Genomic DNA, 70,764 nt, shown 5'->3' on the forward strand with positions numbered 1-70,764 from the left:
TAACCTAAGCCCTCTTTCCAATTTTCACTACTTAGCAAATTTTGAGTTGTTCTGCCGGAGTTAGTCCAAGTCCTGATTATCTCTCTTTCCTTTTCTAACTCAGTTTTTAGAGATTCATTCATTTTTAGCACTTCATCCCTAACATAAAAAGCATCATCTCTATCCTTCTGAGTTTGATGGAACATGACTAACTCTTTTTCTAAGAAATCATTCCTTTTCTTAAATGCAAGATTTTCAGAAGTTAATCTTTCACATGTTAAAGTTTGGTCTCTATAGCTAACAAACATGGTTTTAAGATATCTTCTCAACTCATTAATATCATCAGTATGAAAAGCATAAGTAGTCTAAGGTACCTTTGTTTCAGCAGCTTCAGAACTGCTCTCAGCACTTTCTTTATCAGCATTTGCCATCAATGCATAGTTCTCCTCACTTTCAGAGTCTGAAGTGTCTGTCCAGCTTTTCTGCTTTGTGACAAGAGCCTTGCCTCTGTCACCCTTTACCTTCTTGCAGTCAGGAGATATGTGGCCTTTCTCACCACAATTATAGCATTTAACATTGGTGTAATCTCCTCTGTCAGACTTTCCTCCTCTGCCTTCAGATCTTCTGAAATTCTTCTTATCAGAACTTATGCTTTTTCTGGAAAACTTCTTTCCCTTCCTGAACTTCCTGTATGCAATCTTGGTGATTCCTTTCACCATAAGAGCACATAGCTTCATCATCTCCTCATCAGCATCAGTCTCAGGCAAGCTTTCAGAATCTGAGTCATCATCACTCTCAGAACTTGATGACTCAGTATCAGAATTTATGAAAAGAGCTTTACCCTTGTCTTTCTTTGAGGAAGCTGCTTTGGGGAATTCTTCTTCAGCCTTAAGAGCAATTGTCTTTGACTTTCCTCCTTTCCTCTTGCTTCTTTGTTCCATCTCCAGCTCATGAGTCTTGAGCATTCTATAGATTTCGTCAAGAGTTGTTTCATCAAGATTGTAGTTGTCTCTTATTGTCGTTGCCTTCAAATCCCAACATTCAGGAAGAGCTAACAGGAACTTAAGGTTTGAATCTTCAAGATCATACTCTTTATCAACCAATGACAAATCATTCAAAAGTTTGACAAATCTATCATATAAATCATTCAATGACTCATTAGTCTTTGAGTCAAAGTGTTCATACTCTTGAGTGAGTATTGTCTTCCTGTTCTTCTTAATTGTGTCAGTTCCCTGACACCTTGTTTCCAGAGCATCCCATATCTCCTTAGCAGTCTTGCAGTTGATTACCCTGTTTGACATTACATTAACAATGGCACTATGCAGTAAGTGTCGTACCTTAGCATCCTTAGCAATTGATGTTATGTCCTCAGCAGTATAATCACTCTTCTCCTTTGGTACGGTCATTGCTGCTTCACCTGCAACTGCAACAGCAAGTTTGGTTGGTTTGTGAGGACCTTCCTTGATTCTATCCAGGTATTCTGGATCTGTTGCTTCCAGGAACATGGTCATCCTTACCTTCCATATGGGATATTCAGATGGTCTCAGTATGGGGACTCTGATGGTCTCATACCTACTCTGAATTTGTGTCTTTGGTGGTTACTCAGTTGTGGTAGGCTTAGTTGGAGTTTCTGTGTCCGACATGATTGTGTTTGGATCTTTAACTGTATGTAAGTTAACAGATAGGCTCTGATACCAATTGTTAGGTCACACACACACACACTGTAGAGGGGGTGAATACAGTGTATAGTACACTCAAATCGAACTTTAAGAACTTAAGTAACAGAAAACAAACTTTATTGAAACAATAAACTCTGTTACAGTATGGAACTGTTACCTCTCAGTGATGAACAAATATCACGAGAGCTGCTAGGGTTACAATGAATGATCTTTTCTAATAATGATAACACTTATAGTGTAAACCCTATGTCTGTGTTTATATACTACACAGTTACAAGATAATCGCTAATTGATATGGAATATAATTCTGCTTCCTAAAATATATCAATCAGATATCTTTTCTTCCAAGTATTCCATTCTTCACGGAATTCCTTCTTCATGCATATCTCTTCTTATGTTTATCTCAATCTTCTTTCATTTAATCAGCTACTGTCCTTATCTGATTGTCCTTCAGCACTTAAGTTCTGATATCTATCTTCTGATGATTATCTCCTGATAATATAAGTACTGATATCCTTAAGTCCTGACTTCCAGTATAAATACTGATCAACAGTTAAGTACTGATTTATCCTGTTCACGTAAGATCTGAAAGCTAAACATAAAACATATTAGCCATGACATTATCAAATATATCTAACAAGGAGGAACATAAGAGAGTGAAAGAAGCTCTACTGGATTCAGATTGGATTTTAGCAATGCAAGAGGAGCTAAACCAATTTGAGAGGAACAAGGTATGGAAGCTGGTACCCAAGCCAAAGAACAAGAGCTCTATTGACACACAATGGGTATTCAGAAACAAGATGGATGAAAATGGCATTTTAATAAGGAATAAAGCTAGATTGGTTGCCAAGGGCTATTCTCAACAAGAGGGAATATATTTTGTTGAGATATTTGCTCCAGTTGCAAGACTTGAAGCCATCAGAATCTTTCTAGCCTATGCAGCCCATGCCAATTTCAATGTCCATCAAATGGATGTCAAGAGTGCATTTCTGAATGGAGAATTGGAGGAAGAAGTTTATGTAAGCCAACCTCCAGGATTTGAAGATCCAAATTTTCTAGACTATATATATTATATGTTGAAAGCACTCTATGGACTAAAGCAAGCGCCTATAGCCTGGTATGAGACTTTGTCAAAATTTCTTCTAGATAATTACTTCACAAGAGGTACTGTTGACAAAACTTTTTTCTTTAGAAATGTTAATGGCTCTACAATACTTGTTCAAATCTATGTAGATGATATTATATTTGGTTCTACAGATGATAAGCTTTGTAAAAAGTTTGCTAAGTTAATGCAAAGTAAATATGAAATGAGCATGATGGGAGAGCTAACTTATTTCTTGGTTTACAAGTTAAACAAGTTAGTGGTGGAATCTTCATTAGTCAAACTAAATATATTTATGATCTTTTAAAGAAGTTTGACTTAATGGACTGTTCATCTGCAAAAACTCCCATGGCCACTGCCACCAAGCTTGAATTAAACAAGGCTGAAAAGTCTGTGGACATTACAGGTTATAGAGGCATGGTTGGCTCACTTCTATATTTAACTGCTAGTAGACCTGATATAATGTTTTCTACATGTCTCTGTACTAGATTTCAAGCTGACCCTAAAGAATCTCACTTATTGGCTATTAAAAGAATTTTCAGATATCTCAAAGGGACTCCAAATCTAGGAATTTGGTACCCTAGAGAATCTGGCTTTGATCTAATTGGCTACTCATATGCAGATTATGCAGGTTGCAAAATAGACAGGAAAAGTACAACTGGCACCTGTCAATTTCTAGGGAATAAGCTTGTGTCATGGTTCAACAAGAAGCAAAATTTTATTTCTACATCAACAGCTGAAGCTGAGTACATTGCTGCTGGTAGTTGCTGTGCACAGATACTGTGGATGAGGAATCAACTATTTGACTATGGGCTAAATGTTGACAAAATTCCAATATTCTGTGACAACACAAGTGCCATTGCCATTACTGAAAATCCAGTACAACACTCAAGAACCAAGCACATTGACATCAAGTACCACTTCATAAGGGAACATGTGATGAATGGTACAGTGGAACTCCATTTTGTTCCAAGTGAAAAGCAGATTGCAGACATATTTACCAAGCCACTTGATAAATCAACATTCACAAGATTAGTAAGTGAGCTAGATATGCTTAATTATTCATAAATTCATGTCCCTATTATAATCTGTTTTGAAGCCTGAAATGAATTTGTTGCAAGTACAAAGTTGGCTTTAAGTAAAGATTATTCTATCAATGGATATTCCCTATCCGTTGAAAGCCAAAATTGTTCTATCAACGGATGTTCATTATCCGTTGAAAGACAAATACATTTCTGGTAATTTTATCCCTCAACGGATAAAACTGTGTTAATTTTCAACGGATAACTATTTACCTCATCCGTTGAAGTGTCACATCAGTTATTTTAAGTGAGTCACAACCGTTGATTCTTTTACTTAACCGTTGATACATACATATATACACAGATGTATGTATTTGTATTAAAGGCAGTTTTTAGAATTCATACAGTTTTCTTTATTCTCAAACGGCTGTAATTCACTTAAAAATATTGTTTAATCATTCTCCTTACATTTTAATTTGAGAAAGTATAAAAGCCCCTTGAATTCTTATTTTCACTTTACGCTTTCTTGCAATTTTTCAAAAGCTTTTACTCTCTTTCTCTCCCAAAACTCTCAACTTTTCTCTGCAACCTCTACCCACTACAATGGCACCAGTAGTAAAGATAATGTCCCAGTCTGGATTTGTCTATGAGAAAAACAATTTTGTAGCTTTGGTGGAAAAGAATGAAGCCCACTTAGATTATCACAAGATGATGGACTTCATCAAAAACTGCAAACTAAGCTATGCAATGTTGGAAGCCCCAACTATTTACTGTGAGGTAATTGAGGAGATTTGGACAACTGCAGAGTTCAACCCCACTGATATGACCATCACTTTCTCTCTCAAAGGTAAAGATTACTGTATTAACTGTGATGATATGCAGTCATATTTCAAACTACCTGAGAACAATGCCATGACACCATACACTGATAATGATGTATCTAGCATGTTAGATTCCATAGGCTATTCTTTTGATTCTGCTAGTTTAGGGAGTATTAGAAGAAAAGGCCTTAGGATAGAATGGAGTTTTCTTGGAGATGCCTTTATCAGGTTTTCTCTGGGAAAATTAGTAATTTTGATGCAATAACTTCATCTCTTGTTAATATGCTCTATATGCTAGTTTCTGATAGGTATTTTAATTTTAGCAACTATATTATGCTAGAATTAGGTACCAGGTTAGGTAACAAAGCTAATAGACCTCATAACATCTACTATGCTAGATTCTTTATGTTATTGGCTAACCATGTTGCTGAAGGTTTGGTCATAACCAATGAGAGTAATAAACTCAAATGTTGGGCACAAGAGAAAAGGGTCCTTGCAGACCTTTTGAGAATTAACCTCAACAATCAGGTGCCACTGGTATACTTGCCAATAAAGAACGCACCTCAGGTAAGTGAGGTAAATACTTCTTCAACTCCCACTACTTCCAACCCCATTATTTATTTGCCTTCAAGTGTGGCCATGGAATCTGTGTCTTTGTCCCAACAGATTCCTACCAAGGCCACCAAACCTAAAGTTTCAAGACCAAAGTCAAAGAAAGCCACCTCTGTTGTTTCTCAAAAGACAACAGTTGTAACAACTACCAAAAACCCTGAGGGGAGTGAACAGGGTGTGAGTGGTGAGGGGAGGGGTGAATATCAAGAAATCCCCCAGGATAAGGTAGGAGAGGTGAGTGATACCCCAGGTAGCCAAGCCACAGTTTCTCAAAAGACTGTGGTGGTTGAAAAGGATTCAAACTCATCCCTAGTTGCATCCTCCCAAAAGGGTGCAGCTATTGAAAATAGTCCCCAACCAGGGACACAGAACAAAAGAAGGAGGGACACTGAACCCACACACTCTCCTGTAAAAGCCTTTACAAGAAGAAAGAGGGTCAAGACCTTAGTTTCCACACAGGGTGTACACACTACACAGATACACCCACCTGTATCTATGCCTTCTCAAATTCAGCTTGATGTGACTCCAACAAATGTGGAGTCACAGCCCCATTCTCTCAAAATTGACACACATCAATCACCAAATTCTCCATCACCATCTCTGGATGTGGACATGATATTCACATCAATTCCTGATTCTCCCTCTTTACAACTCAGGGAGGGGCCCCACTCAAATACTGGTGATCATCATCTATTAGATGATTTGTTGGATCATCAGCCAATTCTTTCAGACTTAGTTGAAGAATCTATGTCACCTAAATTAAAATCAATCTACACAGATTCAACAATTATGTCAATTTCAATTTCTACTTCTTTTCCTTCTTCAACGGATATTCCTCATCCGTTGACAAGTGGTTGTTCTTCGACGGATAAGCTTAACAGCAGTTATCCGTTGTGACCATCTGTTCCTACTTCAACGGATACTCCCTATCCGTTGATAGTCTCTACACAAATAACTGAATTAATTCCAAGTGTAGAAGACATGGTTACTGTACAATCACTTCTAGGTTTGAGGGAAGGGAGTGAAAATTTGAGTGAGAGGCTGGGTTGCTCCCAGGCAAAAGGAGAGCTTGAGAGTCTAAATATGCATGCTATTTCTTCCAGCATGGCAAAAGAAAGTGAGAGGAGTGCCACCTTAGTAGGTGAGGGTGAGAGTGTGAGGAGTGTGAGCCAGGGGGAGCCCCTGATGTAAGAAAAGAGAGAAATTGAGAAAAAAACAGGTACAGAAGGTATAAGGGTGGATCCGGCCATTGCTAATGAGTCAATGATTGTGGATGATGCTGAAAAGGAAAGACAATTTTAGCAACATTACAAAGCTGTAATTGATAACATTTCCTTGGATGCTGACACTTTTACTCATCCTGTGTCAGCCTATCAATTGTTGGCTACTCAGGGCAATGAGGAGGCAGAAAAGACTTTAAATCTAGTGCATACTTCAGAATCTCTATAAAGGGATAAAGCTGCTGTCAACTTGATGCCTTCTACAGCTGGTGAGCCATCTGAAGAATTTGGAGTAAATTCTAATGATGATGACTCTGTTTCATTTGATGGAAGCATGAACTTAGGGGGAGATGAAGGCCCAAGTTCTATTCCAGACTTACCTGAATGGGCATTAACAAAGGAGTCAACACCATGCCAATTCAATGTCTCCTTAGTCAAACAAATCATGTCTATCCAAAGAGCCATTCAGAACACCTCCAATGCTGGTACCAAGGCTCTTCTTCAAGCCCACCTAGATTCTCTACATCTCATGAAGCTACAACAATTAAGATATAATCTGAGTGTGGATGAACTCAAGAAGGATATAGCTGACTTGAAGTCCTATAATTCTGAGAAGTTGGATTCAGTCATGCCCTATGGTACCATGCAGGACTTGTTACTGAGACTAAGAAGAGAATCAGATGCTGAGAAGAGGTTGGCCAAGTTGGAAGACAGAGTTCAAGTCATTGAAAACTATGAGGTCACCATTCTTCAAAATCAACAGTCTCAGACAAGTCTACTCATTCAACTGGCTAAAGCACAAGGCTTGACTCATCTCCTTGATGATAACAAAATGGGGGAGAATAAAGTGGAAGGGGGAGGGGAGCCATCTACAAACATTCAAATATCCAAAGTGCTAGTTCCTTCCATCACTACTTCTTCAACACTGCAAATCAAAGGAAAGCTTGATGGAATTGATCTAATCCAGCTAGCAGCAGCTGAGATGAAGGTGAAGGAGCAAAGGAGAAAAATTGATGAATGGATGCAACAGATGTTTGGCTCTACAACTTCAAAATCATCATCTGTGAAACATAGCACAAAGGTTAAGTCAATCATTATGGAGCACAAGTCAGCAAGGAGGAATAAGGTTGGAGAAACTTCTTTTAGGAATTTGAAACCCATGGTACTCAAGCCATCCACTAGATTCAACAGGGACTCTACAAAGAACCCTCTAAACTTTAGTCAATCAAAAGAAGTAGATTTTCCTCTTCCAAAACCTGATGAAGACAAAGTTTTGGGTGGTAGCATCATAAAGCACAAGGAGACCAATGATGTAGTGGAAAGAATGAATATGGCTATCATTTATAGAGAGGGAAAGAGTATCTGTGTGATGCAAGGACATCCCAAATTCTCTAAAACCGAGAGGGAAGAAACCATGAGGTTAAAAGAAGAAGCTAAAAATCTGAAGGCTGACAAAATAGCACAAGCAAAGCTTGAAAAACAGCTAAAGTCAAGTCAAGATGAAGAAAAGAAGAAGATTGAAGACAAGAGTGAAGAAGACAAGATTGAAAGTAGAAATGTGGATATGGGGAATGTGGTTGGTGAGAGTGTGGAGGAAAGAAAGGAATGGCAGAAAGGGAACAGAAAGAAGGCCAATGCAAAAAGGAAGAATGAAGATGACACTGTAGAAACCCAATCAAAATCTAAACCACTACCTTCCATTCCTGAGCCTTTTGTTGCTGATCCTAGTATAAATTTCCATGGTGAACCAATCATTCCTAAAGAGGAACCTATTGATTGGGACACCATCAACTTGCCTACCTCCTAACTACCTCTCCACCACCAAAGAAACTGAAAAGAAAATCCAAATCTACACCTCCCCTAACCTCAAGTAAATTTACTCAGAAATATAAACCTAAGCCCAAGCCACAAGCCTCAAAGGATGATTATGTTCACATTTGTGACATAAAAGAGTTTACAGATATTGAACTCTATCTGGATGAGCTGGAGGAAGTAAGGGGAATAAGTGCATACAAACAGCTCTCAGAAAGGCTAGTGTTCAAGTATAAAGGAAGTGAGGAAAAGACTTGGCCTCTTCAAAGAATTCTGAATGAAGGCTATTCTACCTTGGTTAGAGTCTACTCAACTATCAAAAGGGATTCTGGCTTTACCAGGACAGCCAAAACTGAGATTCTCAACAAGATTTCCAGCATAAGGAAAACTTGGTGGGAGTCTAATTCCTTGCCTAGAACATTACTCATACTTGAGCATGAAATTACAATTCATAAATCACCTCATTGGTTGATGGAGTTCAGAGACAATAAAGGAGTCAGAAGATTTTTCAGACTTGAAGACCAGCTTAAAATTGCCAGTAATGAAACTCTCAAGGACATGTAATCTAAGTTGGACATCAGTGAAGAAGATGAAGCTGAATTCTACAGACAACTCCAACTCCAAGTAGAGGAAAATGACAGGAGGCTAGGGAAGAAAACAAGGGATCAAAGGAAAAGAAAATAATCTGCTCAGCCTAAAGGAGCATCCTTGGAAATAATGTAATTCTTCAATTCTATCTCAGTACATACACTTTTGCAGCACTTTTGAATTTCTACTTGATTTCAATTCATATATTTGTTAAGTGTTTTGTTATCATCAAGTTAAACCCAAATTAATGCCTACAATTCCAGTAGACATAAATAGGGGGAGATTGTTAGGAATATATGTATTAGTTTGATGATAAGTTAAACAAAACACTTAAGTAGAAACCTAGTGTTTATAGCCTCAACGGATAAGACCATTCTGGTTATCCGTTGATGAAGTAGCTTTACTTAGAAATAAGTTTAGTATTGTTGCACATTTCAGTTTCTGTATTTAAGTTATAATTCTTAGATGATTGTGGGAAATTATAAGTCATGTTGACTACTAGTGGATATGCAAATAGGAGGGCTAATTGTAAATAGTTCATGCCTTGTAATTTTGTATAAGTGAAGTAGTATCAACTGATAAATTAAAGGCCTTCAACGGATGAGAAAGAAAGCTTCAACGGATGTCTCTAAAGCTTCAACGGATAACATCCATCAATGGATGAGTGCATCAACGGATAAAGATTCAACTGCTAATGCATCAACGGATAAAGCCATCAACGGATGAAAGCTTCAACAGATGCTCAGTTCAATAGCAGTTGACAGTAACAATTCATAAGCTGACAGAGGCACATGGGTTGACAGAGACAATTGGAATGTGGTAGCCTCTTGGAGGAATAAAAAAAATACAGCATTTCCATTCTGGTGCAAACAAGGAAGTATTCAAAGATTCACAGATTATCCTAGATTGCATTGGATAGAGAAATGAAGAAGAAACATGTGAAGAATCTTTTTAATTGTATTTGTACTTTTGTCTTCACTTGTAAACTTGGTGATATATAAACCAAGTTGCAGCTAGTAATTAGGTGGTGAATTTTCCAGAGCTGTTTAGAAAAACATAGAGAGAAAATCATCTAGTTTGTACTAGGACGCAGCTGTGATCAATTCTTTGAATCACAGATTTTCTGAAATACACATCTCTGGTGGAACAACAAATCCATCAGAAAAGTTTTTGAAGCCTTTGTGTTCTTTACATTTGTGTCTTGAATATATATATGTCTGCACCTCCTCAAAGCAATTCACACACAATTGTTCATCAAAACACTTAGCCTTTAAAACTGCACAAAACTTGAAAAAGTTTTGAGATTTACATTCAACCCCCCTTCTGTAAATCTTATTGTTAGTTCCTTGGGAATAACAGTATAATATTTTGTACAGAAAATCATTTGCAGCCAGTAATTATATAATTTTACAGAGAAAATACTTATATTCATAAAACATTCTGAGAATCAAACTACAGTTTGGAGGTGTTATTGAAATCTGCTCGGGAAGCTCTAGTAACCAAAACGGAGATTTTGAAGTGTTCTATCAGTTTCTTCAAGTTTCGGAACTGCAGAATCAAAGGTTTATTTTATATATTTTTATTTATTTTCAAATTATTTTAATTAAAATTATGAATTTTTGTTCGGATGATTGTTTGGATGATTTGATGATTGCATATTGTAGAGCTTGTCTTCCTGATGATTTTGATATGTCATATGACTGATTTGGAGTTCAATAACATGTTCAAAATTGGGTTTAATTCTTGAATTTCATAATTAGGGTTTATAACCCGTATGAATGTTCTTAATTGAAATTTAGGGGTTTCTGTTCTAGGGGTTATTAGATGTTTTTGTTGATTGCATCGTGTTTCTTGTTGAATTTGCAATCGATTCATGTATAGTACATCAACAGACGATTCCTGGTTTACTCAAATCGAACCAAACAAAACTCGCCGGAGCCGGCGAGTTTCTTGAACATTTTCCGGCCAATTCTGGAATGGGTTGTGTGTTTTGATTGCATGTATAAGTTCCTGGTGGTCTATACTTTAATTCTGGAGAGTGTAGTGGCCTGAGGTGGCCGAAATCGTGTTTTCCGGCCACACTCCAGCGAGTCGACGGCGGGAGTTTGTAAAATTGCAAACAGGCCCCTGAACCTTTGAGAACGAAACAGTTTAGTCCCAGTAGTTTCCAGAAGTTTCAAAATTTGGATTCCTGTTTATAAATTATTTAAAAAATCATATTTTCTATTTATTTTAATTAAAAAAATTCATTTTTAATTATCAAAAAATTCCAAAAATTATTATTTTAATTCCAAAAATTGTTTTTAATTCAAAAATAAATCTGAATTAATTAGTTAATTAATTTTAGTTAATAATTGATTAGTTAATTGGTCAATTAATTTGAAAAATTTATTAATTGATTTTAATTAATTATTTAATTAGATTTAATTAATTATTGTTGATTTAAAAATTCTGAAAAATACTTTCGAGCTTTAAAATATTATTCTAAACTATTTTCAAGGCTCGATAATTATTATAAAATTATTTCGAAGCCAGAATCGGCCAACCGAACCCTGTTTATTACTTCAAAAATGGTTCAACGTCCCGTTTAAATTCCGAAAAATGTTTAAAAATTCCTATTAAATATCCGAAAAATCCTTTTAACATCAAACCTTCTTTGAAAAGTATTTGTAATTAAATATCTTACGTGTTATGTGTTATATGTTAAATGCGTATGTGTACGTTATATGATTGTTCTGATTGTATCTTTCAATCCGTAAATCGGATTTGGGTAAAACAAAGGGTAGATAGAAGCATATATCGAATAGAATCGTATGAGTTGAGTATTGATAGATACTTGTGATATATGAGCAGAAGAGGCCAGGCGTAGGAAAAGAAAGCAAGTAGTCGAGGAGTAAGAGATTGTGATTGGAAGTTAGTGAAGTATAGCAGGCTAAAACCAGGCAAATGTTCTGAACATTGTCGAGATATATTATGAATAGTTGATAGTTCTGTTTTATATTACAAGTGATTTGAGGCACTGAATCATAAACCTTGATTCCAGTTATTGATCTTTGAGCCATAAACCTTATTATTTCTAAACCATTGATTATTGAATACCCGAATACGAACCACAGATATACGATACTGCTCCACACATACAAACAAACTAAATACCGAATACTGAATCAAGGTTGCTTACATACTCAAACCATTGTACCTTATGCATTGAGAGACCAAATCCTTGTAACCTTGAAACTTTGATTCTTTTGTTATCCAATTCTTGCACCACCTGATAGCCATTCTATGAAATTGCCATATTATTTCCTTGTGAAGATTGAAACCATCTCATGATTGGAAATCCAATATTGTTTATGATTTTGTTTATAGCTTTACATTGTTTATTCTGTTATTGTGATAGATTTGGATCGTTTTATAAAATTGTGGACCAGATTCGTGGTCAGACCAGATTGGTGGTCAAGCTAGGCCAATGTGTGCCTTGGATCCGGTAATTAGAGTAGAGTTGTGTGCCTTGCTCGGGGTTAATATGTGACTGATCAACAGCCTAACCTTGATTTTTAAAATGAAAATATAATATCCAATTCTATATCATTATTCATTGTTCCCTTGATACCTTAACTCATTTCACTTAAACATTTTTATTCTCAGTATTGTCAATGTGACTTGCTGAGCTAGTTAGCTCATTTGTGCGATTTTTTTTATGTTCTTTTCCAGTTAAGAAGGAACATGTTGGTAGTGAGGATCCCCAATCCAGGGCGAGAGCTAGGGGTCCAGGTTGATCGAGTTAAGCTAGCTGACAGTTTTTGAGATAGTTTAAGTTTGTAAAGTTTGTAAGAATGTTTATTATTCAGTGGTAAGTTTGAATAGTTGGGATTTGGATGTTTATAATATAAGTGTGTGTGTGTGTGCGGCTTGTGTGCATACTTTAACCTGTTGCGGTCCGTGGTAGTTGGTAAGTAGGGTCACATCATATTTTTATTATCTTTATTATTGTTATAAGCAGGTTATAAATAAGGTGTGTGTGTGTGTGTGGGGACCCCAAACTTCTGACCCGAATTTGGAGGACGCCACATGTTTAGTATCAGAGCTACAGGTTATAAGTCACTGACACAAGCCTAGGTTGACGGGAATGGGTAGAGGGTTAGGATTAGAAGTAAGAAAGTACAAGGATAGAATGTCGAGAGGTTGAGTGCAACGGTATAACAGGTATTAGTATTATTCGTGTTGTGGTTCAAAATTCTTATATTACGATATGATTTCAGATAGCAGTGATGGCCGACTATTTCATTCCAGTGTCAGCTGATCACTCTGAGCCCTCAGTTGGAGGACCATCTTCGGATCCACATCCTGTTGTTCCGCCAATGTTGGTTATTCTACCCCCACCTATGTTGCAGCCTGTACCACTGCAGGCCATTCCACCCCCAGGCATGAGGCCACCTATCAGAGGACCCCCACCTGCTGATTCAGATTCTACTGGGCATTCAGTTGCGGGTGCCCCATTCCAGTCTACATTGCATCATGTTCCTTATTACCGGTATAACGACTCGTGTATTTTTGAATTATTTAAATATGTGATTATGGAAATTATTAAATGAATAAAATATGTGCATTGGTTTTGACCGCTATGTGTTGTTTAATTAATGCGTGATTTTTGGTATACCGGGTTGTCTGCGTGATTAAATATGGAGTCGTACTGAATTATTTTCAATTTCAAAAGTGGATTTAGTACAAATTTAATTGCATAAATATTTGGAATGTCTTTAAAATTATTTTTTTATGGTTCCATAATTACAATAGTTATTTTTGGGATTTTATAAAATTTAGAAATCAATATTTCATCAATTATTTAACCCTGTGTGATTTTCTGATTATATTTACTTGTAAAATATGTATTTAATTCCAGAATTATCCAAAAATTATGAAAGTCATATTTATTTAAGTTTGAAATATTTTGAGAATTTTAAAATTATTTTGGAAATTTTCGGGATTAATTTCACCCGCGCGTTGTTTCGTTAAATTGTTAAAAAGGCGGGTAAAAGTGCACTTCAAAAATTGTTTTAAAATTTTGAAAAATTACGTCTTTAAAAACTTCGGGATATTTTTAATATTTTAAGACTGTTTCCGTGATTTCTGAAATTGTTTTAAGTGCAGCTCGGATCGTTAATTGTTAAATGCGGGTACGAGTTACGTTTCAAATATACTTTGAAAATTATGAAAAAATTATCTTTAATAATTATGAATTATTTGTGATATTTTAAAACTATTTCCAAAATTTTCTGAACAATTTTCGTGAGCGATATTAATCGATAAATTTTAAATCAGTGTCAAGCAGGGTTCTTTCGGTTATAAAAACAAATACGTGTCCTTTATTTGGACACGCGGTTGGATTACAGGGCTCAAGAGGGGGACTCATTCTTTTTTTTCTTCTATGGGCTAAATATCAATCTCTATGCTTGGTCTCTCTCATTTTTCTGATTCCTTTACCCTTCCTTTTCAATAACATATACATACACTTATGTATATATATAAGCTTTCGGTTTCTCTTTTCTTGGTATTGTTTCACCGGCTGCGGTTCCTTTTTCCGTTAAATAGAGCCGCCTGTTCCTTGTGTTTTCTGATCGCCGCCGCCCCTTGCTTTCCAGCGAGGTGGCTGTGGTGGCGAGTGAGATTCGTTGTGGTATGTGATAAAATTTTCTGGGGTTGTGCTTCCTATCCTTGCCTGGCTGCTGTTCTGCTCCGTTTGTATCCTGTGATGCCGTGGTTGTTGTGTCCGATTATTTTCCGGTGTGTGCATACACGCGGGTGTATATATAATTGTGTGGATGGTTGTACTGATTAGCATGAAAATCTCTGAAATTTTTCGGGATATTGATGTTTATGTTATTCAAAATTTTTAAGAAATTATCGGTGAAATTCGTTTGGAAACCCAAATTAATCGGGTACCAATGAATTTTACCGCCGCCAGCGATGAATTACGATGAGCTGGCGGTGGACTGTGATGTTTATTCTGAGTCCTAATATTTTAAAATAAATAAATTAGTTCGTGAAATTATCTTTGAAACGAAAATTTGATTTTACATTAAAGTTAATTTAGTTGACGAATTGTTATTGGATTGATGGTTGGGTTGAACTGGTAATTGGAATTGTGGTTGTGAATTTGATTGTTGTTGGTTTGACGTCGATTGATGTATCGACGGGTAGTCCGATAAACAGAGGAGACGCTGCCCGATTTCTGGGAAATTTACTTACAAAAATATGGGAGCATATCCAACAATTATCGGGACGTCGAATGGTTATATAGATATATATGTGTTCTATATGAAACTTGATTGCACGATGTGATGAAATAATTTGCTAAAATCCATAACCCTGATTTTGTGAAATTACAAGTATACGTATTTTCGGAAAACGAACACCAAACCAATTTCTCGAGAATGTGAACCCTGACTGTGGGGTGTGTTGTTATATTATAATAATCCATATAATTACGAGTCGGGTTTGAATATCGTTGGGTAAAAATTAGTATCGAGAATATGTCAAGCATACCTCGACGTCTAACGTAGGGTATTTCGACCCTGTAGGTTATAATCGGGAACCTGAAAGTGGATGATGGATTGGAGATGACTTAGTAGTCAGTCGACGAGCTCAATAGAGTTTCAACAGAAAACCTGAGCGTCAGAGTCGAATCTAATGTGGTCTAGTGGTTGGACGTTAAAGCCTGAGCGGCAGAGTCGGCTCAGAATTGATCAGTAACAGTTGTAAAGCCCTGTGAGGCAAGTACTTCTAAACCTTTTTCAAGATATAATACAAATGTTTCTAAATTCTCTCGTGAAATATTGTTAAGTATTCAAAATAGCTCTGTTTTATATTGTAAGTACTTTGAATCATACAACCTTGAACCCAAATCACCTCATTTGATTCTTGAGCCATAAGCCTTAAATTTTTCGTAAACCATCCTTTGTTGATTTTCAGATACCAAATCACACAAGTATGACACTACTCCCCAAATGTATAACTATCAAACACCAAATACTGGAACCAAATTGGTTGAAAACACGGAAACTTTTATACTCCAACCATTCTTTATAACATCAAAGAACTATACCTTGAAAAATCAGTATTCGCCTAATACCTGATCATTTTTACAAACTGAAAATCGTTTCTTATACACACCCTGATACACCCTTGAGATATCCATGAGTTTCCTTATGTTTTTATTCAAATGTTTGACCATCATTGATTATGATCTTGTTATATCGAATTATATTGCTTATCATATTGAACTGCTTTAGGATTGGATAGTTTTATATATGTGGACCAGATTCGTGGTCAGACCATACCAATGGTCAAGTTAGGCCAATGTGTGCCTTGGATCCAGTAATTAGAGCAGTGTTGTGTGCTTGCTCGGGGTTAGTGCGTGATTGATCAGCAGCCTAACCTTGGTTTTTAAAACTTAAAATGAATATCCAATTCTAATGATTGTTTAGCAATAAACTTGATTCTTCTGAATCATCTCGTTTGATCATTGATTAGCTTCAATTATTGTAATTTTGACTTGTTGAGCTAGTTAGCTCACCCTTGCGATTCTTTTTATATATTTTACAGTTGAAACGGATATGGATGATAGTAAAGTTCATCAGTCCAAAGTTCGGGCTAAGGTTCCAGTTTGAGTCGGATTGAGCTAGCAAGGAGCTTCATACGGTAGAGAGATAGTACGATTGTAAAAATAAATTTTATTATCAGTCGTAAGTTAAATTAGTTGGGATTTGGTACGTTGTAATAAAAGTTAAGGTTGTGGCTTGTTTTCATACTTCAACCTGTTGCGATCCGTGGTTATGTAAAGCAGGGTCATTGAAAATAGTATTTCTTATACAGGTTTATATATTGTGTATGTGTTGTGGACCCCAAACTTCCGACCCGGGTTTGGAGGGCGCCACAACCGGTATGAGGCTCTTCTTCTGGAGCGTGATTTTCTGTTGGCACAGATTCAAGAGCTGCAACATATAATTAGGACTATAGATGTTGATCGTAGTGTGAGGGAGCTTCGAGAGGAGATCCATGTGACACGCAGGATTCTTGAGGCCAGACTGCATGGAGCCACATTAGCCGGCCTTGATGCATTTATGGGATGGGCTAGGAAGTGATGAAGGACCTCGAGAGGCTAGGCGGACCAGAGTTTCCTTGGAGTTAGAGACAGAGATACGGAGATAGAGATGTTGTTATGGTTGTTTATTATGTACAGTAGTGTGTAGTGTGTATCAGTAGACTTTTGGGTTGTATGTAGATCTGCTGACTAGTGAGTAGGTTTGTTGTACCCTTTTGCTTTTACTTCTGAAGCGTTTTAACGCTTGTACTACCTAAAACTTTTGATCTATATATATATATCAGTACCTTTTCCTTTCCAGCATTGTCATTTACATTACTGCATCTGTTTTACTTTACTTTACTTATTACACTAGTTACACCTCTTGTGATACCATGTACCCTAACCCCTTAACTGTTTACATTCTGTAAAGAAGTATGCAATTTACTTAGTCAACTGTTACAACTGTTCTTAAAAAGAGATATTTCTATTTATATCCTTGATTACATTGTAAATCTTACAACAACTTCATCGTTTCAGACACTGACTGTCAATAATATACTTTCACTGGAATCCTTCTGATACTTAGACAACGTCTTCATTGCTACTACGATCTTGAATACTTTATTCACTGTTCTTCACTGACGCTTGAACATATAAATGAACTCCTTTCAGTGAGTATAACTTCAAGACTGCAGCTGTCTTCTTTAACCTCTATCTGTACCATGTCTTAAATTCTTCAGATTCCTATGCTTCGAACGTTGTCTATCTTCAATCAATGCCAATACACTGAAATCTTCTGGTAGCACTTATACACCGAATCTTCATCATTTCTGAAACCCTGAAAGTCTTTAAACTTTATTCTTCACTGAGGCATGAACATATTAATGAGCTTCTTTCAGTGAACTGTAAAAAGACTTCAAGCTTTCTTTTAATCTTTTGATTCTTTTTATTTGCCTTGTCTTCATTTCTTCTGATTTCTTGTGTAGTCATAGTATTATTAACATGTCCAGTTCTAGTGTTGTTCTCGTGTTGAGTTATCACGTAACTGTTCATACAGCTACGCAGTCTCACCAATACTTAATGTGGTTGATTTTAAAATGTGTGTCTGCGTTCATTTTATTGTAGTATCATAAGTTAGTGATTGTACATTTTTGTATCCGTTTCTTACTTGATTATGCGATGTTTTGTTCATGACAGTAGCATAAACCGATTATTCAGGACAGCTAACCTGTTCCGGCCGACCAGGACCTCCACGGGGGCTTGGTCCCGGCTGACCAAGACGTGGCTTGGTCGAGTCCTCCTCTTGGAGGGCCTTTGGCCAACCAGGACCCCACGGGAGGTGGTCTTGGTTGGTCCAGAACCTCTTGGGGGATTTTCCGTGACCCTTGTGGGAAATTTTCGGACAAAACTTGAAAATTTTCGGATTATTCAGGTTTTTAACTAAGCGCTGATTAAGGTCGATTAATGAAGATTAGCCTCAATTAAGGGTCGATCAGTCTATATAGCACATTGTTAGCTTAAATTAAGGTTAATTAGTGACTTATGTTGTATAATTAGCCCTGATTTGGGCCATTTAACCTATCCATTCTCACATTTAGCATAGACTGAGGTTGATTAGCTATGGTTAGGGTCAATTAGCCTCGTTTAGGGTCGTTTATCCCCGTTTAGGGCCGATTTGCCTAAATTAAGGCTGATTAGCGTACTTTAGCTTAAAGTTAGCCTATATTAAGCCTATTTAGCAGCTTGTATATGGAAATTAGTCCCTTTTAGGGCCGACTAGCCTCGTTTAAGGCGAATTAGCGTATTTTAGCTTAAAATTAGGCTATATTAAGCCTAATTAGTAGCTTGTACATGGAAATTAGCCCCCGTTTAAGGCCGATTAACCCTGATAAAGGTCTGTTAGAAGTTTTCACCTCATAATTAACCTTGATAAGGTTAAAAGATGATCATCGCTCACTTTCTAGTCTCGATTAGGGCAATTTAATGTTTAACACTATTTGATTAGATTGTGCAAAGGCTTAAAATGTGTATAATCGCACAAAATCTATAAAAGTCGTTGTAAATGTGTAGGTCGCTCCATACTTTACGAATAAATAATGATACTTATGAAGGTCTGATACCCATGAAGGGACGATACTTATGAAGGGCCGAAAGTACCCCGAGTTGCGAATATACCATTGTAACTTCCACAAAAACTTCAATAGATTTCCCAGAAGTTGGGGGCAAATGATATAAATAGAAAATAAATCATAAAGACACAATAAATGTCACATTAATTATGCTTGGAATACATGTCCAAAGTCCAATACAAACCAGGCCGATCAGGGCCTGTCATGGACTAAAAACGGCCTGGGACCTCAAGGTCCACGAATATAAGTTGTTCGCGGGCAAGGCCCAATACGGTTGGAAGACTAGATATGATGTCCAACATGGACACTAAAACCTGCAAGGAAGGATCTAGAATCCGCCGCCTTACAAGAATACTAATAACCATCTAAGTTGGAGACTTGTCCATTAAGTCTCTCAACCTAATTCTAACTCTAGACTGACTTCTCTATAAATGACTCTACCCCTCAACCTAAAACTATGTTTTTTACTTTATTCTCCACAAAATAGAGATCGTAGGCATCTTAAGAGGACAGTCAGTCCCCGAACACGAGAACAACCATTAAAGTTCGAAACTCACAAACCCTAGTATTAAATACTAATGAACCCTAATTTTTATTCCACAATATAATTGTTTTGAGAATACTAATTTAGTTGATTCTGTTCAGTGTCCTCCTAAATCAAAGACCAAAGGACGACAAAAAAGTAAAAGAGTAAAATGAGAAAAAGAAGTAAATATGAAGCAAGTGAAATCATGAAGATTTTTACAAAAAATAAGGTAACAACTATGATAAAGAAGAAGAAAATCATCTGAATTTGTAAAGGCCCGGGAAATACAAGATAAGTGATGTAGTTAGTGAAAGTTTGAATCTAATTTTTCATCTTAAATTTTTAGAACACTGTGGGTATTTAGTTTTTTTTATTGAATTTTATCCATCCATATGCCTTTAACTATTTACCTACATTTTATTGACACTGCAGAGTTATTTTGAACATTATAATCTATTGTTTGTTAGTTATTACCTCACTCCCTCTAATTTCCTTACATTTCTTTTTCATTGGTTAACACACATTTTAAGGTGTATGTAAAGTAGAGTTACATAACTTATTTTTTTAATTTTAATTTTCTAAATAAAAGTTGAACATTTAATTAATGTTTAGAAAAATAAAATTTTTAAAATAAGTTATGGAGCTAGAGTATATATGTCTAAAAATGCGTGTCGATCACTCTTTTTTAAATGTAAATTTTAGGGGCGGATGGAGTATATGATAAATAAATATGCAATAATTTATGATTAAAAAAAATTTAGAACATGTTAATTTGTGAATAATGTGGTCAAGGTATTTTAATATTAAAATTAAAAATATTTTACTTTAGTTTAAAATTTTAAGTTAATAAGGAATCAAATAATTCAATCTTAGCTCATTAATTAAAAATATAAAACAGATATACATAATAAATTGAAAAAGGAAAATAATTTGACAAAGTGTACATTGAAAATTAATAATAACTTTTAATATTACCTATTTTATACATAAATTTATACTCTAAAATATATTCAATTAAATTTTATTATATCCATATTATTTAAGTGTAAAATGGTTTTACTTACAAGTCAGAAATATAAAAAAAATTGTTTAAGAAATAACATTTGTTAAAGAGCATCAATTGTTTTTCTTATTCACTATTTTTGTAGCATTATATTTGTTTCACATGTTTATAACATTACAATATATGCAAATAATTAACATATTATTGAAGGGTATAGTTTGTTATTAATTCTAACATTATTTAAAAATATTGGTTAACTTACATATTTAATGAACTGTATCTTATGAATATATTTATATATATAATTAAAATTTTACTATGGTTAATTACCAGTTTCATAAAAAAAATTCAATATATATATATATTAGTACAATATATAAATATACTTATCATTTTCATTAGCAAGTTGTGTTAAACTATTAGAGAACCAATATAAAGATGACAGGTGACATAAGACATATGTAGGATAAGGTGTATGTGTTCCAAAGATATATAAGAATTATAGATTTATGTAATAAAGGAAATGAATAATTCAGTGTATTTTATTTTTTAATATATATATACACATTCAATTGATGAATTATTCATCTCCCTTATTACAAAAATCTCTAATTATTCTATTTTCTTAGCACACATCCACTTTATCCTACATATGTCATGTATCATTTATTTTGTTTTTTATATCACCTCACGAAAATTCCCTCAAATAATTTCGGGAGTTTTATTCTCAAACTATAAATGAGAAATTTTGTTAAAAAAGTATAAAAATTAAGAATAAATTTTAGAAGATTCTACTTGGTATTGTTACAAATTTTTAAAATAATATTGATCTTAGTTGACGGAGATGAGAAAATAAATGTAAACAAAAAAGAATAAATATAAATAAAAAAAATTAATTGAAAATAAAAAAAGTGAAAATAAATTTAAATAAAAAAGAACTCGAGAAAACAAAATAAAGTAAAATATGTTAATACACGAAAAACAGTCGAGGGTCATTACTCGAATAATTTATGACTTTTAGTTGCGTAAAAAACCAGTTCATATATTATATCCTATATATAATTGGAATTAGGAGATAAAATGGTATGATTTGGTCGTCATGACTAATATTGTAATTAGGGATTGATGATAAGGGGGATATTATAACTAATAATGAATTGGTAAAATATTATATTATTATCCAACGTTACACAACAAACCTATCTCCTGAGAATCTGTTGCTATTATGTATAGTATGTAGAGAGAAATTTATAGTTAACAAGTCGTTCATATTATCATCATCATGTAATTGAAGTTATTTGAATAACAAAAATAATAATAATTTTGATAAAAGATATTGATATTAAAAAGTAAATAATCCAACTGATATAGTTTGATCATCAGGAGTAATATGATAATTAGTAATTAATCACTAATATATAGTATCATTATCGAGCATCACACAACACACCTATCTCCTACCTGCTATTATGTATAGACTATAGTAGTATAGATAAATTTATGATTAGCAAATCATTAATATCATCATTATTATATAAATAAAGTTATTAAAATAACAAAAATAATTATACTTTTGATAAAAGATATCCATATTAAAAAGTAAATAACCAACTCATTTTGTCAAAAACAATTCTTATATATAAAATGATATAGTTTTTTTAGCCACAAAAAATGGTATAATTTAATTGTTAAGACTAATATAATAATTAGTAATGAATCATTAAAATATATAGTATCCTTGTCGAGGATCACACAACACACCTATCTCCTCCGAGTCTATTGTTATAACATGTACAGAGAAATTTATGATTAGAAAGTCATTAATATTATCATTATCATATTAATAAAGTTATTAGAATAATAAAAACAATATTACTTCTGATAAAAGATATTTATATTAAAAAGTAAATAAATCAACTCATTTTGCCAAAAAAAACTTACGTACAAAATTATTTATAAATCAACCAACTTTTCAATTTTTGATCAAACTCCTTTAATTATGTGTCACAATCAAATATAAAAATATAATAAAAGCTAAATGAACAAATTTGAAAAATAAAATTCTTTTTAAAAAATACATCATTTAAGAATAAATATGTACAAATATATATTACATGTTATTAGATTGTTAAAATATTAAATTAAAATAAAAGAATAAATATGCATAATTGTGAAATACCATTATACAAATTAGTAACACTTTTAAAGGCGTAATATGTTTATACAAATATTAATATATTATACAAAAGTTGTCATGATAAAATATAAAAATGTAGTAATAACTAAATATATAGGTACAATATACTTAAGAAATATAAAGTAGGAGTAAAGTTTTGTATATTAAAATGTAGTAAAGTAATAATAATTATTAACTTAAAAGTTTTTATAAAAATATTTTATAATCATCCCGTGCATCGCACGTGCATAAATCTAGTTTTAAACATTTGGCTGGTAGACATGTATTTACGGGGAAAAGTAGATCAAAATTTTATAAATAATTACTTCAATTAATTTTATTCAAAAAAATCAAAAACAATCCGGACGGATAAACATGAATCCATGACGCGTGAAACAATCCAGACGAATCAACATGAATCCATGATGCGTGATACTCCCTCTGTCTCATTTAATTAACTACATGTTTTTTTCAACACTCGACACGTATTTTAAGGTGAATATAAAGTACATTTATGTAATTTATTTTTAATTTTTTTCTGTATTAAACTTTAAACATTAAATATTTATTCAAAAAATTAGATGAGTATTGAAATACGTGCCAAACCCAATGGAATGAGACATGGACATGGAGTAAGTGATAGATAACTGGGGGTGTTAAATAATCCGGGCGATACTGAGTACCCCTTTGCTCAAGTCTCAGATCTTTTTTTTCGTCATATCCAGATTTTGGTCTGATATATTTTATTCGGATGCAATTCGGACGGATAAACATGAATCCATGACGCGTGATACTCCCTCTGTCTCATTGAATTCACTACATATTTTTTTCAACACTCGACACATATTATAATTACTTCAATTAATTTTATTCGAAACAATCCACATGGATCAACATGAATCCATGATGCGTGATACTCCATTTGTCCCATTTAATTCACTACATATTTTTTTCAACACTCGACACACATTTTAAGGTGAATATAAAGTACATTTATGTAATTTGTTTTTTTTTCTATATTAAACTTTAAACATTAAATATTTATTCAGAAGATTAGATGAGTATTGAAATACGTGCCAGACCCCATGAAATGAGACATGGAGTAAGTGATAAATAACTAGGGGTGTTAAATGATCCGGGCGATACCGGGTACCCCTTTGCTCAAGTCTCGGATCTTTTTATTTTTGTCATGTCCAAATTTTGCTTTGATATATTTTATTCGGATGCAATCCGGACGGATAAACATGAATCCATGACGCGTGATACTCCCTCTGTCCCATTGAATTCACCACATATTTTTTTTCAACACTCCACACATATTATAATTACTTCAATTAATTTTATTTGAAAAATTCGAAACAATCCGGACGGATAAACATGAATCCATGATGCGTGATACTCCCTCTGTCCATTTAATTCACTACATATTTTTCCAACACACGACACACATTTTAAGGTGAATATAAAATACATTTATGTAGTTTATTTTTGATTTTTTTCTGTATTAAACTTTTAACATTAAATATTTATTCAGAAGATTAGATGAGTATTGAAATATGTGCCAGACCCAATGAAATGAGACATGGACATGGAGTAAGTGATAAATAACTAGGGGTGTTAAATGATCCGGGCGATACCGGGTACCCCTTTGCTCAAGTCTCAGATCTTTTTATTTTCGTCGTGTCCAGATTTTGGTCTGATATATTATATTCAGATGCAAACCAATCCCGGGTATTGGAAGTCCGGATCCAAATCGGATATGAGTCAGTGTCGTATTTTTCTTTTTCTAACCGAGTAGTTTGTGATCCATCGGATCCGAGTCAAATATAATCCACCAATATTATAAAATAATTTAAATTATATTATATAATGATCAATTTTTCTAAAATAAATGTAATTTTATAATTATACTAAATAATCACAAATTAAAAACTTAAATATATGATGTATTAAGTATATATTATTACAATTTTTCCAAAGGTGTGTAAATCATATTTAGTAATAACAATATATTTATTTAAGATATTAATAAATTATAAATTGATATTTATTTAGAAATTTAATGAGTTAAAAATATGATCATATTTGGGTTTTAATCAAATACTTACTACAGATCATATTCGGGTAGGATAATTTTATAAAAAAATATGAGACGTAATTGAGCGGGTACATAAGTGGTCGTATTCGGGATCATATTTTATTCGGGTATATTTTTTACGGCATATTTGGATCATATTTAAAAAGGATATGAGACACGTATCATATTTTCGAGTCGGATATAAGCCGAGATATCGGATAGTCCGGATCAATTTAGGGTAACAGACTTAACTGGGCTTTTAGCATAAGTTCTCCCGCTACATAAATTCCACCAAAACTGATCTATATATTTCCTGGCCCATATTTCTTAACATCCAGCCCACAAATCAAATCGAGAACGGCGTCGTAATAGCAACTCAAGCTCAGCCCCTTTTAACTAAACCCTGAATTCACAACCCCTCTCCTCTAACCCTGACCTATCAACGGCAGGTTCTTGTAGCACAGCTTCTCATTCTGTAAGTCTCTTTAATCCTTGCAAATAGTACAAGTTAAATCATTATTATTCACATATACGTTCGTGTATATATATGTTTTAATCTTTTATTTTATCTAATTTGTTTAATTGAATTTGGGTTTAATTGATTGACAAAATAGAGACAAGATGAGATTGGAGAAGTGCTGGTTTTGTTCATCAACTGTGTATCCTGGTCACGGTATTCAGTTTGTCCGAAATGATGCCAAGGTATTTAAATGTATTCCGTGTTCGTGTTTTGTTGCGGTGAATGATTTAATATATTTAGGTATTTCCTATTTGATATTTACTATTTTTTTGAAAATATGTATTGTTTCGATTTATTTGTCTTGGTAGAGTACTAAATTTAATATTTGTGGGAAGTTGAAAAATGTGGTTTTGGTTTAGTTGATAAAGAATAATGAGGCAAGTGTTAGTACCTGGATTAGTGGGAGAGAGTTTTGGTTATTTTTTAGTACTTGTATTAAGAGAATTTAATGGGTGGAGAAAGTTTGATTATTGATTGGAGATAGTTGAGACTCTAGAGTATGATTTATTAAGTTTGAATTTTCTTTACACGGGATCATTTTTGAGCTAAAAAATTGCTTCCACTTCGAAACTTCATCACATTTTTGTTGCGTTGGGAGAGCCAAGTTGGGATTGACTACAGATAGGATCTTAGCTGCAGTTCTACAGCCATATAGATCTTCTTTTTTCAAGATAACAGGATTTAAATAGCTGCTCTCAAATTTTCTTTTCAGTAGTGATTAGCCACAGTTGAAAATAAGCTTTTTGCATTGGTAGAATAAAAACAAATCTGAAACTAAAGCTCGACTCTAACCGCTTAGTTATTAGCTGGATGATGCTATTTTAATCTATCATTAATGTCATAAGTTATAATTTATCTGCTATAATTTTTTTCTCTGCTCAAAAGTTTCTTATAACAATAGCAATATATCAGTAAATATAGATCCACATTATCATAAATATCTTGAGCGAGGGAAGTTACAGTTTTAATTTAAATATTCATTGATATCATGGACTAGTTTTTGGATTTCATAAACTGGGGGAACACCACTTGACACTGTCATAGGTATCACGGCATGCCTTCTTATATCTGAAATATATAAATTAAAAGTGAGTTGAATCCTAACCTTGAGTGTTGGACAGAAGAGTTGCTAATTTATTAATCAGATTTTATTTATGATAAGAAATTGGGGAAGGCTAGATTCGATGTGAATTTTCTGTTCAGATATGATCATGTTAAAAGGATTTTGTCTATAATTCCTGCAAGATTTAACTTTTTTTTTCCCATTTGCAGATTTTCCGATTTTGTAGGTCTAAGTGCCACAAAAATTTTAAGATGAAGAGGAACCCTCGTAAAGTTAAATGGACCAAGGCATATAGGCGGTTACATGGAAAGGACATGACTCAGGTAAAGAAACTTGCCATTGTGTAATTAGATGAACTTATAGTTCTTTGGTCTTTATCTTACTGTTACTGACACATACACACACAAAACACTATTGTTTAGGATACAACATTCGAATTTGAAAGGAAGCGTAATAGGCCAGAGAGATACGACAGGAATCTTGCTGAGAATACCCTGAAGGCCATTAAGAAGATTGTTAAAGTTAGAGCTGATAGGGAGAGCAACCACATTAAGAATAGGTTCTACTCCTACTAATTATTGTTTCCTCATAACTATTAATTTACCTGGTCCTTTAAATTTCATATTTACTTACTGAGACTTTTTTTTAGAATGAAAGGAAACAAATCGGCCGAGCGCAAGCGGGATGCAAAGGAGCTGGAACAAAGCATTCACATGGTCAAAGCTCCTCTTACCCTCGAAAAAGATCCATCTTATACATTACCAAAAATCCAGGAAAAGGTTCACCTGCGTTCAGAAGAAAATCGCATGGAAGAATAGTCTGCTTTTACAAGTTTATGCTGCGGTGTTATTGTGTGGTGATTGCTGTAGCATTTAGAATCTTTATAAGATGAAGGCCGTTAATTTTCAAGTATTTGTGGTATCTTGCGTTTCCATTATGGTAATGGAAACATTATGAACAAGTTGTTTACAATGCTCATCGAACCTTAAATAATTTAGTGGATTTATTGCTTTAGCAGTTGGCAGTTTAACCTTGAATTACACTTATTTTTATTTGACCGTCTTTCTAATTTGTGCACACACATATAAATTTATAAGTTTGGTGTATTTAATTGGTGCCCTTCTAAATACAAGGGATTCATCAATATTAATGATTAGATGCACTCAAACATGTTTTACCTTCAGGAAATTTGAACCATTAATAACCGAATTACTTGGAGCATTTCTGAAAGAGTATCTTCGCGTTCAACAATATTTTTTATATATGCTCCTTATTGAGAGAAAAAGAGAGAGAAGAAATAGAGTATTAAATATAAAAGAAAATGAATGTTTTAATCATAAAAATGAAATAAGCAACGAGATAGGGTCCGTAAAAATAAGGTAGAAGAGGAAAAGTAGCTAGTTTCTTGGGGTGAAATTTATGAAATTTCTTATAATTTAAATTTGAGGGATCATATATAACTGGTATCATGGAGTTGTGTTGTTACATACTCCTTTTTATGCCTCCCAGGGAAACTAGCCCCAAATACAAATCGTAGTGTTTTGGCAATTTTTTCCGCAGAAAGCTCGCAAGATTTGAAAACTGTTTTTTCTATATTTAAAAAATAATATCACTAAAATTTAGAGAAGTCGTAAAATTTTATTGCCCCCCGGTGTGTATCACCTTATTATCACTCTTCAAATAATAAATAAAATATAAAAAAATCACAGATTATGTCAATTTTTTTTTAATGTTCGCGAGTGCAGTCATTTATCAGTTTTATCTCATTTGCTAAACTTTGTTATGGCGCTGAGTTTCTCTTGCTATGCTTCTCTCAATCCACAACATCAACGTATCATTTTCTGTACCTCCAAGTCCATATATGTGAATATTTTGCTGACTTATGTTTTACATCAACTTTTTTTGCCTTTGTATTTTTGGTTTGGCAGGTAGAAATAAGCTAATAAGTCAGAGCAACAAGAAATGTGTTGATAAGGTGAAGAATCTTGTAAGAGCAAATGATGTTTGTTTAAACACAACATCTCCAGATGAATCCTTACAAAAGGGCAATTGGGTCAAGCTCATTTGTGGTGCTAGCTTTGAGGTCTTATCTATACTTACTTTTACAACCCCCGCACTGTTCATTTTTTTTAATTTTATTTCTTGGGGATTATATTTGATACTTGTTTTTTTTTCTCTTCAGGATGTAGTTGATATTAGAAATCTCTCTCTAGTTTACACATTAGCTGGAGGTACTGAACCTTGCATATATATTAATATTTTTTTTTTGTGTGTGTTATTTTTATGTATTCTTGAATTGTTTGCAGTTGATTGCATTGAAATTGGCATTGTATGTTGCGTTTTTGTGATGTATTTTTATGTGTTCTTTGATTTTTGGTAGTTGATTGCATTGATTGTGCTGCTGATGGGTCAGTGGTAAATGCGGTAAATGAAGGCATAGAGGCTGCAAGAGCTATTGTACCTATTCGAAGGCCCTGGGTAATGATCAGTGTTAATGATCATGAAGATCTTCATTTCCGCAAAGCTCGTAATTTTCCCCACTTTTTGTCTATTGCTGTGTGCTGCTAATTTTATTTCATCAAGTTCAAGTTTTTAAGGTAGCATACATTAAGGGACATCAGTCAACCAATTTTTTTATAGATAATAAGATTTGCAAGTTTGTAAATTGAAGTATGAAATTGATTTGCGAGGTTCATGTGTAATAAAAAATATATTACTGTAAAAGTACTACTAGATATGAGTAGCTTTTATGTTAAGATTAAAGAACTATGCAGACCTTTCTGAACACATACACAGTTTACTAATATGTAAGTTATTATAAAACTGTGTTACAGACAGATGCTTTGCAAATCTAGTTTTTATATCCTTTCAGATGTTAATCATTATAGTACTTTATGGCACCACCTAGAGGAAAACAGTAGATATAGCTTTGGGGCTCAATGCTTTTCAAACATAGATTAGTCTTCTTGGTTAACAAATGACCCGAATTTAAGCATGGTTGCAGACTTGCAGCTAGTTGCTTCATACATGCCTACGTTGAGTAGATGACCATGATCAATTCCATTTCTCCAATATGTGAACTACATAGGTTTTATCCCTTGCACTTCCAATTTCCAAAACAGAAAATATGTTGCCACTTATTTAAGAACCGAGCACGGCATAGCTTTTGTTTCTCACTCATTTGGCAGGTCCTAATTTTTTCCAAATCTACTCTACTTTTACCTTCTTACAGAATTTGACCCGGATGACTGTCCCCCAGACTGCTCAAGACCATGCGAGAATGTTTGTCCTGCTGATGCTATATCACTAAATGATACACTTAGCGCACTGCAGGTGCTACTTAAATTTATGCATTTATATTTTTTATTTTCATCTATGTGATCTTCTGGGTATATTTTTTGTTAAACTTGTAAAATGTATGTAAATGGAACTGGTCTGCAGCATGGAGTATTGACAGAACGGTGCTATGGTTGCGGAAGATGCTTTCCTATCTGCCCATATGATAAAATAAGTGAGGCCTTCCCTAGGTTTCCTGTTATATACGTTTCCGAATTGGGCTCTCTTTGGTACATAAATTGTCCGATTTATGGGCCCTCCTCTGTCCTAGGGGTGTTCAGAACAAGATTCCACATTTTGGTTAAGCAATAATATGGTGTAACCTTTCGTGTTTATCATTTAAACCTGATTTATTCACTTGTCCATTTGTAATAAATTATAACAAAAAATGCTAGAGGGTCCTGAATGATATAAACATGTATTCAATTCGAAAATTCGACATTCGTGATATTCCTTTACTTTTCTGAATCAATTTTATGATTAATGAAGTGGAGATTACATATATAAGAGATGCTGCTGCAACAGCTGAGCTTCTGAAAAGGGGTGATGTTGATGCTATGGAGATACATACAAGTGGAAGGTATACTGTTTAGTTCTTATTGCACATAAAAATATGAAGACCTATTCACTTGTTAGCATATTTCCTTCCATGGCAATATTATTTTATTGAACTCATAATTCGCAGATTGTACTATTTCGGATCACAGACTATGCTCAGCTAATTTTTTTTGGGTTGATCCATTTAGGTATATATCATTCTTTAAAGAACTTTGGGATGGATTGGGAGATTCTGTTAGCTGTCTGAAACTTGTCGCTGTAAGTAAAAGAACCTTTAACAGGTGTTTGACTCGTCATATGACCCAACAATAATTTTTTATCAGTAGCCATGACTATTGAAATATTTCATTTACACACTTTGAGTTTTTTTTTGTTTAACGTCCAGGTTAGCTTGCCTGACATAGGTGATAAAACCATATCTGCAATGAATATGATGTACTCTGTCATGGAAGCCAATCTGTCTTTTTTTAACCTATGGCAGGTAAGCATGTCTTGTTGTCAAACCTCACAGAGTTTCCTGACATTGCTGGAAGCACTTCAATAGTATTCTGTTAAATTTCTAAGTATATGATGATAACTGAAGTTGGATGGGCGCCCCATGAGTGGAGATATCGGGCGAGGTGCCACCAGGGAAGCAATAGCTTTTGCGGTACGTATAGCTGCTGCTAGAGACAAGCCTCGAGGTTTGTTCTCAGAGAATACTACCTAGCTATTTTGTTCACCTGATGTACATGTTGAATCTGCAAATTCTAAGAAAATCTTTTTATGCGGTAGGTTTCCTTCAACTGGCTGGTGGTACTAATGCTCACACAGTAAACGGGTTGAAAAAACACAGCCTCTTTCAGACAAGCACCACCTCAAGTAATCATATTTACCATCAATTAATAAGCTTGGTTTTTTTCTCCAATTTTGTTATTTAATGATGTAAAGTTCTTCTACTAACTTTGTTTTTCTTCTTTAGCCAACTTGGAAGACAAGAACCTGCGTTCAAGTTCATCTAGCTGTAATGCTTTAATTGGTGGGGTAGCTTATGGTGGCTATGCAAGAAAGGTACGCTTGCTAAAGTAATTTCTGTCCTGTTTCACCAGTTGTTGTAAGTTACTGTACTAAGTTATTCTGAAGCAGACTTCTTGCTCAACTTGGAATTTTATTCCCTAGTTATTTAATAGATAAAGCATATGGGAAATATGCTGATCTACGTTAAGATTAGTTACATTCTGGTACTTGAACAGAGCCCAGACTTCGTGCTTGGCCAAACAGTGAAATAATATGTGACTATAGGTTCAGCACAAAATTTTATTGATTTCCATAAGAAAAGTCAAAAACTACTATTGATTAGGTTGAACTGAATATCTGCATTTGCAGAGCAACTCCATAAAAGGTTCTGCAGTTTTTCTGTACTCTGAAACTAGCAACCACTGCCATTGCCCCATCTCCAATTGTCTACTTATGTTAAGAGCAGAGTCTGGGAATTGCAGCAACATTTTTCTTATCCTGAAACATGTGCTGAATAATTAACACTACTAGAGTCTAGAGGCATCAAACGACTCGGTCTCTTCACACCCTGCACGAAACAATAATGAGACTGGTAATCTATTCATAATATACACGGCCTTGTAATATAGACAAAAAGGTCAGAATCAATATTATGTCAAAGATCAGATTTTCTCTAATAATATCCTTCAATACTTCTACCTGTAATTGCCATTTGCCAAGGCCCTTAATACACCGCTGCTTTATATAACACTTCAATTAGCGTGGTATACTTATCACTAATAAACTTAGTAATCATTCTTTGTGCAAACTATTAATTAACTGCTTTATCATCTTTTACTCCAGATTGTTGGAAGAATTCTGAATTCCATGCAAGCTCTGCATGGACATGCCTGCATTGAAGATCACCCGGAGCATCTCGTGATGGCACTTACGGAAGCCCTTGCATTGGTTGGACCGATCAAGTGTTATCCAATTTCTTAACAGCATGCATCCATTCTGCACTACCGAATACTGACCTCAACCGGCTTGCCTAATCAGCTATATAAGAGAACTCACCTCATAACTCAGGGCATTCATCCATAAATGGAAAAGTTCTGATACTTGATAACCACCTTAACACTGACTTCAGCAGTTTAACCTTGGGTTAAATATCAAAATAGTCACCGAAGTGAAGGTCATATATCATTTCCTTCACTAATCTTAACGAGGTATCATTTTGATCACTAAAGTCACATAAATATCAAATAGATAACTCTAAAAATGCGATTATAAAGTATCTGTTATGTTCTACACATTTTTCTTCAACGCTGCTATAACCAAATGAAAAGTTGTGAACTCTAATATTTTAGATAATATATCTAGATTTTAAAAAAATTATTTACTATTTATTTTAAATTTTATAGTTATTTTATCTTGCTTAATTAAAAATAAATAGTAAATAAAAGTTTTAAAATCTAGATATATTATCTAAAATACTAGAGTTTATAACTTTTCATTTGATTATAGTAGCGTTGAAGAAAAATGTGTAGAACATAACAAAAGATAATATTTATTTTTTCGTCACATTTTTGGAGTTATCTATTTGATAATTATACGACTTTAGTGATCAAAATGATACCCCGTTAAGATCAGTGAAAGAATTGATATATCACTTTCACTTCAGTGACCAATTTGATATTTAACCCGTTTAACCTTTACTCAAGATCCACATATTTTCTTGCAGACTCAGTTTATGTTACAGAAGATGAAAAATATAGAGAACAAGCTTTTCTCTTGTACTGTTTGATTGTTCATCTTGAAATGTTTTTGACTGTCAAAGAAAAATGTCAAAGTTGAATTTTATATTATTGTAAATTCTAAATTTTCTCTGTGAAATTTCAAACCAGTCTGGAATGTCAAGGCTGGACATCATATTTATTGCTCAAAAATCATAAAAGCCTGTTACAAAGGATATTTTATGTCTTTTGGAAAAAGGAACAAGATCTGAATAAATATACTCCTAAACGAACAAGATCTGAATAAATATACTTCTATTAAGTTGGTTCAGCGGTTGGCTAGCTTTCTGGTCCCATATTTGAAAAATGTTAACAAAATGAAATCATAATAAAGAACTGGTTTGACATGCTTCTACTCCAAGTAAGTCAACAAAGTTCAGTATCAATGATCCACCCAACTTCCAACAATACACTACTATCCCCATACCAGAACTGTTTATTATGAATGATGCAACTGCTTTGAAACTTGCATAAAACAATCAAGTCAGCAAAAGGAATTCTAAATTATTTCAACTAAGTTTTACTAACACTAATCATAAATTTTCCTCCCGCAAGATTCGAAATAAAGAGATAGTTATCTCTCTCTAACCAATTGAGCCGGTGTCAAAATAATTATTTAATTTACTAATCAAATGATTATTTATAAAATTATTTCAACTAAGTATAGTACATTGTGTTTTGCATATTACAAAATTGCATTTTAGTCTACATTTGTACTTTCAATTTATAATATATTTGTGTAAATCTATTAGATCCATTAATCTTCTTTGCATAATGCATAATCATTTTTTTAATTGAAAACTACAGATTCATAAACTATTTATTTATTAATTTATTAAATTACACTATCTGTTTTTTGAAAAGTTATTATTATTTAAATATTTAATTGTGGAGGGGGGAGAGATACGAGTATTACTCAAACAGAGCCAGCCACGTGATCGTTCTTACTGGGGGCTGGGCTGGGTAGCTGGTCTGTCTCTCCTCAACTTAAAATATTTATCCTCTCCCCCTCATATACTTTTACACATAATTGTATCTATATTTGTCTTCTCCATTTGTATATATACACGCATCTATCTTCATCACTCTACCATCTCTCTCAAAGCACCGTCTCTCTCCTCATTCTCGTCTCTCTCAGGTAATTTCACCGCATTTTTACTTTCTTTTTAGATCTATTTTCCCGCTTAATTTTTATAATTTCATCTAATTGAGCTTAATTTCATTAATTTTTGTATTTATTTGTTATCATATGATGTTTGATATGTATATTGTATTTTAGTGAAGTAGCTGAGGATTAGATCTAATTGAGCTCTTTGATCAGTTGCCATTTATTACTTCCACATTGTTTCGATTCATCGCAATCGTTTCTCATCTATATGTACTCGTAGTTGTCATTTTAGGCAAAATTTATTCTCGTTTGATTACGGTTTGCGATCCGGAATGCTGTTGATGTAATGCCTTAAACATTTTCAGTCATCAAATTAAATTCTGAATATGTATCTGTATTTAGAATTTATTAGATAATACGGTATGTGAGATGTGAATGGTTGTGTTTGTGTGTCATTCGAAGATTTTCCGGACACAAGCATTTGATTGAGTATATAAGCGTTGTATGTAGGTCTTGGTATATTGACATTTATTCTGAGATCACTTCGTAATTAGAATAAGGAGGTGTGAAGCGGTTATTCTGTATTAAGAATGTTATTCAGATCAAAGATGTAAAGTGTGAATATCATGCGTGTGTCTTCTGATTTCTGAAGACTTTCCTATATTGCGGTTGATTGAGTATATTTGCTAGCATTGATGTTTCTATACTGGCATTAAATATGAGATGAGGGTGTTTTTTTAATAAAAGGTAGATCAGTATGATGCTTGGAAATTATTTCTTATTAAATATGTTTACCAATATTTTTACATATATTTGCTAGTTGTTTAGTTGCAGGAAGTAAAATGTACGTAACTGGGCTCACGAGCAATTTGGCAATTTGTATTTCCATAAAGTTTGTTACCCTTATACTCTAACATGGTAAAAAAACATAATAGGATGATCTGTCGTGTTTCTCTTCCAAACGAGTTTAGAGCGTCTGTTGTCCTGCAAACAATTTCGACTTCATTTTAGAAAAGTTCATATTACAATTCACCATTTTTCTGATTGTTAAATAGCTATATATTAATGTTAGCTTTCCTTGCAGGTGCCTTTGAGTGATCAAACATGGCTACTGGACAAATATTTTCAAAGACTACACAAGCATTGTTCTACAATTATAAACAACTACCTATCCAACGAATGCTTGATTTTGATTTTCTTTGTGGTGTGTATACCTTTTTTACCTTGTAATCTAATGTCATAATAGTACAATTACTTGTGAATATAATTTTCCTGATGTAAATTGTTATTAGTTATCTAGCGATCATATAACTATTGTTTTAAATTTACAGGTAGGGATACACCGTCAGTTGCTGGAATTATAAATCCTGGTTCAGAAGGATTTCAGAAGCTCTTTTTTGGTCAGGAAGAAATCGCCATACCGGTACACTCAAGGTTAGTGTGTAACCTCTTTGCTCCTTTTTAATTTTCATGTAATTTATAGTAGCTATGAATTCGGAAAAGGCATTTTTGCATATTTCTAAGTTCTCACATATGACTTTGTGGTTCTGTGAGGTGCTAGTCAATTTTTCTGTAAGTTTAGTTTAGCTGCTTTGGTATGAGAACTTATCATAGTCCAGTCTCTTCACTAATGTGGTTGTATTGAATAAATGAGTATGTATTATGTCAAATAATTTTCTCCATAATTTCTGTTGAGTATAAATGATTGGATGTTTTTGTATAGGGGCATGAAGACACGAGTATGAATTATGATATCTAATACGAGTCTTGTTATGTTATCGGTTCTCCTAAAATCCTGAGGTGTTAGAGGAAGTCCATAAACTGAGTTCTGATACCATTCTAAGTTCTCACATATGACCTTGATTTTAATGTGTTGGAAGGAGGCTTATGTAGATCATCTATTGAACAAGTCCACTTTAGGATTTTGTACTATGATCCTTGCAAGATACTTTTGTTATGAATTAATTTGGATTAAAATATATGTCAAAAAATAGAACTTTATTATGAGTGGAAGGGGAAAATCAAAATTTTGTCCTTTGTGATGTCATAAATCTTAATAAAAGTATGGTCTTCTAATGACAACTTGTCCTAACAATTGTGTCTGTGAAATGTACATTTTGGAAGTAAAGATTTTTAGTAGTTCTAGCTCAAATCAATTAGTGTTGTGTGGTTAAGTTGAATTCTCTTACCTTAGTTTGGATTCACATTGTTTATCAGCATTGAAGCTGCCTGTGCTGCACATCCTACCGCTGATGTATTTATCAACTTCGCATCATTCAGAAGGTTTGTCCGTGAACTTTCAAGTTGTCCTAAAAGTAAAAGATGCTACAAAGCATCATCTTAGTTGGGTATTAAAACATTATCTCTATGTTCTTTCCAGTGCTGCTGATTCATCAAAATCAGCTCTAAAACAGCCGACCATTAGGGTTGTGGCTATAATAGCTGAAGGTGTTCCAGAGTCGGATACGAAGGAATTGATTGCATTTGCAAGAGCAAATAATAAGGTAGAAATTGACAAGGTTTTCCCATCACGCGTCTTTTAAAGATATTGACCTGACCCATGAAATATTTAATCAAGTCTTGCATGTGCACTTGATGCATGTCTCTTAAAGTTATAGCCACCGGAATTTATTTTATTTAAGGATGCATCTTGGTGTTCTGTGCAGGTTGTTATTGGCCCTGCTACTGTTGGGGGTATTCAAGCTGGGGCTTTCAAGATTGGTGACACTGCTGGAACAATTGATAATATTATTCAGTGCAAGCTCTACAGGCCTGGATCGGTTGGATTTGTCTCCAAATCTGTGAGTATTTGTTTTAAAGCTCCTATTTGGTTGTTTTAATTTTTATGTTTTTTTTGTACATGATCTGCCAATGTGCCTTTTCTCTGCCGGGAAGACTTTCTTGATGCTCCATATTTCCATAAACCCTTTATCTGTTGCAACAATACAAAATTTGTTGATGTAATTTGGCTTGTAAACTATTAGACGCTGTAAGTTATGAATCTTAATAGCAAAATCTTCTTATAAGAAGTTCTACTGATAATGTAGAATTATATTTTTCTGTTTTCCCTTGCCTTCCAGAAAAAAAACATATATAACGTGAATTACCATGTAGCAGAAAGGCTAACAGATTATTGTGAGATGTACTTATCGTTGTTGTAAACTACAGGGTGGTATGTCCAATGAAATGTACAACACAATTGCTCGTGTGACTGATGGAATTTATGAAGGTATCCATATGTTGTGGGTATTTTATAAGTTGTGCTATTTTAATGCTTTGATATATAATGTTAAACAGAACAAAAATGCAGGTGCTAATCTCTGACTTCTGTAGGTATTGCCATCGGAGGGGATGTGTTTCCAGGTTCAACCCTGTCTGACCACGTTTTACGGTTTAACAATATTCCCCAGGTATTGCACTGTTTCTATTGAACTGTCTTTCAAATGGGCATGGCAAAAAGTTGTCCTGCAGATAGCATAATCACTAAATCAGTAATTGGATAGAGGCTTTAGAATGCATATCGAACATGAACCAAAATGTGCCATTATGTTAGTTCAAAAGTGTATTAATACAAGTATATTTAAATAATCTAGAAACCGTTCTATGTAAAATTCCGGTAAAAAGCTGAAGTTTCTAACAATATTAACTTCTTTTGCTCCCAATGATCCTTATGTCCAACATGGTGAGACGAAACAATGTGATGACCGCAAAATTTCATTTTCATAGAACTATCCTTGGTGGAAAGGGGAACAATAATAAACACTTAGGCCCTATATGTTTTCTGGAAATTTCCAGGAAAATGTTTTGCAGTATTCTGGCGTTTGTTTGGACTCCAGTCTTTTCTATGTTTGCTTGACTTTCTAGAAAATATTTTCCAAATTTTCCAGTGTTTGTCTTCAGGAAAATAAAATAATTTCTATTTTTTTGAGAAAAGTGATGAATTTCTAGAAAACGACTTCCCCTTTTAAATTAGGAAAACGTTTTCCAAAATGAACGTTTTCTCACCGTTTTTCAAAATAGCAAAATAACGGAAAATGATAGAATATTTTTTTCCAAGAAATATTTTTTCAAGAAATTTTTTCCTGATAATTTTTTTCCACATTTTTTCGTGAAAATATTTTCCTCGAAAAGAGTTTTTAGAAGAAAATTTTCGAGAAAAAGATTTTACAGAATTTTCGGGGGGACAAATTATTTTTCGGAAAACAAACGGAGCCTTAATATTTACAAATTAAGTCTTTTTGTCAAAGGAGGAATTAAGTTCATGCATATGAACTTAGCTTCATAAGTTTCAGCCAGTGTTCTAAAAATCGGAATTCAGGTTGACTCGGTGAGCCTATCGAATCACGAGTACTTGGATTATTCGGCCAGTAATCGGAATGAGTACTCGGATTAAAAATCGGATGCATTAAAATAAAAATTTATAAAATTAATTATTAGTGTATATATCACATGATAAATTACATATTATTCTAAAACGGAAACAATACATATTACTCTTAATTTTATCATCATATATTTCTTAAGTGATAAAAAGATAAATATTAATTAGTTCACTGTTCATATTTCATGCTTGAAACCCGAGAGTTAGATGAGTTTCAGACTTAAAATCGTGGAAATCTTCAATTTTGTACATAATAAGGTATATATAGAGTATAGACTATATATTGAGATAAATGAGTGAATTTTGAAAGGTTTTTATAAATAATTAGATTATTATGTAAGTTCCATTTTTTCATTGTTTGGAATTTTTAATATCAAATCCGATTTGGACCGAGTTATGCCGAGTTTGATCCGAGTTAAGCTCAAGACCGGGTTATTACCAGAATAATGGAAAATCAGCTCGGAAATGAGTCCGAGTCCGAGTACTATCCCGAGTTATCGGCCGCTAATTTTTAGAACACTGGCTTTCAGCATAGTTCATTGTATTATTGTCTGAACACCAGGTTTATGTTGCCACCAATGATGACATTTAGGACATATAGGGTTTATAATTTCGATATTTCCGTTATCCTTAATTTGAGCATTTGTTGGCCTTGCACATGATTCTTGTTTTGCTTGATTTCTGGTTTGACTCAGGTCAAAATGATAGTTGTACTTGGGGAACTTGGTGGGCGAGATGAATATTCCCTAGTTGAAGCCCTAAAAGAGGGAAAAATTAATAAACCAGTAGTTGCTTGGGTCAGTGGAACTTGTGCACGACTTTTCAAGTCTGAAGTACAATTTGGTCATGCGGTGAGCTACTACTATACAGTCTTTGTTGAAGTTTCTTCAGAGATTGCTGGGGGATCCCTGTTTTCACAGTATTGGAATGTTTCTAATTTTCAGTATTTTGCCTATGCAGGGGGCAAAGAGTGGTGGAGAGATGGAGTCTGCACAGGCAAAAAATCAGGCACTTCATGATGCTGGGGCCGTTGTTCCAACTTCATATGAAGCCTTTGAAACTTCAATTAAGGAAACATTCGAGAAATTGGTATAGGCCTGATGTAATTGATTTTTATCACATGCAGCAACATTCAATATTTCATCTTGATTACCAAATTTAACAAGCATGTCTACGCTCTCTTGTTAGGCGGAGAAAGGGGAGATTTCACTGATAAAGGAAGTTCAACCTCCACAAATCCCTGAGGATCTTAGTACTGCAATCAAGAGTGGAAAAGTACGAGCTCCAACTCATATTATTTCTACTATCTCTGATGATAGAGGTAAGAACTTGACATTTACATTGCAGCATAGCTTTAGCAACCATTTGATTTCTCAGTAACTTCATGTTTTCAAAATCTGCAGGTGAAGAGCCATGTTATGCTGGCGTTCCCATGTCCTCCATTGTTGAACAAGGATATGGTGTTGGTGATGTTATCTCCCTATTGTGGTTCAAGCGCAGCCTTCCTCGTTACTGTACACAATTTATCGAGGTCAGCCTTGCACAGTGTGGTTTATTATATTATTTTTTTGTCTTTCAAACATAAATGTGCATATTCTTAAACATATTGATCAGTTAGCTGTTTATGTGACTTCCTCATTCCCAGACCTTCTTACGCGCATTCTGGTTTCCTTTTAAAAGCTGCAACTTTAATATCTAGTTCTTTTCTGATTAATGCACTAAAACTTGGTCAGATTTGCATTATGTTATGTGCCGACCATGGTCCTTGTGTATCTGGAGCTCACAACACAATAGTAACGGCAAGAGCTGGAAAAGACCTTGTGTCCAGTCTTGTTTCAGGTAACTTTAATACTAAGCACATTATGGCCTCTTCAATTGAGCGCTCATTTCCACAACCTGTCTAAAATAGAATACTAATTAAATAAGTGAATACATGCATCAGGGTTGCTAACAATTGGTCCCCGATTTGGCGGGGCTATCGATGATGCTGCTCGATACTTTAAGGATGCTTATGACAGGGTGAGTCTAAGGTTGATTTGGTTGTAATACAATAACTCCCTGAACTCCACACTGGTCGCAGAAACAGAGATCTCACTTGTATACAGAGAGATTTATGCTTGTTTTTAGCTGATCCAACAGTGTATTCATACTAATTTTTTGCACCATTTCATGTACAGAATCTTACACCTTACGAGTTTGTCGAAAGTATGAAAAAGAAAGGAATTCGTGTTCCAGGAATTGGACACAGGTAGAGCCTTGGTTTTTCCTTTTGTACCATTTTGAATCTCTTTAAGTTATATTGTTAGCGGTTTTCAAAATATTGTATTCTTTGTCGATTACAAGCTTAATTTGGATTTCTTTATTCCTTATGTGGAATATGATAAAATAATAGGATAAAGAGAGGTGATAACAGAGATAAGCGAGTAGAGCTTCTGCAACTCTTTGCACGCACTCATTTTCCTTCTGTAAAGTACATGGAGTATGCCGTTCAAGTTGAAAACTACACTCTCTCAAAGGCAAATAACCTGGTCCTTAATGTTGATGGTGCCATCGGCTCTCTGTTCTTGGATCTCCTAGCTGGGAGTGGAATGTTCACCAAACCAGAAATTAATGAGATTGTTGGTATTGGTTATCTGAATGGGCTCTTCGTCCTTGCTCGTTCCATTGGTCTCATTGGGTGAGTTAGATTGGGTTGTGAGTATTTATTAGAGTCTTAGCATTGTGCTTACTGAGTGAGTTTCTTTCTTAGCAAAGTGCTTATACACTATATATCTAAATGTCTTGTTTGAATTTCCAGGCACACGTTCGATCAGAAGAGACTAAAGCAGCCACTATATCGTCACCCATGGGAAGACGTTCTGTATACAAAATGAAAGTTTGTATGACGGTAACAGCCGCTCTAATACATGTTACCATTCAGATGTTCCTGCACAATTTCTTTGAGATGTTTGCTTAAAAGTTACTCAGAAGTGTATCATGTCCGGCTACATTCGAGAATATTTATGGAGGAAAGAGAAACCTTGGAGTCAGAAACATGTTATAGTTAGTAAGAGTGAGGATACTTTGTTACTAGTTCGAGGCAATAATATAGATTTAAGAATTCTCTATTATACATTAAATATATCACGTACACCAAAGAGTTGTAAAATTCCTAATATTGCCTTAAATTGTAACTTTCGTCATCAACAGTTTTGCCAAAGTAGGAAACAGCTGAGCACTTTATTTTTGGTTTTACTATATTACAAAGTATATACAGCTAATATAGAATATCTTGAAAGGGGAGCAGCAGAGCAAATAGATGTTATCATCTTCAGGAAAAAAAATGAATAAATTAAGACGTCTTGTTTATACAGTTCACGAATATCGGAAGCTTTTGTTTGGATATGTTACTATAAACCGGTGCATATACGGGGCATGGGCCATGCATTATTAACCTGAGAATCACCTGGTGAGTATGCTCCAAATATAGACGTGGGCTTGGTTGATACAAATTTTTAGTTAATTTGTTTAAAATGTTCATCTATTATATTTGGTTAAAGTTGTTTAGATTTCAGAATTATAAGTTAAAAAACTAGAGGCTCTTCTATTCAGATTGATATGACCCCGATTAACAGGAATTAGAACTTGATGCAAAAAAAGTGATGGGCAACAAAACCGACTGTTTTGTTATACTTTTGTTATTTGTACCTAAAGCTTTATTGAAATTGACTGGCCCATATTTCACAATTTTAAAAACGAGCCTGCACCTTCTATAAATAATAAACTTGTTAATATTCTGGGAAGAGAAGTCAACTTTAAATTTTATACCCATAAATAAATATATCTAAAAATTGAAAGAAAAGTAGCAATTTATTGGTAGGCTCTTCATGACTGGATGGATAACTATAAAGTGGGCCGTGGGGGATGACAACATAAAAATTTGGCTGGAGAATAAAGGGTGGCCGCACTATAAATAACAACCAGTCGATATAAATTGTGATGCATTTTTATGGAAAGTTAGCCATACGGCTATTGCAATAAATCTAAAAATACTTAAACCACACTTTGTGCAAATAAAAGGATCAACAATATTGTAACTAGAACAAACTTATACAAATGAGACAAAGGGTCCTTTGTCCTTGTATCAGAACGCACCAATTAATAAGAAATTTCTATAACATTTTTCAGAAAACCAATTTTTTTTTATATACAAATTTATCTTTTAATGTTTTTTTTTAAAGAAGAAACTGGGGGAACCAATATCATGATTCTGTTGTGGTGGTTTATAAAAACTAAAAAGGAAGGACGACCCATCAAGAAGCCAACATGGTTAGTTTTATAATCACAGTAATTTTATTATTTTTATTTGTTTCCTTGCTGTGTGACTCTGCGTGAGAGAGAGAGATTGATTGTGCGTGCGAGTCTTTAAAATTAATTAAAAGCAGAGAGAGGGAGAGAGATAGAGAAAGAGGGAGAGAGGGAGATTGATTGTGTTCGAGTGTTTAATATTAAAAGCAGCGAGAGAGAGAATAAAATAAAAGCAGCCTCTCTCTCTAAGCTTAGCTAAAAAGCTCAGCCTTCATCACATTCCCTATTTGGTCACACACACAAAAACACACACTTAAACGGAATGATAAACTAATTCATAACAGAATCATCCACACATATTTATATGCTCATACACACACAACTATAAATGGACAACACTACAGATGAGCTAATAAAGAAGATCCAAGTGTTAGAATCAGAGCATGAGCAACTCAAACAAGAGATGTCTAAGTTAATCATCTCCGGCGATCATCGCCGGCGGTCTCAATCTATTTCTCCGCAGAGACGCCGGAGATTCGCCGGAGATTCTGGCTCCTTAGCGGCGTTTAGAAAAGGCTCCGCTTCTTTCAGACATTCTTCGCCTTTGCGCAGAGAGACTAGGAGTACTGGTGAAGCTTGTAACTCGCCGGCGCCGCCGCCGGAGCAGACGGCGGTGGAGTTTAGTGATAGCCAGTATTTGAGTATATTGGAGTCTATGGGACAGTCGGTTCATATATTTGATCTAAATTTTCATATTTTTTACTGGTGAGTGTTTATATATATATATATTGAGATTGCTTGTATATGAAGTATAGGTTTGTGTTGTAAGTTGATTGTTGGTTATATTTTGATTTATATGCTTGTTAAGAGTATAGATTGCTGATGTTACCTGTTATAGTAGAACCGATAATGAATAACCTCGTCAAATTAATAATTTTCCCTGTCTCAGTAAGAGAAAGGAACGGTGTTTTTTTAATCTCGATAAATGAATGAATTTTCTGAAGATTTCATTTATCGAGATTCAACTGTGTGAGGTGAAGTTGATGAGGAGCTTGTTTGTCATCGATTGAAGCATATTTTTAGCTAAAAGTATTGTTTGGTAAAACAAATTATGGTTTTGCATCGTCGAAGCTACTTTTAGTGCTCAACTATATGTCAGAGAAACTGTAATATTTATATTTTAGGATCTAGCAGCTAACACTTTCTCAAGCAACAGTTTCTCGCGCAGCAGGTCGGGGACAACAATGACGACTTGGCCCTAAGCATTAGAAGTTGAACTTAAGATACCTAGAGTAAAATGTTTGTGAAGTTATTTGTATATGTGCTATGTGGTTGAAATACTCTATTGTAGTTGGAATTATTATGTTTTTATGATGGGCCTTTATGTTTTTTGGTTGATTAGGAATCCGAAAGCACATCAGTTGTATGGATATGCTGCTACCGAAGCTCATGGACAGAATGTTGTTGACCTCCTGGTGGATCCAGAAGACCGTGATTTAGGTTATACTATATTAAATCATACTTTGAATATGAGGGAGAGTTGGACAGGGAAGTTTCCAACTAAGACAAAGAGAGGTGGAAAACTTGAAGTTATTGCCACAAATTCTCCATTTTACGATGATAATGGCAACTTGATCGGGGTTATTTGTGTATCAAATGATTCAAGGCCTTTTGAAGAAATGAGTTCAGCTTTGCTTGCTGCACAGAAAGTTGAAGCTGATTCGAGTGTTATGAGCCTGCCTAGGAGAATTGCTTCTGCTAAACTTGGGCTAGATCCACAACAGCCTCTGCAAGTTGCAATTGCCTCAAAGATCTCAAATTTGGTCAGTATGTACATATCCAAGTAGTATGTTTTCTGTTATCGTAAGCTATTATTGATTTTTCCTGTGACACTAATCAGGCTTCCAAGGTGAGCAGCAAGGTCAAATCGAAGATAAAGACAGGAGATAGCATTATGGACTGCGAAGGTGGAAGCGGAGGAAGTCATAATTCTGATCATGGCTTTTCAGATACTTCTCTTTTAGAACAAAAGGAGGATACAGTTTCAAGTGGTGCTAGCACCCCTAGAGGAGAGATCCACCCATCTTCATTTGGAGTCTTTTCTCACGCTGCTCATGACGTATATCCAAATGGCAAAGACTCGAGAGATTATAATGATGAGAGTGAGGGGAAAATTGGGATCCATAAGATTTTTACTTCAAAGGCAGAGGCGTGGATGAGCAAGAAAAATATAACATGGCCATGGAAAGGAAATGGGCAGGAAAGGTTGGAACCAAGAAGTGCTCAAGCTGTCCATCCCCAGATACATAGTAATCAAGAGAGCAATATAGCTCATAACATGAGCTATAACACATCAGCAAGACCAGAAAAATATGTGTTTGAAACCAACAGATTAGCCCATAAGGAGGCCCCGGGGTCCTGGCCCTCAACGAATGTTAACAGCTCAAGCAGTTCAAGTAGCTGCGGTAGCACCAGTAGTAGTACTATTAATAGAATGGAAACGGATGCTGATTCACTGGACTGTGAAATTCTGTGGGAAGACTTGACTATTGGAGAACAAATTGGGCAAGGTATTATATTTTAAATTCTGATTCCTATTACAATTCAATAATTGTAAAAGCTCCCTAAATTCCAAATCAGATTGTTTACTTTACTTGAGTCATTGTTGTTTCAACATTATCCAGTATTTATTGTCCTTTGTTTGGTAGAGGTCTTGTTTCCAAACCCTCTTACTTCTAACATACTCACAATTGTATATGGACACCATTATTGTTGCTCAATAATGAGTTCGTACCCCCTTGTGTTTGTTATGGTGAAACGTTCACTTCACCCTTAACGGGCCTACGTTTTAATGGATAGGTCCATTTAGTGGTTTTTCCCAACATCCTACGTTTTTGTGGAATTTCTGTCTAATAAATAGAGTGGTTATTTTCATTGTCTAATCCCTTACTCTTAAATATGTTCTTGCAGGTTCTTGTGGAACTGTTTATCATGGCTTGTGGTATGGATCAGTATGTTCCTTTGCTCTTATACTATTGTTATTTCTGGAAACAGACAAAAGCACTTTCATGAACCAAGTAAATGCAAAGTAGTAGAAAGTTATCCACATCGCTAATTACATGTTATAAGTGCATATCATAGTAGGGCATACCGGTAACTTATCAATACCAGCTTACGCCCCGTGCGATGCACGGGTCTTGATTAATATTTATATTTTTTTATTTCTATTTTATATAATTTTATTAAAATTCTATAAAAAAAATACTAAATAATGATTATATTATTATGCTTTTTATTGTGTATAATTCCAAGTTAAGTTTAAATAGTATATCATTGATGAGATTTTATTCATAAATAATAATGTAAATATTTGTTGTTGATGAGATTCGAATCTCAAAACTTATATGCATCTTTATAAATAATAATATAAATATTTGTTGTTAACGGGATTCAAACCTGAGAACTTATATGTATCTTTATAATAATAATATAAATGTTTGTTGTTGACGGGATTCGAACCTGAGAACTTGTAGAGTGTATTTTTTAGTATTTAAATCTGACGGCTCTTATTATTTGATGAAGAAGATCCGACGGTCGTGATGGAAAGCGATAACCAAAATAAGGGGTTAACCAAACTACAAATTATACCACATTCCGGTTATTCCGGTTATTGTAGTATAGTATAGATGTAGAAAGAGCTTAAACTATCAAGCTATCGACCAAATTTCCATATCACGCCTCTTCACAAATTCATATATATCATTAAAGAAGGTGTTTGAAAAATCAAAACTAGGTTGTGAAAGAAGCCTCACATAGTCAGTAATCTACCTGCTTAAATTGCATACTACAGTTTTTATCTTTCCTAAATGTCCAATTTTTAGCTACAAACTCTAATTGCTTGTGAGGAAAAACCATATAATAAAATGTGAATTCGCTAGTTCGGTGTGTAATAAGTTGGCATCTATGTTTTGCAGGATGTTGCAATCAAGGTATTTTCCAAGCAAGAATATTCAGATGATGTCATATTTGCTTTCAGAGAAGAGGTGACTATTTTTTCTCCAAGTCCACGCACTAAATTGAATTATTGTTGATAAACTACTGTCCTTGCGTCTTCAGATGAAACCGGATAAAGAAGTATGCGTCACTTTTGATCATTTAAAAAGGATGATAAAATAATTTGTTTTTAGAGGCCATAATGAATTATGCATCTGCAGGACAACCAAACTTTGCTTTATTTTTCCTCATGGTAATATATCCTAGATATCATCAGAAAAAGGTGTTTTTAATGTACAAATATGTCTGGTACTATAAACTATAAATATGGGCGGGCATGTACTGGCACGAAGATGTAGAAGTAGTAAGATACTTTACATCCAATTCTAAATGGCCGGACATGAGCAAAATTAGGAGAATAATTTCTAAATGAATGGCTTGGACCTAGTGTAACTAAATGAACAGCTTAGCTGTTTTAAGGAAGAATGTATTACTAAGATATTAAAAAAGAAAGGATTTCAAGAGAATAAACCTGAATAAAATAAGTCAGACACCAGGAACTAGCAAGGCCTAAGCAGACACGTCACCTAGTACACTCTGTTATTCTTGCATTGTGTGTCTTGGTCTCCTAGTTCCTGTTCTAGTCTAAAATAAAACTATACCAATTTCTGATGAAAATGAATATATTAATTATTATCTTAATCACTGGTCAAGGTCTCACAAAATCATCTCAATATAGAGTTAAGAGATAATCAACAAAATGGTTGATTATGGGCCAAAAAAAAAGATTAAACCCAGTTCCCTTACGTATGGGTGAAACTTGATAGCCTTCTCTTGGAGTGGGAGTCTGTGTGGTACAAGGCTAAAACGCTTACGTACTTGTCTACAGGATTGTCCTTAGATTCCCTTCATAAATTTGCTTGTCATGTGGACGAGCATTCTTATTGAAAGCTTATTGTTAGAATTTATTTTATTTGTTTAATAAAGATTCATACATTATACTGATAAGTGATATCTAGTTCTGATGTTAGAGGCTGATAATTTGTTTACTTGAAGGTTGCTCTCATGAAAAGGCTTCGACATCCAAACATTTTGCTTTTTATGGGTGCTGTATCTTCACCTGAGCGGCTCTGCATTGTGACAGAGTTCCTTCCTCGGTTTCATTCTCCAACTCCTTGTGAATACTTTACTGTTGCAAGCAGTTTCCCGTATTCTTTGCCTGTATAATAAAAAAATAATATCTAAAATTTGCATGTTACTTGGTACTTCTGGTGTCTAACGTAATAACTGGCAAGCAAATCCGAAAAATTTAAAAATTGTCCCAATTATTTGTTAATTCCTTCCATGGAAACAATACACAAATTAGATGTAAAGAGTGGCCTACCAGTTCTCCCAAACCTAATAGGCAAACTACATTGTTATGGAGGAGTATAATTAGTTTATTCAGAGTTGTTCTTTATTGTAAGATTGCAGATTTGTGATATACTTTCTGATCTTTTTGTGGTTTTGCAGTGGAAGTTTGTTTAGATTGCTACAAAAAAGCACTTCCCAAAAAAGTACTTCACGTTTAGACTGGAGACGGCGTGTTCATATGGCCTTAGATATAGTAAGATCCACATAGCATACTTGTATATACGTAGTAAGACGAACATATTCACTCACATGTATTTATTTGGTTTTCTCTTGCTACCAACTATTTTTTGAAGAAAGCAATATCTTGCTATCTATTAGTTTTTTAATTTTAAACCAGTAACTAAAACGTTTTCTAGAGATATGTATCTAATTGGAACTTATCACACACTATCTATTTTCTTACCTATATATAGGCAAGAGGGGTGAATTATCTTCATCGCTGCAGCCCACCTATCGTCCATCGTGATTTGAAGTCCTCAAATCTTCTTGTTGACAAGAGCTGGAATGTGAAGGTCTTTATCATTCACTTCATGTTTATTGTTGGGATCTTTTCACAATTTCACTTTTAATATATTTACTTTGCTTTATCCGCCCTTACATTTGAAATATATTAACGGTTTTGGTTAATATCAAGAATTATCTCATATATTAAGTTCAATAGGTTGGTGATTTTGGTTTGTCGCGTCTCAAGTATGGTACATATCTGGAGACAATAACGGGAAAGGGAACGGTATATTATAGATGCTTAAGATCTGATTTTTAAGTGGGAAAAAAGAGTCTTCATTTAACTTACTATTCTATTTTCTTTGGTGTAGCCTCAATGGATGGCTCCAGAAGTTCTTCGCAATGAACCGTCTGATGAAAAGTATAGTATGCCTTCGTAATTACTGCTTTTGCGTTGAGTATCGGGCAAAGCTTATAATTCTAGTATGTGTTGCTGGTTGAGACTTTCAGGTCTGATGTTTACAGCTATGGGGTTGTATTATGGGAACTTGCCACGGAGAAGATCCCCTGGGAACATCTTAACTCAATGCAGGTAAACTGCCTATATCTATTTCTAGTTGATCGAACAAAAAAATTGGTAAAATGTGACCAAAATCTTATTAGGTGGGGGACCAAAAGCAGGGCATTTATGTTGGCTGATCTCTAATCTTAGGATAGTGGGAAGATATAGACAATATGTAAAAGGACCTGAAGATGTTCTTCTGTTGGCAAAAACCTCAGGCGACTAGGAAAATAGGCAGTACAGAGTATTGAAGTCACAGTGAAGAAAGAATTTAATTGGTCTATTTGTATGACTTAAAACACATTCAAAGTTACGTAGGGTACACATATGCTAAATAAAAGCTTTGTAACTGTTTATTCTTGTAAAGCTTGAGCCGTGCAGATAAAAGGAAGAGAAGAGGTCAATTTGTAAAGACATATCAAAGTAAATTCTGGATGAACCTTGGTATAAGTGAAGAAAAAAAACAACAATTGAAAGTTAAGCTAGATGTTTGATTTAAATGGAAGGAAAACAGTTTTAACTTTTCTGGTTTAGCATGCATGGTGATGATTTTTATACTTTCAGGTGATTGGCGCAGTAGGGTTTATGAACCAACGGCTTGAGATCCCAAATGACGTGGATGCACGATGGGCTTCTATTATTGAGAGCTGTTTCCAAAGGTTCCTAACCTCATTAAGCTTTTTTCCCGTTTTACTTCAGTTATTTAAAAAGTAAAAGCTTTATATAATAATAGTTTGGTCTCGTATGTTAGAGAATGGCCCTTTCCAGGATCTTATATTATTCTAAGGAACCAGTTACTCTAAAATCTCAAGGTGTTAGAGAATGGCCATTTTCAGGATCTTATATTATTCTAACATCATATAGAAATGCTCATATAATTTTTTCCCAAAGATTGGGATAAACTATAGGAAATATAAGTGATTTCTGAGATGCATGTAAGAGAATATGATTTATATCACAGGCAGTGGATTGAAATGCAACTGCAACTACTGTAGAAGTTCTGCAAATTCTTATAATAGGAGTAAAAATCACAAGTAACCATTAAACAAATATAGTCCCATGTTCAAATCGCTCTTCTTCGAGGCTTTTAATTATATTTTAGGTGCAAAGTGCCATAGTCACCTATAATTTATCCTCACAGAACAATTATAATTTTGGATTATTTTTCTAATCCAGTGAATTCCAATCTTCATTAATCTCATGTTTTAAAGATAACAATTTACCTAATTATAGGACACAAAATGATATTTTAACTTTCAAATGTGCATTGAACTGATATGAATTATGATGACAGCGAACCCAAAAACCGGCCAACATTTCAAGAGTTGTTGGAAAGACTTAAAGATCTGCAGCGGCAGTACACCATTCAATTCAAGCAGAACACAGCAATGCAGGACCTACCACCCTGATAGAGTGAAGCACACATGTAGTCCAGGAGTGATTATGACCAAGGAGCATTTCCATGCCAGTATAAACAATCACGTCTTTGCCAGATCTGCCGGATCGTCACAACAAATTAGTTGTTTTGCAGAGTTCTTGAAGTAAAGATCGCTCTCATTTATTAAAGTCGTCAGGAATATCTTGTGCATTTTATATTTCGACATCTACTTCTAGGCAGGCCAAGGGTCTTTGAATTTGCATGTTATGCCATAAAGGCAAATATCTTTTACACCAAATGTCACTGGTATGTTATTTTTTTAAAGGTTTTGCTTGTCTTTTTCATTATTATTACCTTTTAGTTTTAGGTGATTCAGTATACGTTTCATAGTAATAGGAACAAGGTGAGAGTAAAGTCTTCACTTCTTGTTATTCACAGTTCAGTCAGAGAAGTAGAGATTTTAATTTTTAACCAACACCTGTGCCCTCCCCCGCACCCTCTCCCTTAAACAAAACCCTTGCTTTCATTCTCCAATGAAAGTTTCGGGGATCAGTCAAGGTTCTGTTAATATGTGCTCCTATAGTCCAAATGTAACATTAATATGCTATCCGGCGATTGCTTGCTTTGTTTCAGGTAGAGCAGTAGACAAACTAGACCTACAGTGGGATACAGGGCTTGAGCACAAGCTCATCAGCAAGTCGACTCGGGCATTACATTGCTTGATAAGGCTTTTAAGCATCAACTCGGGAATTTTGAGTGAACAAAGACAAAAACATAATTCAAGCTTATTAATAAATCAAACCCCGACCATAAATTATAAGCTTTTAAAACTTGCAGTCCATTATTTTTAGTGGATAAGATAAAATTTGGTTCCATCGATAATAATGTACGTATAAAACGAAGTTCGACGATTGGAGTTGTTGAACACTAAATTTGTTAACTAAGCCTCAATTTAATTCAAGGAAAAAGTTGGAACAAAAGGTTGAAGAACTAGAATCAGTTTAAAATCCCAGTAGTTTGAAGGACAGCGAAGAACATTGTTTGGTAAGAATAAGCAGAATCGTAATTCAATTATTGGGGGCATGTTTCAGTAAAAAATGAAAATTATGAGACCCATGACAATATTATGAAATTAAGTCAATTAATCCTTCCGAGTGTGGGGCGAGATCTGAATGCTATGTTGGTGGTGCAGAAAGGGAAGGCAGCGACAGAAGCATGCAAGATGATAACGCAAATTCAAGTCCAAGCAGGCAACCAGTCCTTGCCATTAATGAAATCTACTGAAAGGAAAGGAGCAACTTCTTTATCAGTTAGTTGTTTAGCCCATTTAGCTCTCTTATCTGTTGGTGCCCCTGGTCCATAGCACTTGTACTCTGCCTGGTAAAGATTCCTGTTCTCATTTCACAAACAATGTTTCCATTACAAACAGGGCTACTGGATTAACTATTATAAGTACATCAAGCTCAAAGTCGATTACAGCCATTAAAACACTGGTAGCAAGATGAAGTACTTACTCAGTGCTACCATCCTCGTATCTCCAAATGCTCCAGCCCTCGGGTACAATGGTATTTGAAATGTAAGTTTTTGCAAACACGACTCTGGAAAATGCTCCTTTTGCTCTACCCAAGTACACATTTCCACCGATTCCATAAACTTTCCCGCCCTGGAACACAAATCCACTGCCTTCATTTGATGCTGGTCTGTTCTGTGCTGTTATTGACCCATGTATCTCTATCCTTTTGTCTTCAACCACGAATATCTCACACTCCTGAATCCACAAATGTACGTCGTTTTCTTAAATAGATTGAAACGATCATCCAAAACATACAAAAAAATATCAAAATGATGGGCTACTCACGTGAAAAATGGATTGTGCACGCCCGAAAATGAAATCAATTGAGCCTTGAATGTAACAATTATCATAATAATGCCTGCCTCTGTAGTCAAACAGCGTGTTATGGGTGCTATGAAATGCGCAATTGTAGAAAGCCACCATGTCCGCTCCCGCGAGGACTGCCACCGATTGATTTTGGGAGGAAAATGCTACACCAGTGGGAGCATTATTCTACAAAATGCATCAACCAGTAATTTTTGCATCATCATTAGTAGTTAACATAGTTTACAAAATCAAGAACTGTTGTTTTTTTTTATCAAATAAGGGACAGAGACAAATAAACCTTGACGCTGAGACCAAACACAACAACATGCTGAGCTTGAACTTTGAGGGTAGCGGATTCAGTGTTGTCAACAGAGCTCTGAGACCAACTTATCGCTGTTTTTCCTCTTCCATTTCCTCGTAGGAATATGAAAGGTTTCTTTTCTGGTATTGTCACCTTTTCTCTGCAACATTATTCATCAACATTGTTTGCATCGTCATTACTAAAACTACATTCATAATAACAATTTTGTAATAATACCTATAAACACCTCTGCTAACATTGATTATGACCCAATTAGTATTCCCATCAGGGACGGAATTTATTGCAGCTTGAATTGACTTGATTTCCCCATTTTCTCCACTTAAACCAACGTTAATTGTCGTCCGGTTGGTGCCAATCTTTTGTGTCAGCATATTAGCGTCAACAATGGTTGGAGTCGGAGGTGGCGTTCCACCACAGACAACATCGAATGATGAAATGAATGTTATAGCAAGAAGCAAATAAAATGTTCTACCAATTATTGGTTTATCCTGAAAAGATGAATGCATTTTGTTCTAAGAGCCAAAATGAAATTGTTTAAAGTGATGTATGTGAAAATGGAATGACAGGGCCATTCAAAGGATTTGAGATTGAGATGTTGGTTTTCTTTGTTCTTGTTTTTAGATGCTACTGCCATTAGGACAAGAATTCCAGTTAGGGGGTGGCATTTTCAGAGAACTTAGGACTTCCAATAATAATTGTGTGGTTGTTATGATGTCTTCATTTTTTGTCACTACACCTGTTTTTAATCAACATTTCCTGTTTTCATACCTTTGTCTTGAAATGTTGATTAACCTTTAGTTAATTTAAGATTCCTATGATACAACTCATGAAAATTTCTTTATTACTCATATCATGTCAATGAAAGATAATTCAAAATTTTAACAAAGAAGTATATAAAATTTTAAAAATTTAGAATGGACTATTTGGGATTTATCCGTGTTTTGCTGTTGCATGCAAACAAGTGGAGATAACAGTGATCAATCCCCATTGTTGATCGAAGTATTGTAAATGTATTAATCTAACTCTTATATATATATGTGCTGATTTTTATGGATTCCACCATTTTGTCGAGTCCTCAGAGTCCATAATAAAATATCTTGTAAAACGTGTTATTTTGCAAAACATGTCACACAAATAGCATAACTTCAACAAAATCATGCAAATCTCATATATTTACATAACTATGTATGTTCAGCAACCAATATGTTCTCAAACATGAACATGTTCTGTAAACTAAATATGTTTTGTAGAATAATATATTGTTGCAATGTTCTGCTTGTAAAATGTGTGCAATCTACAAGATTTTTAATAGAATAGTGATGTTTGTCGAAAAATAATATGTTTTACAATATTTTAAGCTATATTTTACTTGCAGAAGATATATGGACTCCGAAGACTCCAATTAAAAGTGGACTCCATATAACTTCCCTATATATATATACACACGCTATTCCAAGAAAAACTACCTTAAAATGAAAATTAGAAATTAAAATAAAGAAAAAAATTCTCAATCATGTCGAAAAATAGGAAATATGGTATTCAAATTGATTGTTGAGAGATTTAGAAAAAATACGATATCGGATTTTAAGAAAAACTTGTCGTTTAATGGAAAAATCAATTAAAAAATGGAGAGGAAAAATTAAAATTCTATGTGAAAGAGTATCAGTGGGGTGTGGTGTTTTTAGAGCAACTCCAACATTGTTCCGTGTATTCCTTAAAAATAATATAAATTAATAGGATCCTAGTTATTTAGAGCATCTCCACTCTTAACCTACTTTTTAAAAATAATATAAAAAATTAGCTCCTAGCAAGATAATGTATGTTCATCTTCAACAATAATTTTTAAACTCACTCTTTATATATTACTAGCTTACGACCCGTGTAATACACGAGTCTTGATTAATATTTATATATTTTTATTTATATTTTTTATAATTTTATTAAAATTCTTTATAAATAATAAATACTAAATAATGATTATATAATTATAATTTCAGTGTGCATAATTTTAAGTTAGGTTCAAATAGTATAATTAGTATATGATTGATGAGATCTTATTCACAAATAATATTGTAATAAATATTTGTTGTTGGTAACATTTGAACCTGATAACTTATATGTATTTTTAAAAATAATAATATAAATGTTTGTTGTTGACGGGATTCGAACCTCAGAACTTGTGGAGTGTATTTTTTTTTTGTATTTGAATCTAACGGCTCTGATTATTTGATGAAGAATATCCTACGGTCGTGATGGAAATGGATAACCAAAATGAAGGTTAACCGAACTACAAATTATACCTCATTCCAGTTATTATAGTATAGTATAGATTTTATAATTAAAAATATATTGAACTTATAAAAGGACAGAAGAGGGAGACAGAAAAAAAGTGAAGATATTATTTTAATATAAGATATAAGTTAAGAGCTAGGTAAATGCTCTTAGAATTGAGGAGAAAGAAGAAGCTCTTAAAAACTTCCAAGAGTCTCTTGGAGTACAACTTTTAACATCACTCTTTATTTTTAAATTTAAGAGCCTAAATACAACTCATGAAAATTTCTTTATTACTCATATCATGTCAGTGAAAGATAATTCAAAAAAATTAACAAAGAAGTATATAAAATTTTAAATAATTTAGAATGGGCTATTTGGGATTTATCCATGTTTTTCTGTTGCATGCAAACAAGTGGAGATAACAGTGATCAATCCCCATTGTTGATCGATCAAGTATTGAAAATGTATTAATCTAAGTCTTTATATATATATATATAGGCTATTCCAAGAAAAACTCCCTTATAATAAAATTAAAAATTAAAATAATTTTTTTTAATTATATCGAAAAATAGCACATATGATATGTAAATTGATTGTTAGGAGACTTAGAAAAAATACAGTGATGTCGGATTCTAAGAAAAACTTATCGAGAAAATTCAAATTAAAAACGGGAAGGAAAAACTAAAATAATGTGTGAAAGGATATTAGTAGGATGTGGTGTTTTTACGGGGTAATTAGATTAAATTCACCTAATTTTTTTGTATTTTAAATTTGATTTATATTTGATCATTTGCTATATAAGTGTGTGTATGATTGTGTATGGCTAAAACGAGTTCATTTATCCTATTTTAATTTTTAGACACTCAAGAGGGCATGCATGTCATTTTCACATCCTTAGTCGTAGAGGACATAAAAATATAAAATATTGGTTATTTGGTTAAATACTAGTAATAAAATTTATTTGGTTAGATATACTTGTAATAAAATTTATCTACTCCCAAATTATAATAGCACAAAACTTGGCAATAAATAAGTAACAGAAATTTGTTAGATATATTTTGGAGTTAAAATAGTTAATACGGTGACACTTTGTCAATAACTGCACCAAAATTTTATAGGTGTCAAGGAAAATTTTGGAGCTAGATAAATAAGAGAATAAAATAACTTGGCAATTAGCTTGATTGATAAGTAATCGAACTTAAAATGGTTATTTGATACAAGTAAATAGGAGAACTTTGAATAGCATGATCTTCTCATTTTGATTATTTAGTTTAATATACATTAATACAATTCATTTCTCTTATTTATCCTACTCCAAAATTTATCTAGTGACAAAAAAATTAAGCCCATATTTTTGAGCTGCGTTGCGCTGAACTACTCTCGTATTCCTTCTCAGAACTCAAAGGAGAAGAGTATTCTAGGGTCATGTTTGTTTAATGGTATTAAGCAGGGGATATGATTATAATCCTTTAAATTTTTCAATCCCATGTTTGTTTTGTAAAAAATTAGTGAAGAGTTATCCAAGAATTATAATCCTTTAAATTAGCTTATCCCATATTTGTTTTGTTGGAGAAAAGGATAGACCTATAATCCCATCTAATGCTTGGTGGGAGGAGATATTGTTTTATCCCTTCCTACAAGTCATTTTTTAAAAGATTATAATCCCCTCGTTATTATCTCATATAAAACAAACATAGAATTGAAAAATTTAAAGGATTATATTACAATCCCAAGTACTATCCCACAAAACAAACATAAGATAATGTTTTAAATGATTATATTCCAATCCTACACTTAATCCTTCCAAACAAACTTAAGATATGATTATTTAATCCATATGACTAATTTTGATGGGATTAGTTATCCCCGGATTATAATCCCACGAAACAAATATGGCCTTGGAGTTATGACTCATTAGTTAGGTTCTTGAGTTTGAAGAGTCCAGTAATTTGAAACTCGGCTCGAAATAGTCTTGAAAACTTTACTAGTTGAATGATTTATTGATATTTCAACTCGACATATAGTAAAGTAAACAAAATATTGCAAATTTATCATGTTCAAATTAATTACTATCAAGTTGAATTTAGATATTTAAAAAGTTGAAATTTGATTAACTTACTGTTAGAAAGAGGCACATATAGTCGATCTAGAATTTTAAAAGTATTAGAGGAAAATTTAGTAGGATATATATAGTATTACGCTCCTCTTTACTCGAAACCCATTTTTAAATTTTAAAGTGAATAATAAACGTGCATCTTTGAATTATTAATTTACCTTCATATTTTTATAGTAAAATATGAAAATATTGGGGATAATGAGAGTAAAATTTGAGACAGGCGACTAAATCTTTAATACCATGCATGTTAGAAAGAGAGTCTCACTCTCTCACCATTGCTCTAAGACTTTAACACTCATGAATAGTTTAAATCAATAAGACCCCAGTCCTGACTAATCAGGAGATACCATTATATATAAATATTAACACTTGCTGATGACTTGAGAGCAAAATACTAGGCAAATTGTGTTTGGGTTGGTGCAGAGTCATAATCACACTCAAATATTTCAATTAAATAATTTATCTGATACTCAAGTCAATGTCTATCTTCTCTCCTCTGAAATGTGAGGATACGTAGGACTGGGGCATGCATGCATGTTAGCATGAACATAATTAGCTGTGCTGTATCATTATACATTGGTCTATGCAGTAAATATTTTGGTTAAGCTCATCAATATGAACAGCTAGCTATATTTAGATTTTTTAAACAACGTACATTATAATCCATCCTAGCTAGATCAGTTGAGGACGGGCATCGTCGTGTTCTTTCTTTGTATGGAGAGTTATAGAATATTTTAAGGCACTATATGGTGCTAATACTGATGCCAACATGCAGACGCTGAATTACATTGTATTACTACAAATTTACGAGTAGCGGACTTAGTTGCTGATTTACTAGCTATTAACATTAAAGCAAGTCCAACGGTCTCTTAATAGATTCTTTATAAATATTATAAAATATTAATTTTTAATTATTTAAGATATAATTTTGAATTTTAACTCCAACAATATTTATTGTATTCATTCCTTATTATTATAATAATAATAAATTTGAATGAGATATGAAAAAAAGAGAAAGAAAAGAATTAAAAAAAAAGAGAGAAATTAATTTTTTATCAAATAATATTATGGATAATTTGTGATTTCTTAAAGTTAAGGTATGAGAGAAGTATTTTAGTGATAGAAACCGCTAAAATATTTGTTGTATTGTAATTTTATATCATCTTTTTTATATTTAGACTTAGGAGAGTAACCGTGTGACGTGTTGGACCTGCTCTTAATCCATTTATTTAGGACTCATTACCCTCTCTACTTATAGCACATGGTTCAGAAATCATTGCATTCCCCGCAAATCTTCGATGATTTAACCTTGATTGTTGCATATGTATAGTACATATTTATAGGCAATCATTGCATCATACTCCTATTTGTTATTTGGAATTCATTTTCAAAACTAATTTAATTTTAAAAATGATAAAATTACGAAAGATAAGATATTGATGAGTACAAACACAGTTCATTTGTAAAATAATATCGGGGAAATCAATGAAAATAAATGTTCATATTACTATAATCTGGAACTCGTTCGTATCTGGAATTCGAGTTTCTTCATTCTTGGATCTGCTGTAATCACATATGGCACTTGATGAGCCTCGTGTATTGTTTAATACATAAGACTAATTTTTTTAGGAAGAACTTTCTGTAATCAATTAGTCAATCCCTTCAAAGGGAGTTAGACCTATATATTTATAGAGAATCCCGAATGGGCTTTCTCTTTATAATGTGGGCTTCTTGGGCCTATTAATCAAGTGTTACATTATTCTTTCCCTAAGTCTTCTCGGACCCATCTTCATAGGTCCAACATTTGCCCCCCTCATAGTTCATGCAATATCTTTACATTGCGTTTTTCCACTTCTAAACTTTTGTACTTCGATCTTCGGGGTTTCACGTGGGTACCTAAATAAAGTTAGGGTATGGATAGGAATAAAAAACAAAAAACGAAAGGGACACAAAATAATAAAAGATAAGTAATTATAAATTTAGAAAAAATATTGAATATGTGTGCTACTAAAGATGGAATTAAAGAAAAGAGAGATGGATATTTTGCTTTTATTTATTTTTTAGGACATATATATAGCTGCCTGTGTGTTTTTCCTTTTAAAATTTATTTTGAGTTTCATTGCAGATTGGCGGGCTAGACTCTTTGGCTTCCTCCCAGGTTATCAAAAAGGAGTTAACTGCTTTTCCACGTTCTCCGTTCATAATCTCCCCTGTAAGTTTTCTCCTTTCTCTTTTGCAATCATATCTTCTTCCTATTTAGGTTTTCTAGCTGCGTGTGTTCTTCGTAATATTCGTAGTTTGTTAAGTTGAGATGACCGAGTTTCCTTCGTCGCCATCTTCGCGTTCTGCTTCTAATCGAGATCCTGGGAAGGGACCATTAGAGGAGGGTGATGAAGAATCCGCCTTGAATTTGGATAATTTGGAAATTCCAGATTTAGCTCAGTGTGGGTCCTTTGACTTTTTGGCGGGTGATGATTTTTTAAAAGGTATTCCCGATGGTCCTCTTCCCTCTCCTCCACTGAGCCCTCGTACTCTAGATTTTAGGAATAGGGTTGTGGAAGAGAGTCTTCGGTTGGGTAGAGTCGAGTTCGAGGGTAAGTCTAGTTTGAATTATCTCAGCTATTATATTACCAAGGATCCTCCCGTGAGTAAGCTAAAGACCTATATCGATTTGTCTAATGGGTATCGGTATCGGTATCAGGTGCCGACTGAGGATGAAAGAGTTTGGATAATGCCGGAGTTCGGGATGCATGGCATAACTATGATTATGTTCCAGTTTGGTCTTCGGTTGCTGATGCATCCTTTCTTCTTGACGATGTACGAGGCCATCGGGTGCGGGCTTGGTCAGTTGACGCCTAACTCCATTGCTCAGCTTAGCGGATTTGTGGCGTTGTGTTGTGACAAGGGTCGACTTCCGACTCTGAAATTGTTTTTTTCAATATATGGCGTTCGTTACCACGACGGGCAGGTGTACTTCGACTCTCGACATAAGAGGATGAAGATTGTTAGCGTTAGGTCTTCGAATTATGGTTATCATGCCCAGTGGTTGTATGTTGAGGGGCCTGACTTGGTGTTTATGAAGCCAAGTGGAAAGATTGATCAGGGTACGATAGATTACTTAAACAATTTGGAGAAGCATGACACGTCGTATCTAGACGAGTTTCATGGGTCAAGATCGTTATATACCCATTTAGATTTGAAAGATTTTAGCTTTTTGGAAATGCACGACTGTAAGGGGGATTTTCGCTTGTTGTTGTCTTTATCTATTCCCTTTCTATCTTTTTTTTCTTTCTATATATATATATATATATGATGTAGCTGATCTATTTTTATTCCGTGTTTCAGTGGCGGGGGCTTCTTTGAAAAGAATTTTGGACAACGGGGTTCGAGAAGAAATGGACAAAGCTATGATGCTTTTGTTATAGCGTGCTACAACGAAGCCTACTGATGCTACTAAGCCAGGCCCATCTGGTGCCAACCACTCTGTTTCTATAGAGTTGCTTGACGATCAGGGAAATAATGTGGTCAAGGATCATGATAAGGTTGTGTCAGATGTTGTTCCGGATGAGATTAGTCTTCGTAAGCGTCCTCGACGCGAAGAGGATGAAGGGACTGTTGGTGATCAGAATGCTGCGGTTAAAGGTGTGAATAAGACACTGACGCTTGTGGGTAAACGAGTGTTGATGGCGAACACTGTCGACCCCCCATCTAAGAAGGAAGCTGTTAGGGTCGAGATTCAGCCCACCGAACGATGGACAGGTGGATTCACCGTGCCTTTGAGGGCACTTAAGATTTTTAATCTGCCTCAGGATGCAGTGGTGTATGAGGGTCGACGTCGCGATGAACTTGCTGATCAATGCAAGAGTCGGGTTGGATGGGTATGCCTATTTCGTTCTCTTCTTTCTTTCTTTCACTTCCCTTCTTTTCTTTTTTATGTACTTTAATTCGATTATATTAATGTTGCTTTTGCTAGTCGTATTTTATGTATTATTGATTTTTTGCCCCTTATATTTTGACAGTTTCTTGCTGATTTTATGCACATTGTGGAGGAGTATAGGGCTGATGTCGATGGTGAGATTCGTGCGAAGCTTGAGGCTGAAATTACCGCTCTTAAGGGGGAGAAAAAGAAGGCTGGGGCTAGTTTTTCTGAGCTTGAGAAGATAGTGAGTGATTTGGTTAATGCCAACACTGCGCTGTCGAAGAAAGTTGGAGAGACGGAGGTTGTCGAGTAGACGCTCAGCAACAAGGTTCTGGAGCTCGAGGGTCGACTTCGGGAAGTCGAAAATGAGCGCGATGATGAGAGGACTAAGCGTCAGGGTTTGGATCGTCAGGTCGATGGTATGAATGGTTCTTACAAGCTGATAGTGGAGGAAAATGAGAACCTGAAGGTCGAGGTGCAGAAGGGTGTGGAAGAAATTGCTGATGTTTTGGGCGATGGTTATGGTAGATGCATTCGCAGGATGGCGGAGGCTGGTTTTAACGTCGAGGGGCACGCCTTAGAAGATCATCTGAGAGATCTGGCGGCCTCGAAGGGTGGAGACTCATGAAGGCGGGGAATGCCTCATTGGCTGATGTAATAGACTAATTATTGATTATTATGTTCTTGGTTTTTGCGAACTTGATTTTTTGTTTGGATCTGGAAATTTTCTTTCGTATGATGTGTTTGGATTATGTCTTAAGACTATTTGTATATTGCAATCTCTAAAAATACTCCTTAAGACTATTATGACTTAAGACTATTTTTGTTTGGATATGTTATTGCAATTTCTGCTTTAAGTTTGCGAAAAGATTTCTCCTTCTTTTTTTTTTGCATTATGAAAATGAATCATACCTTTATTTCTTGTTTTGACTTAAAGCCGTTTGGAGTAACTTCTGTTTTATCATTACAATCTCTTCTTGTAGTTTGTGAAAAGATTTCTCCTTCTTTCCTTTTTGCATTATGAAAATGAATCATATTTTATTTCTTGTTTTTGACTTGAAGTCGTTTGGAATAATTTATCGTTTTTGTAAAAGATAAAGAAATTTATCGGTACTCTTTGTTTTTCGAAATAAGTTAATAACATTCATTGTCATAAATTAATCACCCCTCGATGGGGTCTCATAATGACCCTCATTGCATCGAGGGTTAGTCTTTGGTATGGCAGTTGTTGCCTCCAGATATCGAACTACATAGAAAAGCAAACTATTGATAGAACTTTTTAAGATGAATTCCATTCCAGGCATTTTTGATAGGCCAGTCATCGAGATGAGAAAGTTCATAGGTCCCCGAGCTCACCACCTTCGACACCCGATAGGGACCTTCCCATGTTGGTTTAAATTTTCCTGAAATGGCGGGTTGTGACGCCACAGAATCTCTGAGGACAAGATCATCTACCTTAAGACACTTGGGTTTGACCTTTTTGTTGAAGTATCTTGCGGTTTTTTCTTGCTGTGCAATCATCCGAATTCGGGATTCCTTCCTTGTTTCTTCAAGTAGGTCATTGTGAAGACGCAAACCCTCAAGTGAGAGAATGAGATCGAATACCTCGATCCGTGGGGAGATTAAGCTTACCTCGACAGGTAGGACAGCGTCCACGCCGTATGCGAGGCGGGATGGGGTTTCTCCTGTTGCGCTTTGAGGAGTTGTCCTATAAGACCATAACACATTTGGGAGTTCATCAACCCAACGGGGTATTTCCTCAATTCTTTTCTTCAGACCTTGCAGAATGGTTCTGTTTGTTACTTCTGAGAGCCCATTAGCTTGGGGATATGCTACAAATGCCTTGATATGTTGGATCTTTAAATCTTCCAGAGACTTCTCGAACTGAGCTCCCACAAACTGTGTGCCCTTATCGGAAACAGAACTCTAGGAACTCCAAAGTGAAAGATGACATGCTCCATAAATAATTCTATCATCTCTTTTTCTCGAATCTTGGAAATGCGCTTTGCCTCGACCCATTTGGTTGCATAATCAACAGCGACTATGATGTATTGGCATTGATTTATGGATTTTGGGAAGGGGCATACAATATCTATTCCCCATTGGAAAAAAGGACACGGGATGAAGACTGAATTTAGCTCGGTCGTGGGTCTACGTCTTACGTTCCAATAGAACTGACATGCTTGGCATTTTTTGACGTAATCTTCACAATCTTTTCGGACTGTGGGCCGGTATAGTCCCTGTTTAATCACTTTAAGGGCTAGGTTATTCCCACCGAGGTGTTCACCGCAGATGTCAGTGTGTATCTCGACAATTGCTTGAAGGGCTTCATCTGGAGCCAAGCAACGGAGCAGTGGTTTGGAAAGAGCACGTCGATATAACAATGAGCCAATAACGCAATAGTTTCTAGCTTTAAATATGAGTGCACGAGCCTCAGCCTTGTGTTCAGGAAGTTTATCGTCGATGATATAGTCGAGGAAAGGTTGACGCCAGTCGAATCTGCTCTGAATTTGAGTGACGAACGTTTCATCAATGGAAGGAATTACTAAGACATCGACGTATATTGTGTTGGGATTAACGGGTAAATTGGATGATGCCAACTTGGCAAGGGAGTCATCTCACTGGTTTTCTTCTCTGACGATATTCGACATCCTCCATGAAGAGAATTTCCTAAGTAGCTCCTGTGTTCGGGCCAGGTATTAGGCTATCCTTTCATTATGTGCCTTGAAGTCACCGCCTATTTGTTTAGAGACTAACTGAGAGTCCCCGAATATGTCGATTACCTCAGCCTCGAGGTTTGCCACGAGCTTCAGTCCTGTGATGAGTGCCTCGTATTCGGCCACGTTATTTGTGGCGGAGAACCCGAATTTGAGTGCTTGTTGGATTTTGAATCCCTCTGGACTGATTAATATTATCCCTGCTCCCCCGGAGTCGGATGTCGAAGATCCATCCACGAATAACAGCCATGGACGTAATTGGTCCTCATCAGGTTTTGGTGCCCTGGTCTTAAACTGGTATTCAACGACAAAATCTGAGAGAACTTGAGCCTTGATCGTCGTTCGAGGCTTATACTCGATGTAGAATTGGTTTAACTCGATAGTCCATGCTGCAAGTCTGCCCATTATATCAGGCTTGTGTAGGATTCTTTCCAGAGGTTGATTCGTGAGGACATGGATCTCCCTTGCGTGAAAGTAGTGTCGTAGTTTCCGGCTTGCAACCACGAGGGCATATACGAGTTTTCAACTTATGGATATCTTGTTTCTGCGTCACGAAGTGAATGACTAATATAGTATATAGGGACGTCTTTTCCTTCATCGACCCGTACCAATATAGCCGCAACTGTTTCATCGGAGGCAGAGAGATATACTCGTAACGACTCGCCAGCTAAGGGCCGAGTGAGGATTGGCGAGTTTGTCAAGAATTTTTTTAACTCAGAGAAATTATTTTCACAGTCGTCGTTCTATTCAAAATGTGAGGATTTGGAAGCTTTCTTCATTGCAGAGAAGAAAGGAATGCACCTTTTTGAAGATTGGGGAATGAACCTTCAAAGCGCAGCTATACATCCGGTTAGCTTTTGTAGATCTTTGACGGATTTTGGATTTTCCATTTCCAAAATTGCCTTTGTCTGAGTTGGGTCTGCCTCGATCCCTTTTTGGGTAACCAAGAATCTTAGGAACTTACCCGCCGTAATACCGAACGAACACTTGGTTGGGTTTAGCCACATATTGTTGGTTCTCGCATTTTCAAATATTTCACGGAGGTCGGACACGTGGTCATAAGAAACCTTTGATTTTATAATCATGTCATTGACATATATCAACATGTTCCTTCCTATTTGCGAGGCGAATATCTTATCCACCATCTGTTGAAATGTGGCCCCCGCATTGGTTAAACCAAAAGGCATTACCCTGTACCCGAAGACTCTCCTGCGTGTGATGAACGCAGTTTGTTGCCAATCTTGTGAATCCATCTTAATTTGATTATACCCGAAAAAGGTGTCCATAAAAGAGAGGAGTTCATTTCCCGCGGTAGCGTCTATGAGCTGGTCGATGTTCGGCAGAGGGTAGAAATCTTTGGGGCACGCCTTATTGACATCATAGTAATCAATGCACATTCTCCACTTTCCGTTGCTTTTCTTGACCAGGACCACATTCGATATCCATGTGGGAAATTGCATTGGTTCAATGAAACCGGCTTCGAGGAGCCTGTCGACCTCTTGGTCGATGGCGGCTCTTTTCTCGGCAGAAAAAATTCGGTGCTTTTATCGTATGGGTCTGATGCTTTTACTGATGTGGATGCTTTTACTGATGTGGAGTGAACGTCGTGCCACGACTTCTGGGATCCCGGGCATATCTCTTGGGTTCCACGCGAAAATGTCAGAAAACTCTCGGATAAGATTCGTGATTTCTCTCTTGAGTACTTCAGGAAGATTTTTGCCAATTCTTGTAGTTTTATCAGGATTTCCTTCGAATACTTCTATATCCTCAGTTTCTTCGGCAGGAGAGCATGAATTACTCATGGATGTATCGACTAGTTCCCTTGGGTCGATATCAAGCACTTGGTTGACCTCTAGATCCTCGTCTGTCTTTTTCCTTGGAGAGATAATGGTTAAATAACATTGTCTAGCTGTTGCTTGATCACCCACCATTTCTCCTATACCAAAGTCTGTAGGGAATTTCATTTTCAAATGGGAGATGGAAGTTATAGCCCGTAGGGCAGTGATCGTCGTTCGGCCCAATATGGCGTTGAAATTAGAGGATGTGCTGATCACATGAAACTTGACCATCTTCCAAATTTGGCACCGAAGGGGAGCCGAAAAGAACCAGCATGTCGACAGTTCCTACCACGTGTACTTAGTTCCCAGTGAACCCATATAACGGGGTTCGAGAATTCTCAGGCGCCGATCGCCGAGGTCCATTCGAGAGCAGGCATGGTGATATACAATACGTCAACGGAGCTGCCGTTATCGACCAACATTTTTTTAACTATATTATTTCCTACTCGAGTAGTGATGACAAGGGCTTCCTGATGGCCCTCGATGAGACCGGGGCAGTAATAGTCGTCTGAGAAGGAAATGATAGGAGAAGGGTTCGCTCGAGGGCGTTTAACTGTCGATGGATTGACATTAAAAAATTCTCGGGCATAAATTTTTCGGGAGTTTTGAGAAAGCCCTCTAGCAGCTATGCCACCAAAGATAACGTCAATTACCCGACCTTCTTCATCTCGTCTGTGACGTCTAGGAGAATCTTCTTGTTGCACATAATGCTAAAGCTACCCTCGGTGAATCTTTCCTTCGATGAGGTTACTGAGTTGAAAATATTATTCAGTCGTATGGCCTGTATCTTCGTGGTAATCACAGTATCTAGAGCTCGGAGGACGACCCGGTTTCATGGGCCTCGGTGGACGATAGTCCGACTCTGTTTTTAGGACCGCTAAAATGGTCATTTTTACAGTGTTAAGCTTGGTGAATTCTTTCACTGGTCCACTGCGGGGCGGCCAATCTCTTTCTCTCCTATCTTGGGGGCGGTCGACCGTACGACTTGGTGGCGACCGGCGGCGCTCTTGACGTTTGTCACACGTGGGATATCGTGGACTGTAGTTGCGGCGTCGTTCGTATCTAGAGGAGCGCTTAGGGGACTAGATGCAACTCACCGCTGTTAGGCATAAAGCATGCGCTAATAATTCACGCAAGTATACGCATTCGCAAGTAATATAGAATGATTTCTAGTTCATTCCCACAAAGACTCAGACTATGTTAGGTCACACACACTGTAGAAGGGGGTTGAATACAGTGTTTAGCACAATCAAATCAAATTAAGAACACAAGTAACTGAACACAAATTTTATCCAACACAATAAACTCTGTTACAATATAGAATTGTCCTCTCTAAGTGATGAACAAATTATCACGAGAGCTGCTAGGGTTACAATGAATAATATTTTCGATAATGATAACACATATAGTGTAAATCCTATGTCTGTGTTTATATACTACACAGTTACAAGATAATGTTCTAATTGATATCGAATACAATTATACTTCCTAATATATATCAATCAGTTATCTTTTCTTCCAAGTATTCTATTCTTCATAGAATTCCTTCTTTATGCATATCTCTTCTTGTATTTGTCTTGATCTTCTTTCCTTTCAATCAGCCGCCTTCCTTATCTAAAAGTCTCCTTAAGTCCTGATATTATCTCCTGATAAATATCTCATGATAACTTAAGTTCTGATATCTTAAGTTCTGACTTCAGTATAAGTACTGATTATCAGTTAAGTACTAATTTGTCCTGTTTAAGTAAGATCTGAAAACTAAACACAAATCATATTAGACATGACATCACAAATATATCTAACAATCTCCCCCAACTTGTAAATTAGCATAATATACAATTTTAACAGATATTTGATGATGTCAAAAATATTAAGTACAAATGCATGAGAATTTGACTAGATAACTACAACTTACAGTCCTTTCGGCTTTACCATCCTTAAGATCTGATATCAGCTTCAGTCTGTATACACTTCAGAATTTAAGCAGTTGTAGATCTTCGACTTGGCTTCAATTTCTGATCTCTTTGATGTCAGGAGTTGTTCTGAGATAGTTCTTCAAAAGACATCTCTCAGCATATTCAAGTTCATTGACCATCCTCCTTTTAGCATTTTTCAATTCAGCTGTATCTTCACCAGTTTGAGAAAAATAGCAGCCCTGAGATCATTTATTTTAGCTTTCCTTATGTCCTGATCAAGTCTGATCAGATATGCTTTGTCATACTCTAGATTGAATTCCACAGCCTTATAACCCAGAAAAGTAGTTATGATCTTAGCAGTATTAGGCTTCATTTCAATAATATCACCTTTGTGATCTCTGTACTTGGGAAAGTATGGGCTGTCAGACTTTACAAGGTAAAGCTTCTTCTGTCTTTGAATTTGTGACTTTAAATAACCTGTAGCACCATCTATTAATCTATTTTTCACGTGAAGTAGGAATAGAACATGTTCCAGTTCTTCAAAATACTTCAGTGGAATAGCATTCTGCCTGATATGGAATACCCTTCCATCTGTCATAAAATATAACAAGATATGTTCTTTCAAAACAGAATGGTAAACCATTTATACAGATTCAAGTTGATTCAATCTTTCAGGAGTTGCTCCTACTCCTGGTTCACTTAAGGAAGTTGGATCATTGGTAGTGTTGTGTATTCTCCTTTCATCAGAACTACCCAATCCAGATTTATCTCTTACTTCCTTTCCTGTAACAACTCTTGCTTCAAAACCACTTGATGTAGTCTTCAAAGGTTGAGTCTGTTGAGCTTTGGTGAATCCTGGTAGGAGTATCTTTGAAGGTTTAACATGAGTAATGTCAGAGGTTTCCTTTTCCTTAACTTCTAATATCAAGTCTACTTGAGCTATGTCAGAGGTTGCTTGCTTCACTGTCATATCAAAACTTACTACATCTTGACTCTGAACAACATGAGCCATGTCAGAGGTTGTTTGAGAAATATTCTTTTTCATCAGAGTAAGACTAGCATCTTCTTCATCAATTATTTCTTCATCCATGACTGGCATATAAACCTTTACAGGTTCATCAACTTTTTCTTTGCCCTTGGACCTTGGATCTACTTCCACTTGTGATTTAGCTTTGGTTGCCTCAGAATTTGTTCTTTTATTTATCACAATACACTTAAGCCTTGGAAGTTTCTTTTCAACAACAGAAGCTTTAGCTTTTGTCTTGACACTTTCTCCTTTGAGTCTAGCTTCTTTTTCCTTTAGACTCTCAAAGTCCATTCCTGTATTTTCTTTAAGAAATAATTTCTTTGAAATTTCTTCATCAAGTTCCAGATGTTCACCAGAACTTATCCTTTTACCAGTATCAGAACTTATTCTTCTCCCAGTATCAGAACTTGTTCCTTGAATTTTATTCACCTTGGCATGAGTTGTTGAGTGTTGACCTTGAAGGTGCCTAGTACTCAATGCAGTAACTCTCAGCTGTGCCTTGAAATCATCATTTATCAGCGTTTCATCAGCTTTTGCCAGATGCTCAGCAAGAATCTTTTCAGAAGGAACAAAACTAACTGTGTTCTATTTCTTAGTCCACTCCTTTCCTCTAGGAGTTTCACTCCAAGGTACTGGTGCATCCCCTCTAACAAACTTCTTGACTAAAACAGCTTTGTATGGAGCTTATTGAGGTACATGTCCTGATGGACCAGCTGCATCAGCATCTAGATTAGTAGCAGCTTCACCAGTAGTTTCAGCATTATCAGCATCAAAACTTATAGATCCAACAGTATCGGCATCCTCTGATAGAATAGCAGTATGTGAGGCAATAGAGGCTTCAACATCATCCTCTAAATTCTGATCTGCATCTAAGTTCCGATCAACAGCCAAATCTTGATGCCTACCTAAAATCTGATTCTCATTATCCAGATTCAGAATTGGTGTAGTTGGAACATCTTCATTGAAATCAGCATCTTGAATTGGTGTTGTTGGTGGAGTGAGTTGAGTTGGTGGAGCTTCCAAGTATAGAACCTCAGGAACAATCAAGTTATGAATTTCAATTTCATTACTTGTACCTGGGTCTTCAGTATGTACTTGTTCAATTATAGGTGACACAGGAGGTGTCGGCACTTTGTCTTGAATAGTTTCTGGTTGTGCAGAAGGAAGTGATTCAATAACAATTGGTTCTGTTGGGATCAGAGATTCCTGACCCCCTTCCTTAGCTGCTTCCTCATCTTCTGAATCTGACTCAACTGTGTCCCTGTGAGCTCTTTGCTTTTTCATTTTCTTCAAGGGTGGAGACAGTGTAGGAGCTTTATCATCAGGATTTAGCTTTCTAAGCCTTTTGAGAGGCCTAGAAGTCCCCCAGTTACAGTATCTTTATGAGAAGAGACCTTCTCAGCTTCTACAACAACAGGTTCTGATATGGAAACCTGTTCCTCAGTATCTGAATAATCTCTCATAATCATTCTCCTCCTCTTCTGCTGAGACTGAGGTACATTCTTTGTCCTCTTTGGTCTTGAAGATGAAGGCTTCACTGGATGTGCTGATGGTTGTGGTTCTGAAGTTTGAGGTGGTTGTGTAGAGGTGGTAGGTGCTGATGGTTGAGGTTCTGATGGTTGGACATCAGGATATAGTTCAGTGTATTTAACTGGATCATAGGTTACTAAGGCTTGTTTGACAGATAAAGGAATTTGGAGGGGTCTTAACACAACCTTCTTATTATCAGTAGATAATAAGTCATTAAAAGCTCTTTTAGCTAGTCTGAATGATGGAATTAATTCACTAGCTGATTGGGGCTTATCATCACAACAAAAACTATAAATAAGCTGACAGAATCTAGCAAGGTAAACAGTATTTCTGTCTTCTGTCATTCTATCCCCACTGAAACCTAAGACAAGACTTGCATAATCAAAATTAGTTTGGTTAATGAGAGCATACCCGATTTGTTGGCTGAATATGGGGATTGCATCGAAATTAGAACATTTATTTGTAAAAGCCTTGGTTATGCAGTCAAAGAAGAAACTACATTCCCTCCTTATGTAAGATCTCTTCAACTGACCCAGCTTTGCCAATGTCCTCTCATACTCAAGACTGGCCATCATGTTTT

At 35.0% G+C, this 70,764-nt stretch overlaps 6 protein-coding genes across 9 annotated transcripts; 4 read left to right on the plus strand and 2 right to left on the minus strand.

Annotated features, from left to right (window-relative positions):
* The first annotated feature begins 25,169 nt into the window (after positions 1 to 25,169).
* Positions 25,170 to 27,429, plus strand: LOC141687499 (putative ribosome biogenesis protein RLP24). The gene is made up of 5 exons (XM_074492796.1): positions 25,170 to 25,307; positions 25,447 to 25,534; positions 26,625 to 26,738; positions 26,838 to 26,974; positions 27,065 to 27,429. Exons 2-5 carry the CDS (start codon positions 25,454 to 25,456, stop codon positions 27,231 to 27,233), a joined length of 501 nt encoding a protein of 166 aa, XP_074348897.1. The 5' UTR covers positions 25,170 to 25,307; positions 25,447 to 25,453; the 3' UTR covers positions 27,234 to 27,429.
* A 598-nt stretch (positions 27,430 to 28,027) lies between these two features.
* LOC141686911 (uncharacterized) lies at positions 28,028 to 33,222 on the plus strand. Of its 2 annotated transcripts, XM_074492010.1 has the most exons (13): positions 28,056 to 28,246; positions 28,344 to 28,498; positions 28,598 to 28,646; positions 28,796 to 28,942; positions 29,648 to 29,748; positions 29,857 to 29,926; positions 30,241 to 30,331; positions 30,498 to 30,567; positions 30,695 to 30,790; positions 30,893 to 30,992; positions 31,084 to 31,170; positions 31,271 to 31,359; positions 32,149 to 33,222. In XM_074492010.1, the coding sequence occupies exons 1-13, from the start codon at positions 28,198 to 28,200 to the stop codon at positions 32,284 to 32,286; spliced, it is 1,242 nt and encodes a 413-aa protein (XP_074348111.1). In that variant the 5' UTR covers positions 28,056 to 28,197; the 3' UTR covers positions 32,287 to 33,222. The 2 variants fall into 2 exon arrangements, with proteins under 2 accessions (XP_074348112.1, XP_074348111.1); XM_074492011.1 differs by lacking the exons at positions 31,271 to 31,359; positions 32,149 to 33,222 and having other exon boundaries at positions 28,028 to 28,246; positions 30,893 to 30,958; positions 31,084 to 31,159.
* Positions 33,223 to 34,007: 785 nt separating this feature from the next.
* Positions 34,008 to 41,796, plus strand: LOC141684116 (ATP-citrate synthase beta chain protein 2). Its single transcript, XM_074488955.1, has 17 exons — positions 34,008 to 34,218; positions 35,273 to 35,392; positions 35,520 to 35,622; positions 36,406 to 36,471; positions 36,569 to 36,692; positions 36,855 to 36,989; positions 37,357 to 37,417; positions 37,522 to 37,598; positions 39,265 to 39,420; positions 39,530 to 39,658; positions 39,758 to 39,890; positions 39,973 to 40,100; positions 40,303 to 40,408; positions 40,512 to 40,588; positions 40,747 to 40,817; positions 40,962 to 41,246; positions 41,367 to 41,796. Exons 2-17 carry the CDS (start codon positions 35,293 to 35,295, stop codon positions 41,440 to 41,442), a joined length of 1,827 nt encoding a protein of 608 aa, XP_074345056.1. The 5' UTR covers positions 34,008 to 34,218; positions 35,273 to 35,292; the 3' UTR covers positions 41,443 to 41,796.
* Positions 41,797 to 43,003: 1,207 nt separating this feature from the next.
* On the plus strand, positions 43,004 to 50,993 carry LOC141686670 (uncharacterized). 3 transcript variants are annotated; one of them, XM_074491713.1, is made up of 13 exons: positions 43,006 to 43,621; positions 44,259 to 44,679; positions 44,757 to 45,426; positions 45,827 to 45,867; positions 46,831 to 46,899; positions 47,906 to 48,006; positions 48,362 to 48,455; positions 48,676 to 48,774; positions 48,924 to 48,992; positions 49,078 to 49,127; positions 49,217 to 49,298; positions 49,833 to 49,927; positions 50,563 to 50,993. In XM_074491713.1, the coding sequence occupies exons 1-13, from the start codon at positions 43,245 to 43,247 to the stop codon at positions 50,675 to 50,677; spliced, it is 2,283 nt and encodes a 760-aa protein (XP_074347814.1). In that variant the 5' UTR covers positions 43,006 to 43,244; the 3' UTR covers positions 50,678 to 50,993. The 3 variants fall into 3 exon arrangements, with proteins under 3 accessions (XP_074347815.1, XP_074347814.1, XP_074347816.1); XM_074491715.1 differs by lacking the exon at positions 43,006 to 43,621 and adding an exon at positions 43,760 to 44,155; XM_074491714.1 differs by lacking the exons at positions 49,833 to 49,927; positions 50,563 to 50,993 and adding an exon at positions 49,636 to 49,820 and having other exon boundaries at positions 43,004 to 43,621.
* Positions 50,994 to 51,628: 635 nt separating this feature from the next.
* Positions 51,629 to 53,549, minus strand: LOC141682939 (putative pectinesterase 67). The gene is made up of 5 exons (XM_074487627.1): positions 53,064 to 53,549; positions 52,824 to 52,986; positions 52,505 to 52,711; positions 52,161 to 52,414; positions 51,629 to 52,036 (listed from the first exon to the last, which is right to left on the minus strand). Exons 1-5 carry the CDS (start codon positions 53,351 to 53,353, stop codon positions 51,883 to 51,885), a joined length of 1,068 nt encoding a protein of 355 aa, XP_074343728.1. The 5' UTR covers positions 53,354 to 53,549; the 3' UTR covers positions 51,629 to 51,882.
* An 8,870-nt stretch (positions 53,550 to 62,419) lies between these two features.
* LOC141686070 (uncharacterized) lies at positions 62,420 to 64,278 on the minus strand. Its single transcript, XM_074491131.1, has 3 exons — positions 63,940 to 64,278; positions 63,319 to 63,660; positions 62,420 to 63,082 (listed from the first exon to the last, which is right to left on the minus strand). The coding sequence occupies exons 1-3, from the start codon at positions 64,276 to 64,278 to the stop codon at positions 62,420 to 62,422; spliced, it is 1,344 nt and encodes a 447-aa protein (XP_074347232.1).
* Positions 64,279 to 70,764: the final 6,486 nt, after the last annotated feature.

The sequence above is a fragment of the Apium graveolens genome, chromosome 9, assembly GCF_009905375.1.
Source record: "Apium graveolens cultivar Ventura chromosome 9, ASM990537v1, whole genome shotgun sequence".
NCBI classification, from domain to species: Eukaryota; Viridiplantae; Streptophyta; class Magnoliopsida; order Apiales; family Apiaceae; genus Apium; species Apium graveolens.

Excerpts from the sequence above, each read along its gene's own strand:
- LOC141687499 (XM_074492796.1), top strand. The coding sequence starts at position 25,454 with ATGAGATTGGAGAAGTGCTGGTTTTGTTCATCAACTGTGTATCCTGGT. Across the intron at positions 25,535-26,624 it reads TTGTCCGAAATGATGCCAAG|ATTTTCCGATTTTGTAGGTC; the intron begins GTATTTAAATGT and ends TCCCATTTGCAG. Across the intron at positions 26,739-26,837 it reads ATGGAAAGGACATGACTCAG|GATACAACATTCGAATTTGA; the intron begins GTAAAGAAACTT and ends ACTATTGTTTAG.
- LOC141686911 (XM_074492010.1), top strand. The coding sequence starts at position 28,198 with ATGGCGCTGAGTTTCTCTTGCTATGCTTCTCTCAATCCACAACATCAA. Across the intron at positions 28,247-28,343 it reads TCTCAATCCACAACATCAAC|GTAGAAATAAGCTAATAAGT; the intron begins GTATCATTTTCT and ends TTGGTTTGGCAG. Across the intron at positions 28,499-28,597 it reads TTTGTGGTGCTAGCTTTGAG|GATGTAGTTGATATTAGAAA; the intron begins GTCTTATCTATA and ends TTTTCTCTTCAG.
- LOC141684116 (XM_074488955.1), top strand. The coding sequence starts at position 35,293 with ATGGCTACTGGACAAATATTTTCAAAGACTACACAAGCATTGTTCTAC. Across the intron at positions 39,659-39,757 it reads AGGAAACATTCGAGAAATTG|GCGGAGAAAGGGGAGATTTC; the intron begins GTATAGGCCTGA and ends CTCTCTTGTTAG. Across the intron at positions 39,891-39,972 it reads TACTATCTCTGATGATAGAG|GTGAAGAGCCATGTTATGCT; the intron begins GTAAGAACTTGA and ends CAAAATCTGCAG.
- LOC141686670 (XM_074491713.1), top strand. The coding sequence starts at position 43,245 with ATGGACAACACTACAGATGAGCTAATAAAGAAGATCCAAGTGTTAGAA. Across the intron at positions 44,680-44,756 it reads CCTCAAAGATCTCAAATTTG|GCTTCCAAGGTGAGCAGCAA; the intron begins GTCAGTATGTAC and ends GACACTAATCAG. Across the intron at positions 48,007-48,361 it reads GTGACAGAGTTCCTTCCTCG|TGGAAGTTTGTTTAGATTGC; the intron begins GTTTCATTCTCC and ends GTGGTTTTGCAG.
- LOC141682939 (XM_074487627.1), bottom strand. The coding sequence starts at position 53,353 with ATGCATTCATCTTTTCAGGATAAACCAATAATTGGTAGAACATTTTAT. Across the intron at positions 52,987-53,063 it reads GTTAGCAGAGGTGTTTATAG|AGAAAAGGTGACAATACCAG; the intron begins GTATTATTACAA and ends ATAATGTTGCAG. Across the intron at positions 52,415-52,504 it reads GTGCACAATCCATTTTTCAC|GAGTGTGAGATATTCGTGGT; the intron begins GTGAGTAGCCCA and ends TTGTGGATTCAG.
- LOC141686070 (XM_074491131.1), bottom strand. The coding sequence starts at position 64,278 with ATGGGCAGACTTGCAGCATGGACTATCGAGTTAAACCAATTCTACATC. Across the intron at positions 63,661-63,939 it reads TGGCAAACCTCGAGGCTGAG|AGCAGATTCGACTGGCGTCA; the intron begins GTAATCGACATA and ends ACTCAAATTCAG. Across the intron at positions 63,083-63,318 it reads CATGTCAGTTCTATTGGAAC|AGTTCTGTTTCCGATAAGGG; the intron begins GTAAGACGTAGA and ends TGGAGTTCCTAG.